Genomic DNA, 72089 nt, shown 5'->3' on the forward strand with positions numbered 1-72089 from the left:
TATTTAGTCTAGATGAAATAAATGATTATTCTAATTACTGGTTTATGTAAATAATGAATGTACTTGCAATATTTTCAACGTTGGACATTTTTGTTTTGCTGTAATTGATAGCGATACTGCTATCGTTTGTGCGATGAGATGAGATGAGGAGGTTTTGCCGAGTCATCTCGGTTTTCCCTGTGGACACCAAAATGAAACTTGTATTGTAAGATATTGACCGTGTATTCCGTTTATCCTGCAACTTTTTCATTATACATACATAAGATGGCATTCAAAACGAAAGCAAATTGCTTGTTATTTACACGATTTCGCTCAAAGCGAAACGCTTCTTTGATAATCAAGAAAAGATGCATTCACTAAACCAAATGAGTAGGTACTCCTTCTTACTACCGTGGGAAATATGTAAGCTACGTCATTCCGGTGATTGTGACGTCACTGTTTGGCGGGACTGACTGCCGTTTCATTCTTTCCTACTTAAAGTGACGTCACTAGAATGTTCGGGATCAAGTCATCAAATTTAGAAATTGAATTAAACGAAAGAAATTAAACATTTATTTACTGACATCGTAATATTTTCCTATTGCAACTATTATAGGAAATTCTTATTGTCCGGAATCGAGTTCTGTGCCCGACTTATGTCGATATCAGTGCTAAAAATACATTGTTTCTTGATATTGTTCCGCTTCCTTTGTTGACTTTTAATTCGTAAAATGAACTTAACCCGCGAAGGGCGTCAGAGCGCTTTTTTTCAACGGGAATAAACACGGTAGTGATAAAGACCTTCCAAGTATGGCAACAGTAAATATTTGCATCAGGGAAATAGGGACACAAAAAGTCGATTTTCTCCAAAAGTAAGTAAGTTACACTACATTGATTTTGCTGGAACACTTAAAACATCGTTCTGATTTCAGAACAATTGGAATTATGAAAATACGTCTTACAGTATTTTTATTATTATTATTACATATAATGTAAGTTAATTAGGAAAAGAAGGAGTTGTGGAATATTTTTTGTGAGATGGCCATGTATTTATGCAGTTTCCTCCATTAACCTGTTGGTTAATAATGACGTCATAATCCATTTTTACGTCGCATACAGTATATCAAATTATTAATCTCGTTTAATTAAGGTATAACAAAGATATCACGGTCATGTTTTCGTAGCGTCCAACTTCCAGATGAGATAGCTACTTATATGAGATAATTTATTTCAATACATGTTATCGTATGTTCAGCCTTCAGGAGTAACCAGGTGTCGCTCCATTGAATATGTAATCCGGAACTCCTCGGGAATCTACAATTATACCATTGAAAACTCCGATGTGTTCAGGATGTAGAATATCAGGTCGACTGTATTACCATATATGGAAATTGCGACTTTGTCTCTTTCATATATGGCATTTCAGTCGACCTGAATATTGACACTTTGTCTTATAATCACATTCTGTGGGACGGACTTGCAGTCTTAACTGTGTCATCTATTACCAACAGTTCAATAAGGTAGTCTTTATTACAAATATCATATTCTGTGGGATGAACTTGCAGTCTTAACTGTGTCATCTGTTATCAACAGTTCATATGAGGTCATCACTAAACTCATCGTTGAAGGATAACATTTTTATAATAGGCAGAGATAACGCAACTACATATATAGCTAGAGTTTTCTTTATCTTGTGCTACACCGTCACATTGTGAAGAAACTAGTTTAATTTTATTCGCTCTGTTGTTATCAAAGTAGTGTTTGGAGAGCCGTGTCCATACATACATGTTCTTAACGTGTCAAATCACCATTCAGTATGGATCCGCTGACAATAGCTCTGTGTATAGTCACTGTCCTGTTTCTTCTGAAACTCTTCCATGTCCCTAACAACGGTCCCCCCGGACCGCCAGGATACCCAGTCGTTGGAAACTTCCCACTGTTCATATCTAGTGACAGATCAAAGTTATTTCACCAACTACGAGGTAAATATGGCGACGTGTTCAGCTTACAGCTAGGCAGCAGACGTATGGTGGTCATCAATGGCTACGAGGCTTTAAAAGAGGCGTTTGTGAAGCAAGCTGACGTCTTCTCGGAGAGACCAACAGCTGACTATGTATCAATGAAAACAAGCAATGACAAAGGTGTGTTATTTGTTTAGACGATATGAAATATTTTAGTGGCGGTCGTCCAACGCTAACTTTCATGAAACCACTCCATTTTCATTTTAATAATGTTAAGGTTTTAAAAATATAAATGTTTTGTCTACATTTGACCATTTTATGATGTTTGTGGGTATTTTTTTTCTTTCGTTTTGTTTTGCATTTAACACATTAAATCATTATCTTATTAGTTATTCCTTGGCAGGTCTAGTCCGCTGTTCGGGTGCGTTTTGGAAGAATACAAGAACATTTTCAATGCGAGCGCTTAGAGAACTCGGATTTGGAAAAAGATCTATGGAGAATAAAATTCTCGAAGAGGTATCCGTCTTTCTGGATGTGATCGGAGAGCATAACGGAGAGGCATTTGCATTAGGAAGAGTTGCACAGATAAGTGTTTCTAACGTTATCTGTAGCATTGTCTTTGGGGAGAGATACGCCCATGACGACGAAAACTTCCAGAAGCTTATGTGGATGATCGATAACCATGTTAAATTACTCTCCAAAGCGATCGTCGTAACATTCTTCCCAGTGGTTAGGTAGGTATTATACATCTAAGAAATAATTATTAGCTTCATCTAGTTCAAGATTATGTCATAGTTTTTGTGGTGAAAAAGAAACGTAAGTTGGAGAAAGGGAAAGAAAATACGAAAATATTTAGTTTATGGTTTAGTTTATGAAGGATATTGTTTGTGGCAGGCAGTTTCTTTTCCAGAACTGCCTTCACTTTTACTAAGAGATAGTCCCGGGATTGATAGAATGACAGTAAAGGCAACCCCTGAAGTATCAAGGATAATATAAATAAATCAGAATATTAAGATAAATGTTTTCTAGCACTCTGAATGAAATAATCTAACAAAGTTCACATCAAACATGTGACTTTCACATAAAAGTATGTTTATTGCCTTACTTACAAAATAAACTTTAATAAAATGCACATCAGTATAAGTTCTGAATCGGAAACGGATAACAAGAGAGAGAATTGCTGATGAACCCAAACTTGCTTTGTTGCCACTAACACAATGGGGACAACCTACGTCACCGGAAGTGATATCGGGCACACAAAAAGCAAGGAAAAAACGCCCACTTCAAGATGAAAATCGGCTGAAACTATGACAGAAAGCAATATCCATATCCAGTTTACAAACACGTGGGTGAAATTTGGAAGTCTGGAAGATATACATGGAGGAAGAAAAACCCAATAAAACAGGATAGATTAGACTTTTTCCTCACTTCAGATAACCTCCTAAATTTAATTGATAAAATAAACATTCATGCAGGATACAGATCAGACCATTCTATTATATCATTAGATCTTAAACTAAATAATTTTGTTAGAGGCAAAGGCCTATGGAAATTCAACAATGATCTCTTACATGATCAGGAATATGTGCAAAAAGTTAAAGATGCAATATACAAAACTAAAATACAATATGCTTCTGATATGTATAATAACGATATTAAAAATATACCAGATTCTGACCTTGAATTATGTATTGATGATCAACTGTTTTTTGAAACTTTACTTTTAGAGATCAGGGGAGTAACAATTTCACATTCATCATTTAAGAAAAAAGAAAGAGATAAAAGAGAAAAAAAGTTAATAACTGAAATAGAATTACTTGAAAAAAATGATTTTGGGTATCTAATCCAGAAACGTATGAAGAAAAAAAATGAATTAGAGAATATTAGAAAGATTAAAATGAAAGGACTTGAAGAAGGCGAAAAACCATCTAAATATTTTTGTAATTTGGAAAATTATAATTATATCAATAAAACAATCTGTAAAATAGAGAAAGACAATGGTGATATTTTAACGGATCAGAAACAGATTCTTGACGAAGTTCAGAATTTTTATAAAGTATTGTATTCAGATCATTCGGGGTCCATTGAAGATGTTGATCTGGATCACCTCTTATCAGGATTTGATTTCATGAAGTTAAGTAATGACCAGAAAGTAAAACTAGAGGGACCATTGACGGAGACAGAAGTACTATCTGCCCTTAAGAACATGAAAAACTGTAAATCGCCTGGCTCTGATGGTTTTACAAGCGAATTTTATAAATTTTTCTGGATAAATTTAAAATGTTTCATTATTAGATCACTAAATTTTGGCTACACCAAGGGTGAACTTTCAATTACACAAAGACAGGGTATTATCACCTGCATACCAAAGGGAGATAAAGCTAGACATTTCTTAAAAAATTGGAGACCTATTACTTTGCTGAATGTAGTGTATAAATTAGCATCAGCTTGCATAGCAAACAGGCTAAAGTCAGTTTTAGATTATTTAATATCGGAAACTCAGACAGGTTTTTTAAACGAACGTTATATTGGAGAAAATACTAGACTCATTTACGACATTATGAATTATTCAGAATTAAATGATATCCCTGGACTTTTAATTTTTATTGATTTTGAAAAAGCTTTTGATTCGGTCTCATGGGATTTTTTACATAAAGTAATAGATTTTTTTAATTTCGGAGAAAGCACCAAAAGATGGATTAAAACATTATGTAATAATATATTTTCAGCAGTTACACAAAATTCTTTTCTATCAGAATTTTTTAATATACAAAGAGGTTGCAGACACGGTGATCCTGTCTCCCCATACCTTTTTTCACTTGTTGCTGAAGTGCTAGCTATTCTCATAAAAAATAACAGAAATATCAAGGGCAAAAAAGTTTATCAAAAAGACCATAAACTCTCACAGTTTGCAGATGACACATCAATTATTTTAGACGGATCGCAGTACTCATTCAATGAAACTCTGAATGTGTTAGATTTTTTTGGTAAGATCTCTGGCTTGAAAGTCAATAATGACAAAACTAAAGTTATTTGGATTGGGAAGAAAAAAATCAGTGCTGACGTATACCATCATAGATGGAAACTTAAATGGGGTGAAACAAGATTTAATTTACTTGGTATTGATTTTTCAGTTAATTAAGATGAAATGACTAGTATAAATTACACAAAAGTGCAAACTAATATAAAAAATATCCTTGGGCATTGGTCAAGGAGACTCCTTACTCCTATTGGAAGAATTGTAGTTTTGAAATCAATTATTATACCTAAATTCAATCTTTGTTTATAACTGTGTGTGTGTGTGTGTGTGTGTGTGTGTGTGTGTGTGTGTGTGTGTGTGTGTGTGTGTGTGTGTGTGTGTGTGTGTGTGTGTGTGTGTGTGTGTTGTGTGTGTGTGTGTGTGTGGTGTGTGTGTGTGTGTGTGTGTGTGTGTGTGTGTGTGGTGTGTGTGTGTGTGTGTGTGTGTGTGTGTGTGTGCACGTGCACGACACATTCACACAAATTCACACATTCATTGAAAACCACCCTAAACATGTTGATCGGACATTGAATTGAAATCAAACCAAATTGTTTTGCATGTAAATGTAAAGCTTTCACTTAGAAGGGAATGCAACCTTTTGCTTGTGGAAGAATAGTTTCTTACTCATGTGATTTATACCGAATGTTTGCTGTTTATTAGATTTCTCCCTGGTGATGTAACCAAACTCGAAGCATTGTCTACGAATTACCAGAATACAAATCGCTTCCTGCAACACCAAATAGACAGACACCGGGCAACATTCCATAAAGACAACATCAGAGATTTTATTGATGCTTTTATCTTAGAGGAAATGACGCAGGGGAAAACAGATTACCTGGACGGTATGTATTTTGTATTTCCATAACGCCATGTGACGTATCTCTTCTTGCGGGTATCACGCCATGTATTTGTAAATGTAACGCCAAATGGGTTTTTTTCAGCGGATGTAGATTTTGCATAAAAAATCATGACGTTATAATGAATGTCTACCTCTAAGTGCAAATAACTTTGTTATATCTTTACTTTATTTCCTATACTATTCTATAATAAAACAAGTCCAATATTTCAGATGATCATTGCGGTACTCATTATTTCTCGTCATATGTCTGTATGTGGTGATTAACAAACAGAACCAGACCAAACATCACTTTGTTCTATCGTTCAGTGTTCTGCAAATTAGTTTAATTATTATTGATTATCACATATTTATGAAAACATTCTTTGTTATATTTTATTTCAAAACTAAAATCATAGCATTTATTTCATTTGCTACTAAACATCATAATTATAGACTTGTAATGGAGCTTATTTCGTATTTATATACATGATAGAAGGTATAACAACACATGTTGATCTCAAGCTCAGTCAGCAAATGGATAATATATATATATATAAAAAGGTAAATGTAACGTCAAATATTTTTAGCGGAGAAGTCACGATTAATGGTTACCTTCAAGAACAAATAACTTCGTTAAATGTAAAAAAAGTAAGGTGCTGAAAGCTAATATTAAAATCCCATAAAAACTGCCTACAGCCCAAATTTTTTTAAAGTTTGTATATCGAAAGTACTACTAGTTAACCTTTAAAATAAGACTTCTTTTTCCTTTTGTCATATCAAAAAGGCCCAAAGGGCCTGAAATATTCGTGTTCATTTGCCATAAACTACCTTGAAGTCATAAATATGTCAAAATGGGTCATCCTTTGTTTCATTAATCATTTATATAGATCGTCTACTTTATATTTGAGTCATTTTTCAGATTTTGAACGGAATCTTTTGTTTAAATATTCATTTTAACAAAGAAAAAAATTCGAAAGGCGTAAAATGCACACCAAATCAATGAATAATGAAACTATACAATATCCATACCCGACTTTATTTTTAAAACATGGCTGTGATGTCATCTATTGTTATAGCTTGAGGTATAGTCGGAGCAAAGTCTACTATTACATTTATGTATCACCAACTACTGTGGAATAGTTACCTTTTGCTGTGGAATAGTTTGTAAACTATTCCACAGTTGAAGGTGAATGTAGTGACTCAGATGATAATAGCTTAGCATGTAATCAGAAATACATCCTCATTCATTAAATCTTCGGAGAGGATGCTCTTTTTCCATATTTTGTGTATCCAAATCACTTCATATTCCATAGAAATTGCACCATTCAAACAAATTTACATCCCAACACCTTTCAAGAAGATAATAATTCCCAAGGAATACTTTCAAATAACACTCTTTTGCAACATGATTTCACTATTTTGTGTATATATCTAAAACATTGGGGATTGTTTGGTTGTTTTTTCATTCTAAACTTCGCTCTAAGGCGTGTGTTGCATGTGAAAAGGTTTTTACTGAAATCACTTCCAATTTATATCTGCATATACAGAGCTACATATTTAATGTCCTCCATGTTGAACAGTGAAAAGTAAACTGAGTAAATGTTTCAGTGTGAGTACATATAGTACCTGTGCATGGAACTCTCTAAAAAAGCATGCAAATCATGATTCTTGTTCTCCGAGCGAGGTAAATAAATGAATCATGAATAGGTCTCAAGGTTTAAATAGGTAGTAAGGGTTTACCTGGAGCTGTTGAAGAGTTGAACAATACCCAGTGTAATAGTGGAGAGCACCAGTGATATCCTGTGCCATGTTGTAAGTATGAGAAACACCTCTAACTGTGGAATAGTCAAGACAATGAATAGTTCTCGACCTTAACGGGCCTCGAACAATTAATTATCTTGACTATTCCACAGTTTTCGGTGTTTCTCCTATACATACATACCTAAACATTTGGTGAAATAAGTTAACATATGGAATTCAATTCAAATCGCTGTTTTAGGTGAGCCAATCCCAAACTCTTCCGAAATTTCATCCAGTGTAAGCTGTAAAACAAGGCGGTCTCACCCGTATATCATTGCAGTATAGCACACACACATATATATATAGGTACATTTGTATATGCATGCACTTTGTATTATATTGTCCAATATTATATATACTCTGTTTTCCTTCTATTCGATGGGGTTCGATATATAGGATATCAACTCGTTGTTTCCATTTTTAGAACATCGTGTTTATATTCCTTCTGTAACGTCATTACCCAACATTGTCCTATGGCCTTCGTTCTTCTTCTAATTAACATAATTCTTTTGACACTGCATATGTAACCATAACAAAGGTCCATAATTTGTAATTTAATGCTTATCAATTTAAGGCACAAGTGACTTGGTGCAAAATGTAATCAAAAACTTTGATTTAGACCTAGGCAAGTTAAATAATATTTGTCGGTAAAATGTAATACTATCGATATCAAATTTAATATTGCTTATACAAAGTAATTTCAATATCGGGGTTCTCCCCTGACTATCATGATAAGCAAACATGTTTTATTACCTACTAGCCTAGATTCTATGTGAATTTTTTTATCTTGACTTATCAATAAACGAGTATATTTTGTTAATGTCCACGCAACAAACCGTCTACACTACAGATTTACTTTGTCATCTTTCATACACGACGGAGATTATCATGTTATTTCTAAAGAACAATTATGATGAAGACCATATCATGTATGTAGTCAAAATGTCTTTTCAAATAATATACAGTACATTGTACCTACTGACTGACTGTGATAATTAACAGTATTTGAGCAATTTCTTGGTACAAGTGCTTACTTTAGAGTCAAAGTCGTCACGAGTTGTCTTTCAAAATAATTTTGTTAACAAGTTGATCCGCGGTTCAAACGCTTTCAAATATTACCCGCCGACACTTTTTTTTCAATTTGTGTACTGCAGGCAACTCCTGACATTATAAGTGCTATTTTTAGCAATTTAAGTTCATTATATGCCTAGCATCTACACGACAATTTTTTGATAAGGTTTATTACTAAATAAGGCGATAAGAACACAAAAATAAAGATATTAATGAATTTTAAAAAATGTATCAATCAGGCTAATAGATTTGCGGAATGATGAACTTGTTATTGGCACATGTGAGAAATCTACGTAACTGCTGTAAACCATACATGTTTACTCCTGTTTTAACACTTCTAATCTTAGTTTTTGATGAAGAACCTGGTAATACTTATCAATTTAATAAAACGATTGTTATCATAAACTACTTTGATGCTTCCATATTGAACAATTAAGTCAATAAGATAAAAAGATTTCAAAATGGCTTCCACACCGGACCAGAATACGAAAAGATGAGAATTAATGTTGTTAATTTTCGTCTTTTCGCAATTTAAGGTTTGTTAATTTTCGTCTTTTCGGGGCGAAAAGACGAAAAGATGAAAATTAAGGTGTGTTAAAAGACGAAAAGACGAGATTTTTGCAGGCGAAAAGACGAGAATAAAAGTCGCTAATAAGCGCGCATGACTTTTATCTTTTCGTGTTTTATTTTTCGTCTTTTCGTCTTTTCGCCTCGAAAACACGCGATACAGAGATGGTTAAATTTCGTCTTTTCGGGGCGAAAAGACGAAAAGGGCACAAATCAGCCACCGTAGTATAGATGTAGTTATAATTTTGGATGCTAAATATAATGGTAACAGTTTCGAAAATATTGGTTGCCATGGTAACAAAATGGAGGCCTCTGATTAACTGAAATTTAGATGATGTCAGATTTAAATGAAAATTAGTACAAAGGGATTTCAAAGTATGCTGAATATCATGGTATCACTTTCAAAAAGATTGGTTGCCATGGTAACAAAATGGAGGCCCCTGATTGGTGGAAATTTAACTATTGTCAGATTTAAGTGAAATTATATATATATATGGGTTATTAAGTATGCTGAATAACATAGGAACACTTTAGAAATGCTTGATTTCCATGGTAACAAAATGAGCGACTCTGATTGGTTGAAATTTACGATTTAAGACTTTGTTGTCATGGTACTGTAACAAAATAAAGAGCCCTGATTGGACAAAATTAAGATTGTAGCCTTTGTGGTGTTGTATTCAAACCTATTTTATTTGAAAATAAAAGTTAATTCTGTTTCGCTCTTTAGTTTACATAAATTTACTTTCAAATAGTTTTTTTTATCTACATAAGGAGAAGGAGAATCTTAATTTTATCTTTTGAGATTGAGGATAATAACGAAAATACGTTTCTTTCTAAATTTTTTTTCTGTATATAAAAAGGATATATAAATGTCCTGTACATGTGACTATGATGTTATAAATGTCTGTGTGGATAGGGTACTATAAATGTACATATGGCTAGGATACATATAAATTTACATTACTAGGATCTAACAATGTACATGTGCTAGATACTATAAATGTACATGTGACTAGGATACTATAAATGTACATGTGGCTAGGATACCACTATAAATGTACATATGGCTAGGATACTATAAATGTACATGTGACTAGGATACTATAAATATACATGTGGCTAGGATACTATAAATGTACATGGACTAGGATACTATAAATGTACATGTGGCTAGGATACTATAAATGTACATGTGACTAGGATACTATAAATGTACATGTGACTAGGTATCCTATATGTACATTATAGTACACTAGTAATGGCATTTATAGTATCCTAGGATACTACCTAAATGTACATTATGTGACATGTACTAGATCCTAGCCACATGTACTATATCACATGTACATGTTATATATATTAGTCACATGTACTATAGTCTAGTCACATGTGATTGACTATTATAGATACTATACAATGTACATGTGTACTAGACATGATACTATAAATGTACATGTGACTAGGATACTACAATGTACATGTGACTATGATACTATAATGTACATGTGACTAGATATACTAGCCACATGTACATGTGACTAGGATACTATAAATGTATATGTGACTAGGATACTATCAATGTACATGTGACTAGGATACTATCAATGTACATGTGGCTAGGATACTATCAATGTACATGTGGTTGGGATACTATAAATGTACATGTGACTAGGATACTATAAATGTACATGTGACTGGGATTCTATAAATGTACATGTGACTAGGATTCTATATGTACATGTACATGTGTATACATGTGAGTGACTAGGATACTATAAATGTACATGTGGCTAGGATACTATAAATGTACATGTGACTAGGATACTATCAATGTACATGTGACTAGGATACTATAAATGTACATGTGGTTGGGATACTATAAATGTACATGTGACTAGGATACTATAAATGTACATGTGACTAGGATACTATAAATGTACATGTGACTGGGATTCTATAAATGTACATGTGGCTAGGATACTATAAATGCACATGTAACTAGGATACTATAAATGTACATGTGACTAGGATTCTCTTTTCGCAGTGTAATCAGTACAATGGTGTTACCAAGTGTTGGCAAGAGAGAATTATTGATAGCAATACTAACTTCCGGTTATGACGTCATCAAGATGGCCGCCATCTTGTATTTCACTAACAACAAAAGAAAAATAGTCATAACATTGATATTTTTCATCGTTCATTTATTTAACGTACGTAGGAAATGAAAATAAAACATTTTAAGCTCAAAAATGGTAATTTTCAGCAAATTTTTCATATTTTGATTGACGCAGCAAAAATGTTTCCCAGCAATTATTATTGATCGTAATCAGTTATTTGATCTCTTGTCAACCAGTAAAAACAACAACAAAATATATAGAAATACAAAAGAGAAGTATTGTTATACCATCATTTGGTTTACAAAACATCACCGTTTGCGCATTCAAGGCATATGATTGTTATTTTCCCAAACCGCCGACACTACAGATTCCTAGTGTCTTCGAATTTCCTGAATATATCATTGGCTATTGAAAATTTAAAATTTAACAAATTTGAATTTAAAGTTCGCTGAACATCTAAGTAGCGTCTCAAAGTGAACTATCACAGCAAAACGCCAACTTATAGATATATGGTATCAAATTAAAACTGAGGTAATTCTGTCATTCCGTAAATACCATGACACTTTCCGAAACGTTTTTATGCCTTTTAGAATGAGCACATCCAGTGATTTCCCTGTGTATAACGTAAGGAAATGTCATATGATTACTTAACAGTGTCACATATTTCTTTCACTAGTTCTTGGTCTTCGATGGCGATGCGCTGATGAGCTGATGTGACATTGCATTACCGGTTTGCCGACTTGTCAACCATCCATGGCCAGAGGTAACATAAGAATCATCGGTTTCAGGGATGTGGGAGCTCTTTCTGTTTCCAACCTAGTGATTCACATATCGAATATGATGTTCCAGACTTCCCCGGCAGATCAGCAGATCACATTCTGCGAAGGGTTGAGCTGGTTCTCCTTAATTCGTATGAAGCACAATTCCTCATTCTTGTGGACCTTCAGTGACCATAGATGGCTTAGTTGGATTCTTTGAGGTCATAAATGAGTCCTGCAGTGAAGTTCCACTATTTGCCAAGTCTGGAAAGCACTGTAGAGAACCTTTTTCTGGAGAGTCTCCAATGGTCTCTTTACACATGCACCAGATGTGACACGACCAGCACCTTCAAGGGAGTGGGAAAAGTCAGACCAATGGAAAACATTTAACATTTATGGCCTCATTAATGACCTCGATGATATCACCTGTGCCATTTATGGTCGCACGATGGTCCACGAGATTGATGAATAGTACTTCATACAAATTATGGAGCTATGAGCTAAGGAAACCAATTCCACCATTCGAATAATGTGGATCTGGTGTAGTTTCCATTATGCCGGAGAAGTCTGAAACAGCATATACGATAGTTAGAATCTGAGGGAGATCCCACATCATTGAACCTGTTGTTCCTGATATGAACTCTGGCCATGGAATGGTCATGAAAGATGACAGGCTAGAACAACACTGGTAATGTAGTGTCACGTCAGCTCATCGACATTAAAGACGGCGCTCTGGTTTTCCACGAATTTGATACTGATATCTCGATTACTCTGATTCGGACTACAAGCTACCAGACAATGCCGAGTCTCTTCATTAGATAGAGCAGTGAGGCGTGAAAGCACACACACAGTGATAATGGTTATCATTAAGAACCAGACAGTGAACAAAATGTTTCTGATGTTAACTCTTACCATGGGCGGTTGACAAGTTAGAACCACGATAGTAACCCGGTAATGTAATATCACATCAGGTCATCGAGATCGAAGACGACACTCTGGCGAGAAAGCACGCATAACGATAATGGTTATCATTAAGAACCAGTGAAAGATATATGTGACACTGTAGTAACCATCTAACATTTTGCTTATGCTATGCATAGGAAATAAAAAATGAATGTTCTCATATTCAAAGACACAAAACGCTCTGGAAACTGTTAATGATATAAACGGAAACACAGGCTTAGGTTACATTTGTTACTCTATCAGTAGGTGTTGTGCTGTAATAATTATTATTGAGACGCTGGTCAACGTCAGCGGTTTGGAGTTCGAAAAATAGCATATGCCCATTATACGCACCTGGTGATGTTTTGTATACCTAATGAGGGTATAACAAATAATTCTCCTTTGCATTTCTACATATTTTTTGTTTTTGTTGGAGTTTTTTACTGATTGATAAGAGATCAAATAACGGATTACAAATAATTTGTTGTTGGGAAACATTTTTGCTGTGTCAATCCAAATAGGAAAAAATTTGCTGAAAAAACACCATTTTTGAGCTTAAAATCATCTTATATTTTTTCATTTCTTGCGTACATTAGACTATTTTCATTTTTTAGTGAAATTCGAGATGGCGGCCATCTTGATGACGTCATAACCGGAAGTTCATCCTAACTTATGCAATGATAACATTTTGATTTGTGATCACTGGATCATAAAGGGTTAAGAAAAATATTGGTTCGGAGCTTTGGGGGGGGGGGGGGGGGGGGGTTGCATGTGGGACCCACCTAGCCCATGGCCTATATAGCATTACAGGATATTTTTGTTACTTTTGTTCAATAATATTTTAATCACTTTTGAATACTTTCAGATGAAAACTTGACAAAGGTCGTGAATGGTTTGTTTGTCGCAGGGACCGAGACAACGTCTACGACAATAAAGTGGGCGATACTGTTTCTAATTCGCCACCCGCACGTGCAGATCAAATTACGTCATGAAATTAACAACGTCATCGGATCGTCACGTGTTCCTTCTATTGCAGATAAAACGCAAATGTCATACACCGAAGCGTTCATTCACGAGACTTTACGCATGGCCAATTTAGTACCATTTTCTTTAATTCATGGAGTCAAACACGACACCGTATTTAGGGGCTACACCATACGAAAGGAAGACCTTGTGGTCCCGAATCTTGAGTCGTCTCTGTTTGAGGAATCATTGTTTGAAGATCCCCATACCTTCAATCCAGAGAGATTCATCGGCGAAGACGGAAAACTAAACGGAAAAGAACATACCGTTCTGGCTTTTTCTTTAGGTGAACATCAGTTACTTTTAGTAATTAAGAGCGTCATAATATTTAATATGATATCTATAATATAAATATATAACATTATGATATTTTCAGTATCTCAATAGATACGGGTATGATTTGTCCAATACTTTTCAGTGTTATCAATTTGATGCTAAGGAAAAATATCTGGGTTTTTTTGGGGGTTTTTTGGGTTTTTTTTTTTGTCGAGCTAGGGACAAAACAGCATACCTTCGTTATACAACTACATGACATTGAATTAACTTGCTGAATTCTTTTGAATTCTTTTTAGATATTATTTGTTATATTTGATAAATACTGTACCTTTATAAAGAATCAGAAAGCTAAACAATGTACAATAATCCAATTGTTAAACTGATTTTGTCAATGGACTCGTCTACAATGACAACAAAAACCAAAACCATAGCAGATCTCAATTACTTGTAACCTAGTTTTATGTGTCCATGTCTGCTTGCCACATCGTACAACGTTTGAGTGGAAGAGGGGGCATTATATCAAATTCAATAACTTTAAAAAAATAAACTGATAATTCACTCAATTATCTTCTTTTGTAAAGGAAGAAGAGTATGTTTTGGAGAAAGTCTAGCGAGGATGGAACTTTTCCTGTTCTTGACGTCATTGGTTCAAACATTCAAACTTCTTCCTGAAGATGACAAACGATTGCCGCCGACAAAACCTATATCGGGGGTAGTTAACTATCCACAAGAATTCAAGTTCAAGGCCGTCAAAATCAACTAATTGGTATAAAATCATCGATACTCCAGTACTGTGCATCAAAGGATTCAAATAACGGTACACTGTGGTTGGCTGTGTTGCTTTGAAGTTGGGTGCCGCTCTCTCTGTACTCTTCCAAGAAAATCCCTGCAGGCCTATGTTTGATCAGTTTCCTTTCCTGACTTGCGTTCATTTTTACTATGAGATAGTCCAGGGGTGGATAGAATAACAGTAAAAGTAACCCCCTGAAGTTACGAGGATGGTACATGTATAAAATACTACTCTGAATGAAAATAACCGAACATATTCACATCAAACATGCAACTTTTATATAAAATTATGTTTATTACCTTACTCACAAAATCTTAAGTTCTGAATGGCAAACGGGAATCACAAGAGACGGGATTGATGTGGAACCCCTAACCTTGCTTGGTTGTCACTAAGCTTGACATTAAACTTCTATTATGTGATTATCTTCTCTGATTGTATTATGATTTTGTATGTCAAACAATATGAGCATTTGTGACAATTAATAAACTACACTTGGAATTGAACTAATTGAGCATTAGAATTGCATTTCACGATTGTATTGAAAAGTGTGCATCCCCTTTCTGCTTCCATTGTGTAAAACGTAAATAATTAACTTGTTCAGATATATTATCATAACGAAGCCTCAACACCCCCTTCTCCGTCATCAAAATATCTTCAGTATATATGGTGGTTATCTCTGCAGCCAAAGGATTTTAACATATAGTCACATTTCTGATTCCACCTGATTTGGATTTCATCGACCTAACATCTTTAATATTTGGAGATATTTCAATCAAGATGTCAATTTTAAGCAAGAATTTGTGTTATGTATGACACTAAATACATGTAGTTATTAGATAAGGGAGATAACTCCTATAGCTTTATTATCAATACATCCTATAAAGGTCATATCATTAATCTAGGTGATAGAACTTTCTAGAATATTATCATGTATAAACAAATATGTTTGTAAACATGTTGATTATAAGTAGAGATCTAGAATGATTTATTTCCAGAAAGTTCTGTGTGATTATTTTTTCACTGTTTTTAGTTAGATATTTCTAGAAGTATAAGGTTCTCCAATATTCTTGAACTAGGGTTTAGCTATATATATACTCGAGCTGTCCGAGGCTAATTCGAACTGTAATGAGACCTGTAATGAGACATATCAAGAATTGTACAGTGCCATATTAGATTCTATTGGGAGAGCTATTGTGACTTTATCTGTGGATTATTACAACACTTTGTGTGGATTTATTCATATTGTCTGGAACTTTACAAATCATCTGTGGACATTCATTTTCCTCGTGGATTTGTGATTATTGTTAATTTGAAACCTGGAAGGATCAAGGATTATACCAGGACATTCGCATACAGATAAGTAACACTTTAAATCATCGTATTACTCTTGTACCACCACCAATTACTTTAGATATTGTAAACCATCTCTGTATAATATTGTATATATAATTAAATTGTGTTTTGAATTTAGCTGCTGGTTTCTCATTTCTGTTGTTCGTTCATGTAACATTTGCAATAAAACAGCATTATAGCGTTTAACCTGAATTTCACAAATGTAGCTTGATATATACGTGGTCAGCAGATCAAACTTCGAGCACCTGTCTAATCTTAGAGAGCGAAATGGATTTTTTTATTCTCGGAACTTTCAATACATAAAATTAACTTCAAAACATTTCTACCAAATCCGATATCATTAGTAATATAGAGTATAATAATATCTTATCCTTCCTTAACAAAACAACAGAAGTCGACATGACCCGTACGCTTTACTAAAGGTACACTACGTACTTTTTCAATGTGTTGGTTTGATTGTTAGCAATCTGAGTTGTTATTCTAACGATGGCCTTTGTCATATTCCTTAGTCTGGTATTTAATGTTACACGTCAATTTTAGGGTTCAAAGGTTTAAAAGTTGGCCGAACAAGCAAATTACCATGAGCCATGAGAAACCGAGGTGATTACTCTTACCTCTATCTTATTTTTGAGAGTCAAATAAAACACTTCCGGCAAATTCTTTTTTTTTTTTTTTTTTTTTTACAATACCTTTTTTTACAATACCGACACAAGTCTGTATGAAAATCAGAGAAAATATGTTTTCATTGGCTAAAACCATATGTTTAGAGGAATATACGGCAGTCAGCTTTCAGAATGTGGTGTTTTGTAATATGTACATGTAGGTCTGAGTTTACATTGTAAAATGTCCAAAATCCATCTTGTCTGGTGTTGCGAAAATCCGCTGAAAACAATTTGCATTGTGTATAACCAAGTACAAGTACTCGACCTTAGAAAACTATACGATAGCTTCCCAAGGACGGACGGAACAACCTAGGATTGTATACTTCGTACTTCGAGCAAGAAAGACATCCGTATTTGGAACTTGTATCGCTTAACCTTACATTTACCTAGCAAACATCCCTGTACACCCCTGGTTTGATGATTAGAACAAACTATGGTCGCTATTGTGTTTACACCTAATTTATTTCCACAATCACGTCGAAGAGAACACTGTAAATATATGTCCTTTAAGCATGGCTGCGATGTCATCTTTTGTTGTAGCTTGAGATATAGTTGAAACAAAGTCTACTATTATCACTTATTACAATGGAATAGTTACGTTTTCTGTGGAATAGTTTATGAACTATTCCATGGGAAAGGTAACCATGACTTGTGAACATAACTAAGGAAAAGTCAGCAGATATGTTTTGGAAATAGACATCGAATAGCATGAATAGGCCTAAAATATCATTATATTCCTATTCCTTAGGGAACAAAACATTAAAGTGACAAACAATACTATAATTCCACGCAACAACAAGCATTTTTTTTATAAAAGATAAATCCAATGTACTTGTCTTGATGTTTTTGTACTTTTATCTTTATTTTTATACAAATTCGATCACTTCAATCTTAAATAAATATCTTCATTTCTTTCATGGCAACTTTATCCATAACTCGCAAACGAATTCACTTTAATAAACCTAGACCCAGAAGGAACATGGTAGTTTTCTAATATTAAGAATATTCAGATGGAATTCCATTAGAAAACAGTTTAATTTTCCGTCAAGAAGAAATCCCGGATGCTTTGTAATATTTCCAAATGTCTGTTTTTCATCTCTCCATCCAAATCAATTTGTATTCCGCACTCACATCACAACACTTTTCACGGAGACAATAATTCCCCAGAAATGCTCTCATGAAACGCAATATTATTGTGCCACGTTATTTCACTTTTCTGTGTACATGTACATGTACACATACTTATAGGGCGTTTTTAATACATCAAGCTTTTGTGTTTCCAAACTAGTCTTAAATATCACGGAATGGATTTCCCAGTACAATTTCGAGGCAGGCTTATACTTATGATGCAAGAGCTTGTGTAACATTTTCTCCAAATTTAAACCGTTCCTTGTGCTGTATGGAAAAAAAGTTCTTGGTCCAAATCACTTAAAAACTTTATATCCAAAAATCATCAGTGCTGGGTTCAAAACTGCATGCAGAGCTAAATATAATTATTATGATCTTCCATGTTGAACAGTGAAAACTAAACTGAATAAATGTTTCAGTGTGAGCACCATTTAATACCCTGTGCATGGACCGATCTTCCAAAAAAGTGTATGCAAGTCATGATACATCCTCTCTTAGCGAGGTACTGAACTGCATCATGAATAATTGTTTGTTTGTACACAGCTTTGGTCATATAAGGACGGCCTCCCATGTATGCGATGTGTTGCGGGTATGTTGTGCGAGGTGTGTTTTGGGAGACTGCAGTATATTCATGTTGTGTCTTCTTGTATAGTGGAACTGTTGCCCTTTTTATAGTGCTATATCACTAAAGCATGCCACCGTAGACACCAAGCAACACACCCCACCCGGTCACATTATACTGATAACGGACGAACCAGTCGTCCCACTCCCTGTATGCCGAGCGCTAAGCAGGAGCAGAAACTACCACTATTATAGACTTTGGTGTGTCTCGGCCAGGGGACAGAACCCAGAGCCTTCCTCACAGGGGCGAACGCTCAACTCAAGGCCAAAAGTGAGGCGGTGTCAAGGGAGACGCTAGGAAGAACAAAGTTAGTTAGGAAGAAGAGAAAAGATAAGATCCTTAATTTAGTCGCCTTTTACGATCATGCAATAGGGGCAGCAGGTACAATTCTAACGCCCTACCTGCAGGGCTAACATCATCATGAATTAATCTCAATGTATTGTATGGGTTTACCTCGAGCTGCGGAATAGCCAGTGTAAAAGTAGAGAATACCAGTGGCATTCGGTGCCTTGTTATAAGTATGAGAAACAACTTAATAGTCAAGATAATGAATAGTTCTCGGCTCTTACGGGCCTCAAACAATTCATTATAATTGACTATGGGTCACTATTCTACAGTTTTCGGTGTTTCTCCTATACATAATATCAGTTTCTCATACATGATAGTGTAATAATAATCTGGACGAAAACCAACGCGAAAGCCGATATGCAGTGCATGTTTTTATTTGTGTGTACTCAAAATAGACCGCGAAGTTTCATCCCTGGCTCCCCCTTTGCACCTGTTGCTTTATATTTTTGCTTTTGAATTCGGGTTTTTTTTTATTACAGATTTTTAATATAGATACTGAAGCTTAATTTAGTGTCTTCTTCTTCGGCGGTTTACATGAACGCTGTCAAAAAAAAATATAAAGATATAAGATATCTTATATAGATATAAGATATCTCATATATATAAGATATCTTATATAATTATTATATATCTTATTTAATTCGATTAAATACGGGATAGGCCTTGCTACTTCAATAAATGTTAAATTGACTTGCCATAATATTGTGTATTATTTTGTAGAAAAGTATTAATCTTGTGTGTAGCCGTCGTGTCTGTAAGGTTGGCCAGTTGAGTTGATGTATCATGTTTGTAACTGAACTGGTGTCGTGATATTTGTTGTGAACGTATCTTGCTGCTCTGCATTGTGTTTTTTTCTATCTGTTGAATTTGGTGTGTGTTCTGGGGATCCCGCATATGGAAGAGCAGTATTCCAGTTTGGGTCGGACTAGTGCTTTGTATGCGTGTGCTTTTATGTGAGGTGAATTAATTTTTAAGTTGCGCTTTAAAAAGCCTAGTGATCTGTTTGTGTTTTCGGTGATATTATTTATGCGCATGTCCCATTTTAGTTTTTAGTATTTTTTTGTAGTGTTAGTCCTAAATATTTACTTGAGTTTTCTTGCTCGAGTGTGTGAGTGTGGAGTGTGTAGTTGTGATGTATTTTGTTGCGTTTTGGTGTAACACTGATGAGGTTGCATTTATCTGGGTGAAAAATTTCATTAGCCAGTCTGTTTCCCATTGTGCTGCTGCGGTCAAATCTTTATGTAGTTTTATTGTGTCATCTTTGTTGTATATTGTTTTGTATATAATACTGTCGTCTGCGAATAATCTTAGTGTGCTGTGCTGCATGTATTGATGGAAATCGTTAATGTATATATGAGAAACAGAATATGATAAACCTTCAACGTGAGTTCAGAAGAGCCTATGTTCCGATAAACAATTGTAGAAATAGCAAGTCATTTCAGATGTCACAGTAGGTACATAATATTAATGTAGAACAGCAGATCTAGAGAACAACATAAGTCGGTGAGACAAAGCATATATATATATATATATATAATATATATCTATAGTGGCCTAGTGCTAGACCAAGCCATGTAGGTTATAACCAGTAAATAAATTATAACATGTTTGTAGAATCACAGTCGTACAGTGAGAATTATCAAAATTTTACTGTCTGGGAAAGGGAGTGTTGTAGTACTACATTTGGTATCGTACATAAATTTAACCGCAATTTCAAAGCGAGCCCCTCATCCTAATCTTTTTGGCTTTTTCTCTGGGTTACAAAGGAATCATATTGATTGAAAACACTCCAATTAATCCTAAATCAAAATTTATATAATAAAATGATATTTTATAGTTTGCATCATTCCTATGAAAAACGACCCCGACTGAATGACATTTTTTTGTCCAAAATTTCTGTTTAAACATAACATTTCTACACATTAAATTCATTACATCATGAAATACAATTGGGGGTTGTGGTACATGGTCATTCAATAGATTATAACTAAACTTGATGAATCGACCTGCAATAGTTTTATCGAAAAACATAATTCAACCGATTTCTAATGGGCTCAGAAACCTCGTACATTTTAGGAATTTCTGTTTGCCGTATACAGACTTCAAGGTCATCAGACAAGAAACAAAAAGTAACACGACGACGCGTTCCCTATTCGCATTTAAAAAAATCTTACGCGTACATATATGGACTTTGACCAATGACAGTATGATGTAAAACTATGACACAAGTCACAATAGGGCCCTTTTCTCCTATTTTCCCCATCTGGCGAGATAAGGAAAACCTTCCCTATGACCGTCATGCGCGTCACAGGTAAGGTAGACCTATGTATTCTTAAAGGGGTCCATTTGTAGGTGTGAATCTTTTTTCATTAGTTCTATTAATGTACAGCTACTTTTTATCAAAATACGCAAAATCTCTCGATTTGAGAATAAATTAATATTGCTATTCTAAAATCCTCAAAATGAAGAATATATTACTGATTTGTTGTTACTGTCTTGTTATTCCGCCATCACCCCAAAGCTACATATTATTTCGCCACTCTTTGACACCTTATTCTTTGAACTGAAGTGCCAAGAATTTTACTAGTGTCTAATTTTTTTTTTTTGCTAGGAAAATTTTCGCAAAAAAAATAAATTCTAACCGATTTATCAATGAAACCTAATTTTAAACCGACCATCATACATACTTAACTAACACTTTGATTTACAGATACACAGTTGATGGCACCTAATGTATAAAATACTGTAAAACCTATAATCGATGCAAAATTAAAGGACAAATTTTCAAAAAGTATGTATCTCTCAGGTTTATTGAACATCGGTGTATCACGTACATTAGGATACAGCCTCTAAAAACTGAATTACGTAGTTTACCAGGGTTCCGAAATTATAATATATCAATCTTATAATAAACATGATACTCTATTTATAGTCTAGTCGAAGTAGTTATACTAGTTTGCGCCCAACTAACATCTCTGTAGAAGCACAGTCTCGAATGGAGATTTCTGAAAAAGTTGATTACTACATTACCGGACTTACCTCCGTGATTGTATCAATTGATGGACACTTAATCCAATTCTATAATAAAATGCTCTTTTTTTATAGCATCATTATACATTTTATAAACAAAGGATTAGATTGTCGAACTCTCCTGTCACTGGAGTTAGAAAATTGGTTGGAGGGAAACACCACACACAGAAATAGATGTTGTGTGTTGAAACGACAAATAATTGAGGACAATGGCGTTCTCATTAAATACCGGTGGATTTGGAACTGGTAACACAGCCACTCCCTCGTTTGGGGCAGCTTCTACAGCCCCTTCATTCGGGTTTGGTACAGCAACACCTTCCACAGCAGCTCCGACTCTGGGATTCGGCGGAACAGCCGCTTCGGGAACACCGTCATTTGGAGGTTTCGGTACAACAACAACAGCTGCCCCAACGTTCGGAGGCACAACAGGTCCAAGTTTTGGATTTGGGGGGACCACCACAACATCCGCGCCATCGTTTGGGTTCGGAGGGGGATTATCAGCTGCAACGACATCGGCCTCTGGTTTTGGTGGATTTGGGACGACAACGACTTCCACAGGAGGTACATGTATACAATTTGTATAGGCCTAAATAACAGTCAATAAGTTCATAAATCTTCTGAATTTAAGTCGAGTAAATGTATTTTGTTCACAAATAACTTGTCCAAAATAATCTTAGTTCAAATGTTTGTTATTTATTTTAATGCTATTTTGACCGGATTCCCGATAGTTCTAAGTAAAAGCAAAACATCATGATCAAGTTCTTAATCTCACCTGTCAGAAGCCAGAAAATGCAAGTGGGGCATTGACACCATCACAGTTCTACGACATAGAATTAAAAAAAATGGTCAGTCATCTGTGTGAGGGGCGCCAGGTTAAGCCAATAGTAGTTTGGGTTTTTATTATTTATTTTATTATTCTGGATCATTATGTTATGTATCAATAAGTCCCAGTGTTGCAGTGTCTGTTAACGTGCTGCACTCAGACCATTAAAGAACTTCTTGATAACTAGTGGCATTATACCTTGTCAGCAGCCTGGGATGAAGGGATATCAAGTTTCTTCAAAGAACAACGTTTAGTTTACATGTACCTTCATTAAGGTCACTCAGCAGAGATGGAGTATGAATGATCAATATAATTTATTTTATTAACTTTTAAAAAGGGCCAAAGAAGTTCAACTAGTATTAACAAATATATTTGAAATAATCACTGTACCGGTAGTTTCCATTTAGTTTAAAGTAATACATGTTGAGTTTTCATTAAAATAAATTGATTAAAATTGCAATTTTACTCAAATAAGGTCATGGCAAGTTGACCTGTGAAATTCAAGGTCACTTGCCCTATAGGGCATGTAAGTTTAAAAGTTAATGTTGAACCCTGGTACACTTTAATTATATAAATCTGCTGAAAAAAATTGTCAACTGATAAAAATGATTAAACCATATTGTATTATACCTGTAGGTCTCACACTAGGTGGCAGTACTGGTTTTGGGACAGGCACAGGCACTACAGGCTTCGGAGGATTTGGAGGTGGTACGTCCGGATTTAGTCTTGGAGGTGGCACAGCTGGGACAGGCCTACTGGGCGGTGGAACGTCTACAAGTACCGGTCTCTTTAGTGGTGGTAATTAGTCAATTACAAGGTTAAAGTATTCACCCTGAAAGATAAACCTGAACTCTTCTGATTCAAAAACTAGAACAGTTTATTATAAATTTTAAACTCAAATTATGGGTAAATATAAAACTATGAATATGCATACAAATCATTAGAGGTCTTATTGTAGAAGGAAAGCAGATGGAAAAGGCCAAACAAATGTAAAGATTTGTTTCTGCTAACACTTATTTCCAATCAAATGACATTATATACCAATAGACTCTTTAACACTTGCAATATAGTTGAATAACAGAAAAACTTAACATTACTGAAAATTTGTTAAAAAAAATGCTAATTCAACATTTTAATACTCCTTTTGATCAAATTAATATACCATTTTTTCTACTTATAGTCAACCAGCAACAGCAGCAACAACAGCAGCAGCAACAGAACCTGCAGAGTCTAGAGAACCTGGGTACAGCCATAACTACACCCCAGCTGTATGGAGACGAACGGGACGCCATCATAGCCAAATGGAATCAACTACAGGCCTACTGGGGTACTGGCAAGGGCTACTTCAGTCAGAATGGTTGTGTGACCTTCACCCCTGAAAATCCTTATTGTAAATTTAAGGTAATGACCTATTGATGATTTACGTTTTGATAAGAACAGAACATTGAGAACTTGATAGAGAAACCTTCTTTTCTCAAAGTTATTTTCTTGATTGGCAGAGCTTCCGATAGCTCATCTTAAAAAGATATCTATGTAACATCCTCAAAGTTAATAAAGTTTCTAACTGTTCTGTTTATGTTGATGTTTGATCAGGCTATAGGCTACAGTTGTCTACCCAAGTCCCGGAATGAAGATGGACTAGTGGCCATCACTATTAAAAAGAAGGAGACTGAAGTATCCGCTGGTCAGCAGCTGATTGTTGACTCGCTGTTTAAGATGCTCGGCAGTAAGCCTCAGTTCTCTGTCTGTGTGGAGGGCATCAGACCACTACCGGATGACAAGTAAGTATTAACTGTCTTTGTTTCATCACAAACTTATTTTACCAGATTGGCAGCAATACCACCATGATATCTTCTTTTTATTTTCTCTCTGTCTGTGTGGATGGTATCTGACCACTACCAGATGACAAGTAAGTTGATACTGACCTATTTTACCAGATGGCTAGCAGGACCACCATAATATTGTCTTGTCTGACTGTCTTTCATATATGTCATTTTTAGTTGTCCTTCTTTCACTTTGATATGTAGTAATGAACATGATCATTTATTTTCTAATACTGGTAGCTATAGTTGTGAAGATCATTCCTTCTTTTTTTTTAAATAGTTTAAGGGTAATTGATATTGAATTGAAACCAAACAGATAATACTTATTTTTCCCAAATGATGAGAAGTATGGGTAATCTATACATAATATTTCATTGATACAGGTCAAGTTGTTTGTACATTTATTCTTGCTTATACATCTTAGACTGATATTTCATTTCCACCTATTTGATCTGATCAATCAATCATAAATCTACAGGACAGAACTGGTGATATATATCCTGGAACGACCAGATCGCGGACCGGCGCGGAGAATCCCAGCGCTGGACACAGCAAACTTCCTCAAACAGAACAACATTCTACCACAGCTACAGTCACAGATCATGGCTGAGGATGTCCGACCAAAGACAGGGTTCACCTCGGAACAACACAAACAGTATCTGGACAACACACCTTCAGGTAGTTGACAAGGACAAGATATCTTACAGTACTTCATATAACTTCCAAATATTTGGGCATAATTCTGTTATTTAGAGCTTTCAAAATGCTTTGTAGTTGACCTAGCTATGACACTGTAGTGATGTATAATCGGTTGAAAACTGTAATCGATCATCGGTTGAAATCGGTTTGTGCTTCCGATGCGACTTTTCCGACTATTCTGAACTATTTCTTTTTTGTGCATACTTTTTTACTGGAAATTACTAATTATGCTGGTGAACTTGGTGTTGCACATGTATATATACATAGATGTCTAATAAATTGATATATCAATATTGCACATGTAGTTATTTACTGCTTTCTATTACCCATTGGTTCTTAATTATGTATAGTCACCCTCTGGCTTTTGTAACATAACATGAAAGCATGGTGAGTGTTGTGATGCATGTTCATTTACCAGGTACTTTTAGCATTAAATAACCTTGGGGTTCCAACTAGTGTAGAGAGTTGTCACAAATCCTCAAGTAAGTGAAGTAACACAAATACAATCAGTTGTAAAGGTCAATTTAATTTATTAACAATCTAATAGCAATAGGCATCACTTGCCATCAAAATAAACTTGGTGAAAACAACAAATAACAGAAACAAACAAACTTAACAAAAGAAAAAAAGAAAAAATAAGGAAAAATGCCAGACTTAGAACTTCATCCGATTAATCGGTTACGGGAAACCAGAACCGATCATCGACATCGGAAGGCTCTAACAAGTCGTCAATCGATTATATCCGATGATCGACCCACCACTATGACACTGATTCTTATATTAAATGTATAAAACCAATTTTATTGTTTTGTGTCTATGGTTCCACAGCACCTATGAAAACAACAAATGTTTTCATCAAATATTTCATGCTATACATTATGTTTTATTCAGACAGTAGTGAAGCTTTCAGGAGTGTTTTGCAAGTCATATATTACATTATTGGTGATTCAGGAACACTCTGGTCTTCATAACCAAATCATAGGTTGCTGTAATACAGAGGTTTTCAGATAGTGAAACTGATGTCATTGGAGTACAATTAGTCCTACCTTCCAATGATTCGTTACATCACATTTTGGCTGGATTTGTATGAAATCAGAAGGTTTAACAAATCATGCCTAAGTAACATCATTTCCTTATCTTGAATCTGCCACTTTCTACGAGATAAAGCGGTTTATAGTGACTCTACAAGTGACTTTTAAAAGAGTTGAATCCTGAAATGGGCTATACATATAATAGGAAACATCACTCTTCTTGTAAAAGTTGATTCGGCAATATTTAAATACTGTATAGGACAAATGTTGTTTTAAATCTGCAAGTGCCTAAATGGCAGCTCCAACTGAACTTGGACTAAAGAGATATTTGCTGGATGTGAAATGCCTAATTTAATACATTGGATATATATATATATATATAACTTATAACACATAAAATGATTTTTCTGATAAATGTTTTGAATGTCTTATTGTAAGAATCAACATTTGCATTTTATTAGTTGAACGTTTTGTTTTTATCAGGAATTCATCCCCTTATATGGCAGCAGGCCAAACTAGACAATCCTGATCCAGAGACACTCATTCCAGTCCCAATGGTCCGGTTTAAGGAGCTGTTCCATCGAATGAAACATCAAGAGCAACAAACCAAGTTACATCATCAAAGGATGGATGTAAGTGATTCATAATGTTAAAGATTGGCACCAGTATTCCCTTTTGGAGGATTAATTCTTAGCTAAAGTGGTAGTTTTCTAATATAATGTGTATGTTTAAACCTAGTTGAAATTGAAGTTGAAATTGTGACAACTACATGTATTTGATCTGATGTTGATGCATTTTCCTAAACAAATATGATAGATGTCACAGGGCATGTAGATTTATGGTCAAATGCTGTGACACTGTTAATATATAAAGATTGTGTTGAATTACAGATGATCGCCACAGACTTAACACAGTTACAGCAGAAACAGGTCAGCATGCTGGCAAAACTGGACGAGTACAAACGTAAACACCTGGAGCTTGGCCACAGACTTCTACAGGTAAGTAAATGAGGTCAACAACTTCTATAGGTAAGAAAATGAGGTCAACAACTTCTACAAATGAGAAATCAGATCACAGGCTTCTAAAGGAGGAAAACGAGGTCAAATTCTTCTATATGAGAGAAATTAGGTCCCAGAGAGAAGGCACATAAAGAAGAAAATTTGGAACACATGTTAACATAACAGATATGGGGTAACATGGTTCTTCATTTGAGAAAATTTGTTCACAGGTTTCTACAAATCAGATTTTGTGTGAAAAAAATAAATATGTTATGTATCAACAAAATTTGAATTCTGAAGGTTGTAGTGAAACAGGAGATTTCCAGGAAGATGGGCTACGCTATCCAGGCTGAGGAAGAGCAGTTACGAGTGCAACTGGAGAAAAGTCAGGCTGAACTAAATCATCCCACACAGTTTAAGGTATAAGTAATGTTACACCAGTATCACATAATGGCGCAACATACAGTATTCGACCCAATAAGCGCCCAGGACACTTAAAAATTGAAGCAAAGTAGGCGGCGCTTAATAGGAACAAATTTGGACTTGCCTCTCATAAAGTTATTCTACAAAGTAAACCATCAATCAACTTGCATAAGAAATCAGTAAGAAAACCAACACAGTTTTTATATTTTTAGTCTGCAATTTATTCAAAGTAAATGAAACAGAAGCCTAAAAAAGGGAGGTGGGGAGAGAGGCGCTTTTACACACCTTTAGTTCCCAAACACAAATTATACTGGTTATGATATTGAATATGTTGTGAAGGTCAACTGGTTATCAGTTCAGTCCCCAAAGTCAACTGTTTAACTGATCATAAGTCGCTAGGGTCAAATGTTCAATGAAAGGTGTGATGGGTTATGCAAACTAACATTAGTGGAATTAAAAGTTTTTAATTTGGAACAATAATACCCATTATTTATTTACATCACAATATCTGTCACTATCATAAAAAGGTTACACGTAACCATTTTACAAAACAATACAGTGTATCTCTTACACATAACATTGATTATACGTTTAGTATTTAGATGTTAATTATTTAATTGGTTGTTAATTGAATATGTTGGGTTTTTTCCAGGGTCGTTTGAATGAGTTAATGTCACAAATACGAATGCAGAACCACCTAGCAGCCACGAGGACAGATGTCAGTTATCAGATAGACCCCTCCTTACAGGACGAAATCAAACAGGTAGGATTAGACCAACATTCAAGAATTCTTACTCTCAATAAAGGAATAGCTAGCAAGAGTCTTTATAATGGATTCAGGTTGTCTGTCTGTCTGTCCGTCTGTCTGTCTGTCTGTCTGTCTGTCCGTCCGTCTGTCTGTCTGTCTGTCTGCATCTATAGACACAACAATTGACTACTGGTGGGATTTCAACAAAAAATTTGTGACAATAATACAGTGTAAATTTGCTTCATCTATATCAGAACAAGATACCGCCACCTTTTCCAGAGTTTTACCCCACGATTAAATGGCGTCTTAAAAACGGAGAGATTTTAATGAAACTTGGTGGCTAAAATCCTTCTGCTGGGGGTTAAAATTGGCTCCTGAACAAGTTTAGTTAGATCTTCATACAAATGAGCAGTTTATCAAATCATTCAGAAGTTGGTCATCATTGATTCCATTTTTAACCCTGATAATTCAATAATTTTCATCAATTTGTTCTAACAAGTTGACTCTATTTTTTTTGATATAGAATTGATATTTTAATCATTAATAGTGTATATTTGATTGATGTTTCTTGTTTTTGTTTTAGTTGTTGAAACAGCAACAAGAAGGCCTACGTCATCTTATACAGATTATCAAAGAAGATGGACAGGACTTACAACTTATAGAGCAAAATCTTGATGTTCCTAGCAGACGGTGACCCCTAGCCACGGACGGGGGAAATAACTCATAAAACTGAAGTGTAACCTAGCTAAAAGGGGAATAACTGATATAACAGGCAGTTATTAGGAGGACAAGGGATATAACTAAACAGGTGGCGACACCTTGCAAAGCAGCATTTCAGTTAGGGGAGATAACTCACAAACAGATGCCACCTAGTAAAGCATAAGAATGAAATCATAAAACACATGATGGTGCCCTCAAACCCTTTGATGTTGTGTTTAAGAATGGTGACATTTCATCTAGGATAGGGGAGATAACCCATGTCAATCAGCCAAATACAAGGGAGACAATATCCCTTGTCAGAACAGTGTTATCAACTAAAATCATATAAACTTGATGCCATTACAGTACACTTTTGGCACTGTAATCTCTGATCTCCAAACTAATGGGATCTTCTAGCCAAGGATGGGGAGTAATTTGTGTCATCGAGACTTAAGGACAGCAAAAATGACACTTAAAAAGCATGGTGCTATCAGCTGGTGATATTTGTATTGGGTATATGGAATTACCTGTAGTTGACAACACCTTCTGAAAAGATGCAAAGCTGTTGTTCTACTTGTGTACTGATTCATCTCCATACATGAATTGTAAGGACGGCAATGTAATGGAATTAGTGTGTATTGATTTGATATGCTATTCTTTGTTGATACAAAATATGACAATAAAATAAATGTCAAAAACTTTTATTTTCTTCAATCATACAAAAGTGAATAATTTCAATTACAATAAAGTGTATACCAGGCATACATACTGTTATACTGTACTAGTACAAAATTTACATGTACAACCAGAATCACTTTTGAGACAGCTGATGTATACAACCTGGTTCTTAACATATCAATATACAGCATACAACCTTATCATTTCATTTGTAATATTAATTATATATATTGCAAACAACCTAATAAAGATACTTATATTTTCAGTGAAAAAAATCTATTAAACTTGATAACATAACCATCTGTCTTGTAACAAGATCAGTTTGAGGACAACCAGCATATATAGAATTGATAATGAAAATTAATTCCATAATAAATATCATTAAAAAAAAGACTTAAAGACAATCATTAGGCCATGTACATTCAAAGCCGTTTTATAAGGTATAACTTCAGAAATATTATAAGTGTATATTAAATACTTATTTCTAACCTCATTGATAAATTATCATGGTCCCATCACTTGGTAAAAGGTATTTGTTACTTTGATTGAACCTAGAAAATACTGCAACAAATGGAAGAATATAAATAATTCACCAGTTCCAGTTCTTTCACAGTAAGCTATGTAATGCATGTTCAAATGGCACTTTGTTCTGTAAAGCTTATTCACACGTCCTTTAAGCGGAGGCAGCTGCTAAGATCTTCTCTACATAGTTTTGAACATTGACATGAAGCTGACTCTTGGTCTCAGCGTACACATCCAAGGCGAATTTCTTAGCTGTGTCTGAACTCTTCATTAAGGCCCGATATACAGGAAGTGTGTACTTTTGTTTACCTGTTATAATTTTAAAAATAAAATAATATATAAGGTTTCAATTTCATTGTCAAATTTATAATGTGTACTTTTGTTTACCTGTTAAAAATTAAAAAACAAAATAATATAAAAGGTGTCAATTTCATTGTCAAATTTATAAGGTGTAATTTAATGTTGTACATGTTGATCATTGATTAGATAAAAAAATGAATAGTCTTTAATATAATATTAGATGGGCAAAAAAATTTACCAGTATTTGATATTTAAAAGAAAAGTAAATACTTCATTACAATACAGAAAACACTTGACAGCAGAAGACCAAGGAATTGTTTTCATTAGTGTTGATAAAACATGTTGATGTACAAATAACGCATAATGAAATTCAACACAGATACATTTTGTATCTCCAGGGGTTAAAGAAGAAGATAGTGTATGTGATTGTAACTCCTGGAGATGGAAGATAAACAGTTTAATGAAAGTAGATAAACAGTTTAATGAAAGTAGAAACAGTTTAATGAAAGAATAAACAGTAACAGTTTAAATGAAAGTAGATAAACAGTTTAATGAAAGTAGATAAACAGTTTAATGAAAGTAGATAAACAGTTTAATGAAAGTAGATAAACAGTTTAATGAAAGTAGATAAACAGTTTAATGAAAGTAAATTGAAATTAAGTCAAGGGTGAAAACAGCAAAGCACTTCATTACATTAGAAAAAACAGCTAGAACAACAATGATGTCCACAATGGCATGGTTTTAAACATGAACAATAAAATGTCCTAAAAAGTGATATTTCAAAATAACTAAGCTTACCTTGACTATGAAGGAAGAGTCGGGTATTCTCAAAGTCATCTGTATATCCATGTTTGATTGTAACCAGACTCCAACGCATCCGTACCTGTTCACAAAGAGGCACATAATCATCATACCAATAATTATGGATTTTTCATTTCGACTTTCTAGTTCGATTTACATGGAAAGTTTTTTTAAAAATACTTATTACATAATACAATAATCTTCAACCTCTTGGATTTAGAGAAGATGATGTCTTAAAATACATGTATTAACATATTTTACCCAAATGTCAAAAAGTAAGTCAAGGTCATTCATTTGTTAAAACTTGGTAGTGTTTTAAGTCCATTGCAAGTATGTATGTTAAAACCTCAAGCCATTACTTTAGACGTCAAAATGCATGTAATTGAGATGATATTTAAACAAATTGACCCCTGTGACCTTGAATTAAATCAAGGTCTTCTATTTCAGCATGTCATTGGCTGAAACTAACAAAATGATCATTGGAAATGTCATTGGCTGAATATCGTGACCCTCATTCTGTTCTATCAGAAACAAAGGGGAGTAACTCTTATAGATCAGAATGCATGATTCTATTTATCTTGCATATCATTCCGTAAATGTAATTAAAATCATTCAAACAGACAAAAGAAGACCCAACTTTTGAATATTGTTCATGTATGAATAATATAAATTGCCGTCATAGCAACAACCCATGATAAATGTATTTTGAAAATCTCAAAATAATACACATTTACGAAAAAGGCCATTTTCTTCTACAAAATTCAAAGAATTACTTTATATGAAATGAGTATTAAATTCAGAACTGCTTACCTCAGCATTATGTGTGCCAGAGATTGTTGTATATTGTGATGCCATCTTCGAAAGAGTCTCGTGTGACAGTGACTCCTTTTCCAACAGTTTATCCAGGAAATGGAGTATCTGGTAGGTTCGCCATTTTGTTATGTCCTCTGAGCCTCCCTAAATCATACAAAAATATATAATGTAAATTACATTTTACCATATTCATCAATATCAATATACTAAAAGTACTCCGAGAGAAACATATTATCCTTCGCTCTTTGAGTAGATAGTGTCATTTAGAGACAGGAGCAACTAGTTGTAGCTGATGGCTACCTCACATGCCATTAGGAGCGATTATCGGGAAAAGCTGAAGCACACAAAGTGAAAGTCAAAACCAGTCTGTTTTCTTGTTTCTTAGAAACTCAAAATGACATGGAATCAAAATTAAGACATTTACAAAATCAATTATATAATAACCTCTAATTGTACTCTAGAACAACTTGATGATGGACTGTTTGATTTGAGAGTATTTTGTTAGTTTCAGCCATTTTTCGTTAGTTTATAATACTCAGTTTGTAAAGGTCCTGTCCACTTAAATTGAGTTAACAAAGTTTGTCTATACATGTACCTTACAATGTACCCGATACTGATATGTAGAGTAAGCAATATGAATCTATAAACTCATCAGAATTAATCTCTGTAACTGACCTCCCCTTTCCCTGCCCATTGGTCAGCCAAGGCCTCAGCCGGAATGGTCAGCTCATTGCCTGCTGACAGATCTGGAGTATATGGCGGCCAGCCGGGTTTGGTCAACCAGGTATCGAAAAATTCAAATCCAGGCCTACATGAATAACAGAACGTACATCTGATTTATGTTTTGTTTTGCATCTTGAATTTTGGCTGTGAAGGAAAGCTAGAGCACCCAGCAAAAAATACGTCCTTAAGCCAACATCTGACGAACATTGGACATAGACAGAAAATTGTATCATAAACTTTAATGAACTTGTGTTCTTAAAGTTATGGCCCTTTGTTATAAAACAATAAAGTGGCTACTTATACACTACTTGAGGGATACCAATGAAACTGGGAGACAATAATCCTTATAAAGCATAGATGTGCATATGCATAACTTATATCAGAAAAAGATAACTTGCTTTTTCAGAGTTATACTCCTTTATTACAAAACAGGGAGAAGGGTTGGAAGTGGGGAGGTATAATTATAAGTAGGCCTTCTGGACAACAGTTCTAATTAAGAGTTAATTCTGATTAAGAATAATAAAAATACAATAATAAATTAATTAATCCCCTCACCGTTTATCCACTTCTTGTTTTTTCATTTCAGGGAAATACTCTAGGTAGTAGTCAAGCATGTCCTCAGCTACCAAACTCTAAATAAAAGCAAATATGACATACAACTATTAAAATACCTGTATAATCCATTTTATACAGACCATAAAAACATAACTGGCTTTTCATGCACCATTATGAAGATTAGAGCGTTTTTCAAATTACACAATTTAAAATTAATTTTCCTTCAGTAAATACAATGTATATATATATACATCAAGCACAGAAGTCTGATTTTCGTTTCACATTTACCTTAAACTGGAATTTAGCGACATACGACTTGAGAAAATCATCAAAAGTCTTGACATCTCCTGCAAGGTGTTGGAGGTATGATACGAATGCAAATCCTTTCTCATACGGAGTCTCGTTGTAAGTGTCATCAGGATCCACACCTGGTTCTATAATCACGCGCAGACGGTTTAACGGGTGGTCCTGAAAGGGGAGGTAACTCTCTTAATGCAAACAATTCAACAGATCAAACCGGGAAGGGAGATAACTCATTAATTTTATTCACAGAACACATACTGATATTCTACCCTCTACTATTCATTGTATGAGTATGCGCTGTGTGACAAAATTACATCAGTTTATTAATGATGTCACTCTTACTTACAAATGATGTACGTCATAACCTAAACAATGTACATTTGTATTTCTCTACTCACAAGAGCAGATAGTATATAACTATATAGTTCTGACTACCTCCAGTGAGTCACACCAGACAAAAACAGTACAATATGGTATATACATCACCATGTATATGCATCACCAAAGGAATAGAATCAACAAAATCAATAGGCAGACTCAGGTAGGCTGTAAACTAGTCAAAGATCATCATTTTTTCTATCATGGATCCAGTATCACAGTGAGATTTGGTGTTGAATCAGATGAAAATGCTCCAAAGGTATGTGGTGTGAAATTCAACAGACTGTATATATGCAGTTCGACATGATTGAATATGCAAAAGAATCAAGTTTAATGTTTGATACTTTTACTGTAAAATCCCATTAATTTTTGTCACTAAGATTTGGTGTTGAATCAGATGAAAATGCTCCAAAGGTATGTGGAACTTTTCTTAAAGGTTAAACATGTATATATTTGCAAATGATGAAAATGTAACATAAATGGAAGACCTGAATCAAACACACCTGTCCAGAATTGTCCATGTGTTGCCGTAGTAATGCTTGACCTGTAGACGTCTCCAAACTTGTGTAAGCTGCACCAAATATTTCAGACATTATCCTCCTTTGGGCATACATGGTAAAACCCTAAAATACAAAATGTTTTTATTTGGTTATTACTGTATATCGGGAATATAACAGGTGAAGTGATTACCATAACCAGGGTATTGTACTTTTATTAAACTTGATTTTATTAGTTTAACATCTAATCATGTAAGGATGTGCCAGGCTTATTGGTGGAGGAAAGCCGGAGTACCCGGAAAAAAACCTGCCGACCAACAGTCAGTACCTGGTAACTGCCTCACATGAGATTTAATCATGAAACCAAATGGTGGAGGGCTTGTGGTAATCTTTCGGGACATCTTTACCACTCAGCCACCAAAGCCCCACCTTTTTTTTTTTTTTGTTACACAGAATATCAATTTTTAATTAAAATGAAAAATTACTGTACTATGAACAATTTATGATATTACAGAGCTACACTTATTAAGCTGATTAGTGATTAATGCTATATCATTTTTCAAATTGAATATTGCAATAACTCTACTTTGTAATCTATTTGTATGTAGAACAGAGTTATGTGCTCTTACATGAAGATACCGAATGTTACATCCATTTTTATAGGAGTGTCACATGATAAAATACTATTTGCTCACAAATCACTGACGTTACAATTGATACCTACGCACAAGGGAGATACATGTAAGTCTAATATTCTAAGACAGAAATTATGTCCAACTGAATAAATAACATGTATTACTCTTGATTATTATAAATGTGGCTCACCTCATTCAACCAGAACTCACTCCAGTTGGCATTTGTTACAAGATTTCCAAACCAGCTGTGAGACTGAAAATGTTACAAAATATTTAACATATTCACCAGTTTATTGACATATCCATTTGCAGGTACATGTACACTGTACATCATTTTACATGTAAGATATCTTTTACAAGGATAACACATGAGATCAAGGAGCTCAAAAATTTACTCTAAATTATGTACTTTCCAGGAACCAAAAGTATCACTTATATATAATTACTCATAAAATCCTATATAGACAATGAGATATAGACAACTTTTTTCTAGATACTCACGATTTCATGGATGACAACATCGGTGAGAGACTTGTCCCCGACAAGTAGACAAGGGGTCACAAAGGTCAAACAGGGGTTCTCCATCCCACCGAAGGGAAAAGATGGTGGCATCACTAGTAGATCGTATGTATCCCATACATACTTCCCAAACAGTCTCTCTCCTGTCGTCAGAAATTCCTCTACCACACCATCAAACTCAGCCCGTGCTTTTTCCTACAGTACATCAATCAAGTTCTAATTATTTATTTATTTGTTTGATATTAATGTTACATAGATAATGGGCCCAGTTTCATCAACAATACCTTAATTTTAAAGGCCCACTACCTTTCCAGAGCAAAACATAAATGTTTCTTAAAAACATTAACAACACCAGAAAATATATCCCATGGCTTAATATGAGGTTACAACACCAAACAGATACAGGATTTCCTGCGTAATATATGATAACAGTGGAAAGACATTTTACTGTTTTGCTGTCTAGGGCAGTGATAGTCCACTACCGCACGGTATTTAGCACGACGGCGTGAAACACAAGACGACCTGCGTTATGAAAATTAACAGTTTATTTATTTCAATAAAACTGTTCAGAAGGTGATGATACATTACATGTAGTATTAACGATAAGTTAATAATTCTTAAGACTCTACAAAATTATTGCTCTTGTTTTACATTACCAGATTTAAAAAATTAAAAGCCGTTCCAGAAAGAAAGTGAAATCCTTAACATACTATTTTTTCATATGAAGCCATAGAAGTTATGATCGTTGCCGAACGGAGGTCAGAAAGTTCATGACCCACTCTCTGAAGAGTTCAGAAAGACATTACATAGTTAAGGCTTGTTTGAAAAAAGGGAACCCACTTAGTTAAGTTCAATATTGATTAATTTTTTATCAAAAGTTTCCAAATCATTATTGCCCATAGCATCTTGACTTTGATTTTGTCTTGTCTCTGCATGACTTACAACAAGATATTTTTTTCAAAAATTCTTCTAAATCATGAAAAAAATCAGACAGATACAGATATTGGGACTTAAGTTCCTTGACTAAGATAATATTTTTCGCAAAATTTATGTAATGCTTTTCTACATGGAGAATTTGAGGAATTCCATTAAAGATGCTCCACCGCTGACAAATGGTATTTTTTCACTATCAAAAACAGGAGCAGACGATTAAGTATATTTCTTCATTTACAAAAGTTATGTAAACCATTACCACCATTGAAAAGTTTGAGCTTTTAATTTTACCTCAATTTAGAAATATGAAAAATAATTAATTGCATCCCGAAAACATTTCGTGACATTCTATTCTATATGGACTGAAGTACTGATTGCGCATGCACCACAGGCTAAACAAATTATTTTATATTATTTTTTGTGTTAATTAGACATATATATACACAATTATACACCTGCAATTATTGTTCAAGTGATGAATATCATTTATACTCTGTCGGTGGTGGAGCATCTTTAAGCTATTAGGAATGTTTAGGAAACTTAGGCCTGGCATTATAAATGTAAATATAAGCACACATTTTGTTTGGTACACCATTCTAGAAAATTTTGTTATCAGTCTTTACCAAATTGCATGGTTCTGTCCACACATGACTACGTGGTCCAATTCTGGCCGATGTGAGATCACCGACAGCCAAAGCCACTAGATAAGCTGGTATACGGTGGGGCAGATTAAAGTAGTATGTATCTTTATCACCGGACATGTTAGGTACAGTACCCTTCTCTGACCTCTCACTGGCGCTCATAACAGGTGTGAAACCTTCAGGGACCTGTCGTACATAAAAATCAAACAGTCATAACCAATGATGAAAGAAATCAAAATTTAGTTTTTTAATATGAACAATAGAAACAGTTCTGATGTGTAGATAATAATAGACAGGTACCTACATTCTTGCATCCACAATCATCATTATTGTTTCAGCAAATTTACATACAAATCAATACAAACATGCATCAGATGTCACAAACATGTATGATAAAGAACCCTATTGTTTCAAAAGTGTTCGAAATATAACATTATAATGATGATTTCATTTTTATTTTTGAACTGAATGCAACAAATGATACAGTACTCTTAAAAGATAAATATTTAAATATTCCAAAAATCTTTGAACAAAAAGTTATTTGGTGAAACACTTTCCCTTTGACATCAAGTGATTTGGATTTATACAGGAGAAAAAATCAGTGACCTTGACATTCAAAAGGCAAAATAAACAATAGAAAAGTTTGACTGACCTTGACATTTGCAGAATAAGAACTTTTCACAGCAGGTGTGTCTTGGCAAGGAAAGAAACACCTGTTCATCACGGCCTGTCCCTGAGTGTACATGTAAGGCTTCTTCTTTCCTGGAGAATACAGAAATATGATATCTTAAGTGCTCCACGGCCAACCGATCATAAAAGATACTCATCATTTGAACAATAACTGATGTTGAATTGCGTGTCAAATTAGCACAAAAACACATGTAAAATAATGTAAGTAATTATTTTTAAAATTTCTATCTTGAAGTAAAATAAGAAGCTCAAACTTTTCAATGATGGTAATGGTGAAAAGTAAGTAACTTTTGTAACTAAAGAAAAATAATTATTCGTCTGCTCATATTTTCAATAGAGAAAAAACACCATTCGTAAGCAATGATGCATTTTTAACAAAATACACTTTACAAGTTTGAATGGCCTTGCAGTCAATTTAATCTAAACACTGCAGTCAACAAAAATTAACTTTTTTGATCTACAATAAAAATTTGACACTGATATGCTACCACAGACACACCTGACATTAAGATCTTCTTTAAAACATTTACTAAATGAGTAAAATATGATGTTTACCTGCTGTCTGCTCAGGTGAGAGCCAGCACACACCTGGTCCACCAGTAGCTGTGTATGTGATGTAGAGGTCAAAGGTTGCAGGGGGAGACAACTCCTCTTGTAACTTAAATACATAGTTAAAGAAATCAGAATATTTTCGTATTGATAAAGGCCAATTATTATACACTTCAAACAAGTTTCTTGGGAAAGATCTGGTAAGGAACCTTAGGAACAAGTTTCAATAATTCAGATGATGATCTACTTCACATCAAAATCAAATCTAGAGTGAAATGAATCAGTCTTAACATTTATTGATTAATTACTTAAAAACCATTTTTTTGTGGTGAATTAACAGATATGATTTAAATATTATGGACCCATTATTCTCTACAAAAATACAAATTACAACAAGATGCTTTCATGCATGAATATTTGCATCCTCGGTACTCCAGGGGTTACTTTCACTGTCTTTATATCCACCCCTGGACTATCTCATAGTAAAACCAAATGCAGTTGAGGAGAAAACCAATCATAGACCAGCAGAAACTTCCTTAAAAAACTTGCAGGGAGAACCGCCCAACATCAAAGCCTCAAAGTATCGTTATTCAATTTGTTTGTTTTATATTAATCGACCTAATCAACTGATCATCCGTATTCACAAACAGAGCCTTCAGATTTGATATATGACATAGTCAATGGCTGAATATCAGGACAGTGATAGGCACCCCTGGAATACAATTAATGTATGTATCGAGGATGGAATATTGGGTTACCTCAAAATCAAATTCAGAATAACATCAATACATGGGAGTTAAAATCTATAAAAGATATAAACAAGGTTTTTTTTGTCCTTACAATGATTTCAAGCTCTGCTCCATAACCTGTGAAAGGCCTCGAGACAAATTCCAAGCTGGTCTTACTGTTTGATCCCAAGGGAGACAATTCAACCTTTTCTACTGTTAGAGACTCATGAATATCCAACTTCACTGGAAATAAAATTATAATCACATTCAATTTTATACATATCACATTTAGTTTGCATGCATACCACAATAACAAAACCCCAAGCATCTGTCAGAGCTAGAGTAAACATGGCTTGGCATGGTATTGGATGGTAAACATCAGCTGAAAAGGAATTACTAAATCTGAAATAAACAGAGGATCTATGGCAATTCATAATGATTTATCCTACAACTAGCATTGGTGTAGTTGGAATGCAGCTATTTGCAACAATGTTGGCATCTTTCGGTATAATTTGTGTGATTAACTTTTGAATGTATGTTGCAGGATAAAAAGTATGGGTGGTCAGTGTCTTAAACTATAAGCTGTATTTTTAATCCGCACCAAAAGACAGCTTATATTCTAAGACATTGAATTTATTCTTAACATTGTTTATTTCATTATAGGGTAGAATTATAAGACTTTGATGATGATTAAGACCGAATAATGACAACTGTGACATTAAGATTGCATATTAGTTCTGTACAAGGGATGGAAGATTTCTGACAAATGGTAGCAACCTGACCAGAATGTGGTACCAATGAGATCATGAGATACCAAGCCCAATCCCAACTACAATGATAATGAAGAGACCATGATAGAATTATAATGTAATGTGTTAAATGGTGGCTGCCATGTTACAGTCTGGATCTAGGGTTTATCATCAGAATCTTACTGTAATATTGTAGTTCAACAGACTTTAAGAAAGATAATGGTGTCGTCTTTAGAGCTACAATTGGTACTTATTACTGCTCATGGAGCAAAGAAATGATTGTGCAAACAATTATTAAAACGTCTGTATGTATTTTATCTTAGGCCTAAATTAAAATTAAGATTGTTTGCACTCCCCCGACCGACCCATATAAAACGGCCCTACTCAAAAATTTTTATTGGGAAATTCTGACAATGTTTTTTTTTATTTTGTACAACAATATCTGAGCTTCTAGAAAAACAAAAACTTTCATAATTATCTTTGAACAATTGCTTGTCCAGGCTTTAAAACTATCACAATGAAACTGTATGTGTAAATTCGGGTACATACGTCTAGAATGTGAAACATCACTGGTGTACACAATAAATTCAGGATAAAATAAAATATTTTTCCTACCTACCCACCCACTGTTAAAATTCTGGGTCGGAAAAGTGCAAACCAACAATATTTTAAGCCTGGCCTTACTTGTTTGATATCACTTATCTACTTGGCAATAAAACTGAACCGTATAAAATATCAAATTCACAGCGAGACATTATTTTTTTCACATATAAATATGATGGTGTTTTCAAATGAATATTAGATGGCAAGTCTACAAATTATGAATTTGACGTAATATGAGTGGTAAAGTAAATATTAAGAACGGTCGCTACATTTCTTTTGGACAAAAATAATTTATAAATGCATGTGTACACTTAAAATAATTGGAAACCTACAACAAAGAATGGAAAACAGTGCCCGAGTGATTTTCTGAGACAGTGCTCCACTACAACATATAGGGACCATTTCGAACCTGGCCGAAAGGTGAAGTAGGCTGGGTACTTATATAAGTTCTAATTCAGTGTCCTGCAGGCAGTTCAATCAGTAGAGCATATGGCTAGTGTTCAAAAGTCCCAGGTTTGAAAACTTGACTGACCATCCATTTTCGCTCCTTTCACATTTGGTGCCTTTGACAAAACTATGTTTCAAGCATTTGGAGTATGCTATCCCAAGATATTCTGGTCTGTATCAGAGCCCGAGTACATTCATTCACCAGTCCAACATCAATAGAAAGCCTAATGGCTTGTTAAGATGTATAGTAATAATTACATAAATCGTTATGCTTAGCAGGGATACCCAAGAACCTTGGTTCTGTGCGGACTGGAGTCTTAGAGATAAAGACATAAAATGTAGGGATGAGTATGTATCATGTTCTAATTGTATATAGTGATACGGTCACTTCGCACTGGGAGGAATTTGAGTAGTGTTACTGTCACCCTCTAGCTTCGCACTAGGGGGAATTTCCCTTAAGCTTATACATTAGAGCAGCAGACAACAGTTCTGGATCGGGTCGATTGTCAGCAACATGAGGAAAGTTGGTAACTCAATTGGTCGACTAGTATCTGGCAAGTGTTCAGCTTACATTAGAGCAGCGGACAACAGTTCTGGATCGGGTCGATTGTCAGCAACATGAGGAAAGTTGGTAACTCAATTGGTCGACTAGTATCTGGCAAGTGTTCAGCTTACATTAGAGCAGCGGACAACAGTTCTGGATCGGGTCGATCGTCAGCAACATGAGGAAAGTTGGTAACTCAATTGGTCGACTAGTATCTGGCAAGTGTTCAGCTTACATTAGAGCAGCGGACAACAGTTCTGGATCGGGTCGATCGTCAGCAACATGAGGAAAGTTGGTAACTCAATTGGTCGACTAGTATCTGGCAAGTGTTCAGCTTACATTAGAGCGGCGGACAACGGTTCTGGATCGGGTCGATTGTCAGCAACATGAGGAAAGTTGGTAACTCAATTGGTCGACTAGTATCTGGCAAGTGTTCAGCTTACATTAGAGCGACGAACAACGGTTCTGGGTCGGCTCGATCGTCAGCAACATGAGGAAAGTTGGTAACTCAATTGGTTGACTAGTATCTGGCAAGTGTTCAGCTTACATTAGAGCGGCGGACAACGGTTCTGGATCGGGTCGATCGTCAGCAACATGAGGAAAGTTGGTAACTCAATTGGTCGACTAGTATCTGGCTAGTGTTCAGAGGTCCCAAGTTTGAACTCCAATAATGCCTTACTTTTTTTGCTCCTCTTAACATGTTATACAGATAATTCACTTTACCTTATACCTTGTGTTGTACATAATGTATCTACCCTACAGGACCACTTCGTCCTCTATAGGCAGCTCGCTACAACACTTCAGTCAATTAAACTGATTGGAAATGGGGGGAATGTACTACCTTTCTTTGTTGTCTGTTTGGCAGCGAATGATAGTCTTGCCGTGCCGGTTACTTTCTGTCCCACCATATCAACATCAATGTCCAAGTGGTAATGAGTGACCACGCACTCTCGAAAGTTTGATACCGTCGCCACATCCTCGCATTTGTCAGAATGCAACGCCATTTTCCAGTTGTTGTGTGTGACCGACTCAATCACATGTCAAAGTGCGCGTATCTGACTGTGCAATCATGTGATGGCATTACGTGTAGCTATAACGAAAATGAAAGTAGAACCGGAAATGGATATGGTCGCACTTATAAAAGAAATAACTTATAATTATTATCCGGATTTATGACGTAGACTTATTTTCCATATTTTAACCATAATATTTTTAATTTGTCCTCATATTTACCATTAAAATATATTAAGTTATAAAAACATATTAAGTTATATCATAATTGAATAAAATTCGCGAATGTTAAATTTCTATTATTTATCATGTACTGATCAACCAGATTTATAAAAAAAATGTCACAGTTCAGTTACTGAAGTATATTTATAAATACATATCCGAGATAAATCCAATTCCTTTTTATCCATTATAATATACATTTTTATGGGTTTTTTTTTCTTTTAATTATATTTCAAGAAAATCGAGATTCACAATACCGATCGAGATATCAAATAGATATATACGAGTTGTCTCCCTTAAACCAATGATAAATTTTTTTGCGTTATTTTTTTCTGCTTGTAAAAGACAAGGCCCCACCTGTACAAACTCAAACGCTCAAACAATTAATATTTTTATATAGGGGAATTGCTGTGTTTTAAAAGCATCTTTAGTGCGTGTTCTTGTCTTACTGGCTAATAGTTTTAGGAGAATAAAAAGGACGCAAAAAAAAAAAAACATAAAAATTAAAAAAAAAAAAAAAAAGTTCTATGGCTACGAGCTATTATCTTATTTCTGGTGCTATATATAACACGTAGGATTTTTCAATCCTCTCGGGTTTTAGACATTTCACACCTGATATACATTGTATTATACAGGTGCGAGGTGTGGGAGTAATAAACATAACATGTAATTGTGTGCTTTCCTCCTTAATCCTGTACATGTAGTATTGACGGATTTCTTGAAAAAATTTAAATACGTACACTTGTAGGGTCCTACGTAGGAGTACTCGTGCTTCATATCCACATCCAGAAATTCATTGTTCCATTTCCACGCTAAACGGAAATATGTCCACAAGTCTTGTGAAATCAGACACCTTCGTCGAAATGCTAAGGTCTGGTGCCCACGGGCTAGATGAGTCTATGAATAATTAATAAAATACCGTTTTAATAATGATTTCGTGTTCGAACAATTAAATTAAACACATAACAATTCAAACACATACAATGAACCAATTCGTTTCAAATATGCACGTATATACAATAGATTTTTTGGACAAAAACAATTTCCATTTTTTTTCTTTCTTTGTTTTTAATTGTAAAAAGAGTCGCTTTCAATCCGCTAGCACAAATGGATTGTAATCATAGATTGATGTGATGTATAGAACCGAATAGAAAAGAAATCCTACTTTTAAGAACAGTATCCACGGCCGACAGAGATGATTTTATCATATACATATATATTTACAAATATCGGTAGTTTAATACGTAGAAAATAAATTAAAAAGTAGTCCACTTAAAACTGAATACTATTTATTGATTATTCAATATTCTTAACATATGAGCTCTTCTCCACGAGCTGCATTAGATATATCTAACGCTTCCGTTTACATTCACATTCAGGGTTTGCGTTAATGCCCTCCCCATATAGATGTATATGGCGTTTAAACACATTAAAATCGCTCATTAGCCCGGATATTTTATGAAGTCGGACACCCCAAATGTCTGAAATCGTTTCCGCAGACCCAAGTGTCTCACTGTGGAAGTCTGGATACTGGACACTAAGTTTCCCCTTAAATTATTAGCATATAATAGTGGTCATCTCACTATTCAAAGTTTCCACTCCCACCCTCTTCAGGAAAAAAGTCCCGAGCACCCCAACCTAGATGTGATAAACAGGAATCTGAAAATAAAGTTACACTTAATATGAAAATAGACCACACCGGAATGTCCAGAAACCGTTTTAGATGCCTTATGTGTCTAGATAAAAAATGGTGAAACTCATCATATTCAACATGGTAAATTCTCAGACTACAGTGATTTGATAAAATAATATTTAGCTTCATTTACGAATCATTAATGGACTTTATTTCTAGGGGTTGTGGTGCAATATTCAATTTGAGAAATGATATAGCATAAACACTAATCAGCTTAATTAGTATAGCTCTGTAATATCATGAATTGTTCATAGAACAGTATTTTTTTCATTTTAATAAAAAATTGGTATTCTGTGTAAATAGATGGGACTGCAGTTGCGGAGTGGTTAAGATGTCCCGACATGTTACCACAACCCCTTCACCTCTGGGTCACGTGTTCGAACCTCATGTGTGGCAGGTGTTAGGTACTGACCCCTGGTCGTCGGTTTTTCTCTGGGTACTCCGGTTTTCCTCTACCATCAAAACCTAGCACGTCCTTATATGACCCTGGCTGATTCATGTGATAGGACGTAAAACTAAACACACCATTATTTCTAAAATAATTTTCAATATAGTGTCAACTACTATCTGGCATTGTGCACTCTATACATACATTTACAGTGCTATTGATGTAACATGAACGTAACGTTTTTGTGAGCAAAAATATGTTATATTTTTCAGAGATATGACTAACGTCATTTTATCTCTCAAACTTATGACGTACTTATTTGTATACACCTTTAACACTACATAAGTATATGTAGATACTATCGGCAAAATCGAAAAACTTCAGAACAAATAAGGAAAGTTACAGTAATCAGGAATGCATTATGTAAAAAGCGGGGTGTTCTATTTGAAATTTCACGTGTGAATTTTGGTACCATTTGAACTTCATGTGGTGGTACATGTATGTTTAAAACGACATGCTCTCATTTATCACTTTCTTTATAATCCCGATAGACTTACATTAGAGAATTATATTATAAATATTTGATGCGTGGAATTTCTCACCCAGTAAAGCTTTGAATGTAGACTTGAAATATAACGTCTCTATGGATGTATACAGATTCATTCTCACCTCTATATAAAGGACACCTGTCTATAAAGGACAGGCACATCAACCCATTTTGGTGCAATACTGACATCTGTATAAAGGGCACCTGTCTATAAAGGACAGGCACATCAACCCATTTTAGTGCAATACTGATATCTGTATAAAGGGCACCTGTCTATAAAGGACAGGCACATCAACCCCATTTGGTGCAATACTGACCTCTGTATAAAGGGCACCTGTCTATAAAGGACAGGCACATCAACCCCATTTGGTGCAATGCTGACCTCTGTATAAAGGGCACCTGTCTATAAAGGACAGGCACATCAACACCATTTGGTGCAATACTGACCTCTGTATAAAGGGCACCTGTCTATAAAGGACAGGCACATCAACCCCATTTGGTGGCATTGCTGACCTCTGTATAAAGGGCACCTGTCTATAAAGGACAGGCACATCCACCCCATTTGGTGCAATGCTGACCTCTGTATAAAGGGCACCTGTCTATAAAGGACAGGCACATCAACCCCATTTGATGCAATACTGACCTCTGTATAAAGGGCACCTGTCTAAAAAGGACAGGCACATCAACCCCATTTGGTGCAATGCTGACCTCTGTATAAAGGGCACCTGTCTATAAAGGACAGGCACATCAACACCATTTGGTGCAATGCTGACCTCTGTATAAAGGGCACCTGTCTATAAAGGACAGGCACATCAACCCATTTTAGTGCAATACTGATATCTGTATAAAGGGCACCTGTCTATAAAGGACAGGCACATCAACCCCATTTGGTGCAATGCTGACCTCTGTATAAAGGGCACCTGTCTATAAAGGACAGGCACATCAACACCATTTGGTGCAATACTGATCTCTGTATAAAGGGCACCTGTCTATAAAGGACAGGCACATCAACCCCATTTGGTGCAATGCTGACCTCTGTATAAAGGGCACCTGTCTATAAAGGACAGGCACATCAACCCCATTTGGTGCAATGCTGACCTCTGTATAAAGGGCACCTGTCTATAAAGGACAGGCACATCAACCCATTTTAGTGCAATACTGATATCTGTATAAAGGGCACCTGTCTATAAAGGACAGGCACATCAACCCATTTTGATGCAATACTGACCTCTGTATAAAGGGTACCTGTCTATAAAGGACAGGCACATCAACCCCATTTGGTGCAATTGACCTCTGTAGAACATATCGACCGCATTTGATGCAAGTAATATCTGTATAAAGGACACCTGTCTATGAAGGACAATTTTGTTACATTTGTACTCGTAAGTCCCTTCGGTGTCCCTTATAGACAGGTTTGACTATATAAGAAATTTGAACGTCATCATGTATGTGTGCTGATAAAAGTCTAGATGCTTACGCTGATCAGCATATGTGCATGCAATTCTACAAGATTTAAACGCAGTTTTACGCAAGTCTCAACACACTTAAAAATCTGTAGGATTAGTGAAAGCCGAGCTTCACCGATGTTTGTTCCACGTGTTTATTTTCACAACTGCGACGTGTAAATTATCCCTGTATAGGTTTCGTGTCACGTTGCCTAATCATGACTTCCGAAAGTCAATATTGACCGTCCGTATTAAACCCTGAAACTGTCTATTTACGGGTTTGACATCGATGATGAACTGGCTGTGACACGCGCCAGATCACAAGCGTCCCGACAATGGTATCGACATCTGATCTGTTTAATTTCGAAAACGAAGACGGACCGTTATAATTACGTTTACTTATTAAAATTAATTTCTATCGGGGGCAGAATTAAAACAAACAAATTAACATCAGAGAGCGTCCATGAATAACTTAACGCTATGGATTTTTCAATTCTTTTGATGTTGCCGATTTGATAAACTATATCGGCTGGTTTACGTGTGTTTGGTGAGCAACTTACAATACGGATGTTTTGATGCCGGGGATGTTAAATCTTTTTGACCAACATTACTTGAAAGAATGGCGCCCGCGTGGAACTTCAGCCATTATCTACATAATAGATATGCATTTGGGTACATAAAACATTGACTCTGGTATGTTAATGGACTATTGCTAAATACAGACGTATAAACATTTCCACGGCATACATAATATACTTTGAATCTTTTGAAGCTAATTTCGTCGGTGTACGTATTAGAAATCAAAAATAAAGCGAATCGGATCACGGATCCAATCTCAATGGAACCTGGACCGGATCAGTACCGCACTAAAGCGAACCGGACCACGGATCTCAACCACACAGACGAAATGGTCACTGTACATTTGTAACATTAATTCCTCCCATATGAGTTTACTGTATCAGACGCTCTGATGAGTTCTGTCGTCGTGTTTAATTTATCATTTGATTTTCTGTGAAAAATGACGGAGCAAAGGTCAAGGTCGTTGAACGTTTCACAAATAGAAAGACGAAACCCGCCCAAAGATTGGAAATAACAGGACGTAGAGGTACATGCATCATGTAAAGGGCAAATAAACAGAAATGAACCTCATGACAACTTGTAGAGCAGTCTCGACTAGTGAGACAACACAATTGCTTCACAAATAGAATCGTGTTGCTTCGTTCATATTAGCGAGTAAAGGCAATAGCACATACTATTCTTTATAACTCAGGCGTTCACGCGCGCTCGCGATGATGTATAAGTATTGCGCAATATCCAATACATTCAATCTCTCTTTGTCTGGCACATGCGGATTGGATTCTGACAATAAAAACATTCTAACTAACAACATATATTTCCTAGATTCTGTCTAATTGTCATTTACAACATTTACAATTATGTAATAAATTAAATGCCTTCTGAATTGATGAGTCCGTAGGTATAGTGTTACATTCCATTAACCAGCACTTAATTAGAAAGCAACATCTCTCTTCACCTTTACTATCGATTTCTGCTGATTTCAAATTTCTTAGAAGACTTTTGAATCGTATTCTAAGGTTGGTGGTTCTTAAAGTACATTGGGAACGGCGCATTTGGACGACTGAAAACTGAGCAAAATCCGGAAGACCGGTAGTGCCTCCTAGTGGCGGGTCGGCAGGACGCACAGATTAAGGTGGTAATTACCAATTACACACGAAATGGATCCTACAAAAGGACTGCTCACTTCTCTCAGACAATTCTATTTAACGTTTCTCAAGCCATGAAAAAAAGGAAATGAGTTAATTTGGAATTGTCGGTGACACAATTCTGAACACGGAGATTTAAACAATGACTCCGAGAATAATACCAACTCTCAGCTCCCAAATCTCTCTAGTCATTGATTTCGTCTTATCTAACCTAATTCACTAAATCTTTCCGTTTAAGTAGCTCATCAAGAGTAGCCTAGCTTTGTTTTTGTGTTTTGTAGTATAAATGTTCGTGTATGGAGTAACGTGTTGGTAACGATCTTCTTGTTGTGATACGAAAGTCACAATAGCTGACGTATTTAACGCCGCTTAACAGTAGAACAAACGATCACTTTCATTGGTGGGGATGTACCTTAGTACCATTTGTAGTAATCAGTAAATGTTGTTTGTTATAAACGCTCTGTTTTACAAAAATAACCGACAACTTCTGAAATTGCTGTTTTTCGCTGTGTTAATGTCGGTATTACATGTACTGATCAGTTTGAAGAATTTGCTGGGTTTGTGTTCCGGATTTGTACAAAAGTCATAATTAGAGCTTTCCATCACTGGTGAAAAGACCTATTGTTTTCGTAAAAACATTTTATTCTTTTTCTGTTTTTTTTTTTTTTCTTTGTGAAGTCTACAACCATGGAATAGAGGCAGCGGATGAAATTATAACGCCCCACTTCCACCAAGTAGGTGAACAGACCATACGCTCCGGGAGAGCGTTATCGATCATGCGACCAATGGAGAAGACCGACCTGTGACCCCTTAATTTCTAATTTTATTTGTCATCATATTCAATGCATATGTACATGAATTTTGATATTATTGCGATATATTCCTACGAATATATCACATCTCATATAAAAATGAAACACGTATACATTAATTCAGAATGGGGATAGGTTGTTCAACGATTAGACAAGTCAAATATTTTGACGAAAGGAAAGTTTTACATATGAATTTTTTTTAAATAAACTCTCCTTTTTTAATTTTTAAATAAAAACAAAATCGGAAATTAATGTCGCATTACATATACTTTTAATAGCTATCACGTAGGAGTATTGACACATTAAAATATTCACAGATTTATATCGAAGGGTAAAGAAAGTGCGTAGGAAACAGGAAGTTTAAAATCTTATTAAAACCCCATGGAATTATGAAGTACATGTACAATGATCAAATTATTACGCCTTATTTTAGTGTGGTTTTGACATCGGAATACAAATAACAGGGTTATACAGTTTTCAGTCTGGATTCTATAAACTGGCAATTCTGTTCCAAGAATAATAAACATAATGGTTTTGCCACTCCCGTTATGACTTCATGTTTCAGACATTTTTTAAACAGAAACCCCATAATTATAAATTTTACCTAATAGTCAAAGTAATATTGTGTTATTCAGCAAAGTCCGGATTTATCTTCAACGGCTGGTATTGGAGGTTAACTTTGACTCCAACAAACCATTATATTGCTATAATCATGATAACAGAGAGTTCTTTTTCTACTTGTCTGACTCTAAAAACAACAATCTTGTGTTAAGTTCTGTTAACATTGATTTCCTTTTATGGGTATATTTATCATGTGATGCGATAAGATCCTAATACCATAGAAGATTAAGAAGTAATCAACTGATCACATAACGAGACACTGGACAGATATAACACGCGCTACATTCAAATTGTGCTACTGATATAAGGATAAAATTGTACTTTGCTATGTCAGTATAAGAAATGTCATTATCACCAAGACACTTGACGACAGACAAATAACGGTGTTTTTTTTTATTTGTATTCCAAGGAATGCTTACTTGTTTGTTTTGTCAAACGCCCATTTCGCAGCGAAGGGTTATGTAAGTGTCTTCTCCAGCCTTACAGTCAAATGAATAATGTTAACAAGAACGTAATATTTTTAGTTTTGCATTTAAAAAACGAATATTCGTAAACATTCATTAATGGATTCCATAATGTTAGTTCAACTACGAAGGTATAATACTAGCGGCAGTACCAAAATGTAAAATGTCTCGTATTTTGAAAGACCATTTCGCACTGTCAAGTAACATTGAATTACATATAAGTGTTTGTGTACTTCTAACGGATTGTAGGTCAGAGGTCCTTCAAGTAAATTTCTGGTGATGGATTTCGATTTATGCCATAAGTCAATACCTAGGTGCTATATCATTGAAGCATGGCGTCGATGACACCAAGCAACACCCCATCCGGTCACGTTATACTGACAACGGGCGAACCAGTCGTCCCACTCCCTGTATGCTGAGCAGAAAGCAGGAGCAGAAACTACCACTATTATAGACTTTGGTGTGTCTCGGCCAGGGGACAGAACCCAGAGCCTTCCTCACAGGGGCGAACGCTCAACTCAAGGCCAAAAGTGAGGCGGTGCCAAGGGAGGCAATTAGGAAAGATAAAGTCAGTTAGGAAAAAGAGGAAAGATATGATTCTAAATTTAGTCGCCTTTTACGATCATGCAATAGGGGCAGCAGGTAACGCCCTACCTGCAGGGCCAAATATAAAGAGAAGTTTCTGCTACTGCTTGGCGCTCAGCAATCAGAAAGTGGGATGGCTGCCTAGCCTTTGGTTTGTTTATTTTTACGTCCTATTAACAGCCAGGGTCATGTAAGGACGTGCCAGGTTTGTTGGTGGAGGAAAGCCGGAGTACCCGGAGAGAAAAACCACCGACCAGCGGTCAGTACCTGGCAACTGCCCCAGATGGGATTCAAACCCGCTTCCCAGAGGTGGATGGCTTGTGGTAATATGTCGGGACATCTTAACCACTCGGCCACCGCGGCCCCATATGCATGTTCTCTGTCTTTGCTTCATTTAGATAGCATTTTAAAATGAGACAATCGTTTCCACTATATTAAAATGAGTCAAAACACAAACTTTACTGCAGTCTCCTAAAGAACACCAGTACTTTATACACAAAATACATTGCATATGTTGTCAACATGACGTTTATATAATCAATTAAATAACAAACCTTGCGGTCGAAAAGCACAAGGAAAACAATTGAAAGGTCTTAAAGAGAAGATCTACGGTTTCTATAAATAGTTTTTGAGGTTGCTGTCAAACCAACAACGCCAGGGTAGTCTGTGCTTGTCGTGTCTACATCGGAAACTTGTTTCCAGTTCAAAAGTAAAATAATAATTTAAGAGACATTTATGATTTTGCATGTGTTACCTGATATTGTATGGATAGGGCTTAATATAAGTTGGAAAACTTGTGCCCAATCCTATTGTACATATTTGATACAATAAAATATGTTTAATCTAAACATATAGGTGAGGATTGTGTTATAGTAGGAACTTTTATCACAAAGATAACACCAAAACACTAGCTGGTAGTATCCTACAGTAACGTTCTCATACTGTCATATCATTTAAGAGATGCGACAGTTTAAGCAAAATTGTAATGCATCATTGTAACTATTTCAACGCTAAGACGAATTGTGATAATTGCGATCTTTCAGAATGTTTATGGGTTCCAAATTACTGCAAATCTACACATTTTAGCCAAATGTACATAATTTTACTTATTTAAGCGCTTCACACATTTGCGCTCATGTAGCAATCCATGTGAATGCATTGAGAAAACATATTTACTATGCTATATACAATCATTAGTGTTCGATAAAGTTATACAGCATATGATACATTATGTGAATAGTTTGCGTTAAGATTTAGACAAATAACGTTGTTCATTAGCCTAATAAATGTACACAATGTCTTCATTACTTTTATTTAAGTATAGTTCATTAGTTGATCATTAAATTTTACAACATTCGGTCGTAACCAGAAGTAGTTATCAATATACGATGTTTTTTGAGCAGTTTAGGTTTTACAATCCAATAACTAATAATGAAATTCATCACCAATTTGTTTACTGTTGCAATATTGACATTTTATTCCAGACTACAATTTACATGGCAGCATTTAGTAAAAGGTAACTAAAGGTAACTAAATTTGGAAACCTGTCTCTTATCTTCACTGTAACCCTAACTCGCGTTCGTTTGATTAACTTCCTATTAATAGTCAAGGTAATGTCAGGACAGCCTCTCGTTAATGCGTGTGTATTGCGTGGTGTGTGTTTTTGGAGGCTGCGGTATATTCGTATTGTGTCTTCTTGTATAGTGGAACTCTTGCCCTTGTTATAGTGCTTTAATAATGTTGTATGACGCCGAAGACACCAAGTAACAAACCTCACCCGGTCATATTATACTGACAACGGGCGATCCAGTTGTCAAATTCCCTTTATACAACACTTTTTCAGACTTTGGTGTGTCTCGGCCAGATGACAGAACCCAAAGCCTTCCTCGCAGGAGCGAGCGATCGACAGAATGCCAATAGAAAGGTAGACGTTAGGAAGAAGTAAGGTAGGAAGATAGAAAAGATAATATCCTAAATTTAGTCGCCTTTTAAGATCATGCAATAGGGGCTGCAGGCACAATTCTTTCGACCTACCTGCAATGTCATGCACGTAGGGCATTTGTCCCGTCTGTTGCATGATCGTAAAAGGCGACTAAATGTAGGATAGGCCTATTATGATATCTCTTCTTCTGACAAAGTGATTTTTTTCTATCTCAGTTTAGTTAGTGATTTTAAGATAAACGTCCTATTGACATCTAAGCTAATTTAAGGACATGTTGCGGTGTGTGAATATTTGTTGTGCTTTGAGAGGCTGTGGTATATCCGTGTTGTGTCTCTGATTTACCTGATTTACCTGATCTTCGGTCTCCTTGTGATAGTGGAACTCTTGTCCTTTTTATAGTGCTATCACACTGAAATATGCCATCGATAGCACTGAACAAACACACCCGACCCGGTCACATTATACTGACAACGGCAAACCAGTCGTTCCACACCAATTACGCTGAGCGCTAAGCAGGAGGTGGCACTACGACTGGCAAAATTTGTGTGGAAAGCTCAAGGCCGATAAAGAACTCAAAGTATAAAATTGTTGATGCTTTTATTTTTTGTTCTAATGATGGATTACAGTTCAAGAGAATTGTTCTAATATCATACCAGTTGTTGTAAGTGATCTGGCGGCCGAATTACGGCTGACAATATGGCATTGACAAAAAGACAAGTTCCCATCACGAATCATGCACATAGGTCTTAATATCTCATTACCTTGTATGCATTTTTGTTTACATACGGTATGCAGTATCTCTCATCTGACAAGCTGGTATATATAATTGGCGTCCTATACCAATGGATGTTCTATGTGTGTGTATAAAATCGCCATTATCGTTAATATCCAAATACAAAGACGTCAATGGCATCGTTCTAAAATAATCCCTGAGGATCCCGTCCTAAATTGATTTTCAGATGAGTTTTTATTGGTTAAATACATTGCAGTTACGTTATTTCGACAGCGTTTCAACAGGATCACTCGCCTGATCCCTCACGACGGAAGAAAGGTATTTTGAAGATCGTTTTAATGGAGGGAGAAAAGCAAAGCTCAGCGTGATTGATCAGCTGATGCCTGTAGACATAAGAATGCTATTAAATGTCGATGGAATATTCAAAGATAAAGGTTTGTACATGATACATCTGTGTGTACAGTTATTACAACAGAAACTGACATCAAAGTATTATACCACCGAGTCGACAATATATCTTGATCTGAGACCAATCAAGACGGACAGAGATCAAAGTCAGACCGTATTCTGATCTGGGAAAGGCAATAACTGTTACGCGGAAATAGCTTTGGTGACATTTTTTAATCATACACTTGTGTATTTCTCCATTCGAAACCTTCATTCGCACGGTTTATAACGCATAACGTAGTAAACAACGTCTCTGTTAGTCTCCGTAAACATTCCTCTTCATGTTAAAGCTACATAAGGACTGATGTGCAAAATACAGTTATTCAAATTACCTGTTACTTTGTAACATGAGGAAGGGCGTTTATTCTGGTTGACAATTCAAACCACTGAATGTGCAAGATTTTAGGGAAGGGTGTTTGTTCTGGTTGACAGTTCAAACCACTGAATGTGCCAGATTTTAGGGAAGGGTGTTTGTTCTGGTTGACAGTTCAAACCACTGAATGTGCCAGATTTTAGGGAAGGGTGTTTGTTCTGGTTGACAGTTCAAACCACTGAATGTGCCAGATTTTAGGGAAGGGTGTTTGTTCTGGTTGACAGTTCAAACCACTGAATGTGCCAGATTTTTAGGGAAGGGTATTTGTTCTGGTTGACAGTTCAAACCACTGAATGTGCCAGATTTTAGAAGTTGAATAAAGTATCCAGAAAAAAACAACAAATCTAAGATGATGTAAGAATTGATTTAATCTTACAGTATCGCCAAAACCAATTTTGGATATGAAGATACGGTTGACAATGCGGTAGACGGTAGATTAAAAAGCGGTAGACTTCCGCGTAAATCGGTCGGATCAACATGCATACATTTAGGAAGTACTTGGAAACTGTCACTTCTATTTGACATTTTGTTGCACGCTTCCGTTTGTTGCTGCGGCCTCGTTTTGGAAAAAAGACGTCATGTTCAATGTAAAGCTTGACTTCGCTCTATTTTTAGAAGAGTATTTTCCTGGTCAAGCTAGGCAACTGATCACCCATATCGTTCGCTGTATGCATTGAAAATGATCTGAAGATTATATCTATGTATAGGATAAATTTCAATTTCGTAGTCTTTATATTTCATTGGGCGAAACCTACCTTTAAGGATATAACACCAACCTTAAACTGGTGTCACTCGGAGAAAGGATGTCATTGGTACACCAAACGCAAAGATCATATAGATAAGTCGCACCTCGGAACACAGTCCGTCTGGGTACTACTAACAACCAGATGTGTATGGGGACGGTTTGGAATTACATTGTACAATAAAACTGAAGCGTGGATCATATGAGACGTAAGACTACTTATACCTTACTCATAAGAGGATATGTGCAGGTTAAAAAGAGCGCGTATCCAGAAGGATTCACAACTCAGAGACCAAATGGGGACAGGGTCAAAAAGGCTAAGTTGTGTAAGCCTTGGTCAAGTTTCAGGACCGTGCAGAATTTGTAGGGCTCTTGAAATTGTATGTGAAAAATGAACATGAACAGCAATTACGAAACAACACAACCAACACTTCATAAACCAACTTACAAAAAAACCCACAACCAATAATTACAAAGCAGCATTTTCCCGGCAGGTAGAGCACTAGAATTGTACCTGCTGCGAATGTTGCCTGATCGTAAAAGGCGACTAAATTTAGGATAAGATTATTATCTTTTCTCTTTTTCCAAACTTGACATTAGTCTTCCTAATATCTTCCTTGCCACCGCCTCATTTCTGGCCTTCTGTTGAGCGCTCGCCCCTCTGAGGTTTGCTCTGGGTTTTGTCCCCTGGTCGAGACACACCATAGTCTATAGAAGTGGTAGTTTCTGTTCCTGCTTTGCGCTCAGCATACTGGAAGTGGGACGACAGGTTCGCCCGTTGTCAGTATAATGTGACAGCGGAAAAGGTTGCTTGGTATATTCGGCGGCATACTTCAGTTATGTAGCACTATAAAAAGGACTAGAGTTCAAGAAGACTAACCACGAGTATAGCGCACTCTCCCAAAACACGCACTACACAACTCATACACGCTATGAGGCCGTCCTTTTATAAGTCTGGCTGTTAATAGGACGTTCATTAATCAAACAAACAAGCAAAGCAACACAACCAACAAACTTACAAAGCAACACAACCAACAAACTTACAAAGCAACACAACCAACAAACTTACAAAGCAACACAACAACAAACTTACAAAGCTACACAACCAACAAACTTGCAAAGCTACACAACCAACAAACTTACAAAGCTACACAACATACAGTATGGTAGGGGTCTATTCTTTTTAACTTTCTACCTGGGTCATTTAAGGGCTTTCCCACCTTGTGTGCGATGAAATTTGTGGTACTCTTTTATATACATACAAATGTATGTGTTGGGTCGCATTGTGATAACGCCACTCTTGTTACCGATATAGTGCTGTCTCACTAGAGAATACTCGGTCAACGACACCGAGTACCATGAAACATCAAGTTATATTGTAGAACAACGGACTAGCGAGCACTAACTAACCAACTGGACCCAAGATAAATAGAGCCCAGATATATGATGAATGTTTTGGGCGTTTCGTCTTTTCGATTTTTTGTGTACGAATAGATGCCAAGCGAAAACAAAAGAAAAGACACACCAACGCTTACAATAGAAAAGGCATAAACTTGCCAAAAAATAAATGGTGTTAGTGTTTTCCTATTTTGGTATTTAAGCGGATTTTTGCTTTTCGTATGCTAGCTTTAGTGTTTTGTTTGCTTTTTCGTCTTTCAACTTTAGCAGGTTTTTGGGTTTTTTTCTTTTTCGAGTAATGTTTTTCGCACCGAACAAAGCGAAATCACGAACTGTCCGAAACAAGCCATCATGCAATTCCGTCATTTAACACTTAAACAAACAACATACCTTTAGAGGAAATGCTGAGAATAAAAGGTTAACACTGATGGAACTTCCACAAAATCAACAATTCGGGTTTCGGGTTATCAATATCAGACGACACTGAAATAAACCAGTCATTAGATTTCAATACAGAGGAAAAGGAAGACAATTGCCATTTACGTTGTAGCGGGAGACATAGGAAATCCATTTTAAAATCTTGTACACAAAGTACCACAAATAGCGCGTCTTTTGATAGGGAATGTGTAGGAATGAATGCGTCTTTGAGAAGTAATGTGCTAATGCTGCAGACGACACCGGATAAGACATTCCCGACCAGGTCAAATTCGTCAAACACCTTAGAAAGCCGGTAGGCGAGCTCGGTTTAGGATTGTTGTCATTATCGTGTCGTGTTTCATAGCATGTAGCATTTTATAGAAAGTAACCAAATGGTACACTGAAGAGAACAGAGAGGTTTGGGTACACTGAAGATAACAGAGAGGTCTGGGTACACTGAAGAGAATAGAGAGGTATGGGTACACTGAAGAGAATAGATAGGTCTGGGTACACTGAAGAGAATAGAGAGGTCTGGGTACACTGTATCGGGCTTGAGTTTTCGTCAATCATCAAAGCCTGACTCATCCTAGTAATATCAGCTCCTTTACAGGTCACAACAAAGGAAATCGAAATACAGGTAACAGGTAGGTAAAGGTATTGCCAAATGGAAGATAACAAATTCACCAAAAACAACAACAAATAATCTCCTAAGTTGACTCTTCGTTTCCAATATTCAATTGCGATGTTACAGCATGCTTCCACTTTAATTTCATCGCAAGATGCATTGGATGTACATGCTGTGGTCTTTTCATATAAACTACATTGTACATGTAGTATTCACATTTACAAACTGTCATTACGGTGACTTTGTATACAAAATAAGGTTCATATAAACATATGTCATTTACTAAAATACATTGTATCGATATACGTTTGATATTCATATGTTAATTACAAAACCTAGGTCCAGAGAATTTATCAATACATGTTGGTATGCTTTATTTTAGAATTCTTGTAAAATGAATAAAGTGTATTATCAAACACCATATGCTCTGACTCGTTTTCACATACCTTAAAATGTTCATATGGTGATAATTACAAAATCAGAAAAGAAAATAATGATATTAACATGCACATTCGTGTTGCATAATAGGCCGATTGATCTAAATCATTCGACCATTATAATTCCTTAGCCCCTGTTTGTAGTACCATTCAAATTTCAACCATCCTAAAAATGTTGCTCCATACAAAAACAATCTGTCTACAGGTGCATATAAAAGTAAATGTTAAAACTCCAGAATGAAAATGTTTCTGTAAGCCAAACGTCATGTCAGATACCAGTGGTAGATAACACGTGTTACATTTATCACGTGATGAATGCAACACGTCTTCGTATCAGTACTCGCATTCTTCTGTTACCAAATCTAAATTTAAAAACGTCTTCCGATTAATTTGAAGAGTTTATTATATGCCGGGTTTTTTTTTAAAGCCTTCGTCATTGATGCTGTTTGTACGAGCTAAAGAATGCCAATGATAATGTAGAAACAACGTGTTCTGGCCGTGTTATTGAAGCTAGATACTTTAAATCACCCATGTCCGTCAACGGCAGCAGATGCTGAAATAGTTTTCCCGCCTTTTCATTGATGCTGTTCAAGTCGTCTGTCAGCGCTTGCAGTTATTCTCTGCTGTTATTGATCTTTGATTCCGACGGAAATCGCGCGTTTCCTCATTGCCAGACTAACATTTCCTCTCGTCGGTCCCAGCATGCTCTTTATAGTTCGGTAACTGTCAAATAATTTCACAAAGAAAAATATGCAAATGATCCGTATAGTCGGTAAGTAAGATGTCGGAAGTACATAGAAACACGCATGCGCCTAAAGCTTACCTGCCAGGGTGTACTTTAACGACAAAGGAAATTAGAATGAAATATCTAGACGAGTTCCGGAGCTGTCTTTGGATGTTCGGGAACTTCATCACGCACTGGTCTCATTACATGTAGCGACCACGAATCGACCGTCCGCATGAACATCCGACCTACATAAAAACAACTTCTGTATACTTAAATAAATGGACGGGGTGATTATTCGAGAACATGTCTTTTTATAACCTTCCAAACACCGTATAGTTACATTTGAATCTCCATTTTGCGCGTCCCTTCATGTAACTGATCATTTGCGAAATGCGAGAAAAAGATGGAGACATCCACTTGCTCAGCTATGATGGCTTCTCAAGTGTAGTCTAGTGACGTCAGATACAATTATACACATTGATCGGCACATTGCTGCGGATTATCGTTATTCGAGTGAATTCAGACAAACCTTGACAAATGTAAGATGTCCGCTTTTTCACTATTTCGATATACCACGCCTTTTGATCATGCTAGTCATTTGTGATAGATATGTATTGACATATAGTCAGCCTAGTAGGGTTTATGACTTATATTGTTTTAAAGACATTATATGTAAGGTCATTAAGGCCGAGACAGATATATGATGTAAATGGAAACCAAAGTACCAGAAGAAAAATCATTGACTTACGGTCAATTAATTGGCAATTGCAGCAAGTGGGTTTCAAGTGTTGAAGGGCCACTGCTTAAATGTTTGACCCCTCATTCTGCGATTGGGAAAATTTTAGTTCCATGGTTTCATAAGCACGATTTCCGATGTAAAGTTAAAACAATATTAAAAAAAAAACTTGCAATCAATTTGCAAACTACTTAAATTGAATGATTCCTATAATATGGATTCTGTTTGTTGACATCGTTAAAATGTATTTATGCCTTTTTATTTAAGGAAGATCTCTTCTGTATCCGGTACAAATGTTTTGTTGTTTTTGATCTTCTAATTGAATATGAGAAGAATTGAAACAAAAGTAGAAATAGTCCTATATCGATTTATAAGTTCAATCGACCATTTGGTGTTATTCTTTCATTATTCCAAAAGCGCGCATGCGCTTGCGTGGCTGTGAAGCGCATTAACGATAAAAGTATTCGACACATACTTGCTCGATTAACATGAGCCGTAAACCCTCTTTATCGACATATATTCAGGAACTAAATTTCTGATCGGCAAGCTTATTCATAAGATGACACCTTTCACCAAAATTTTAATTATATCTCGTAATAATTTAAGAAATGGCGTCTCAGCGCTGAGACGCGCTGTCTAAAAGGCAGTTGCGTATCGCATTTAGCTAGCATTTTAATCAAGTTTGCAGACAATTAACTCGGTTGAATTATGCTTATACACTAAACGAAATGTAAACACATTGTTTTATTAAGAGGGTTTATGCAATCATACACAAAATAAACACTGTCTACATTTAAGAACCTGTGAACTTATTACTGGTTCTATTACCAGCTAGATACACATGTGTATCTATATTTTACATACTACCTTTTTGACTTTTGTTTTGTGTTGGTGATTACTACTGTAACCATAGTGACAGTGCTAGTTGGATTTGGTAGATATCATTCGTATATTCGTAAATGATCTACACTATATGATGATATAGATGACACCTTCAATACTGAGTTCTCGGCACAAAGACACCGGCTTATTTATGGTTCTCCTGTTTCCCAGCTCAACATGACCATACATGTAGCTGCTGACATGTCATAGAATAAAATGAAGCAGACGAATTAAACATTCATCCCCATCCAACTGCTTACTTGCTTGTATTATTTGATTGATATATTTGATTAATTTCTAATTGATTGAATGATTTTTATTGGTCTTGAACCAACATTAACACTTCGTGTCCAGTCTATAATGGCAAAGGATTTTCCTTTGGTCAATGGTAGGTTTATTTATGGATAGTCCACCCGGAGCTCCTCAAATGTAAACTATTAAACAGAGTACATGTAATATATTCTGAGGGGTACCAAATGGTATGATAGTCTGGCGAAATTACTCTGGGAAGACTAACAACCTGTTTTTCTAGGTCATGAGTAGCCGCCTGGTGTTACGGGGCCAGACTAGAGTGCCGACATGTGGCGGACAATTCCCACCTCATTAACCAAACTGCCGGGAAAAATCATCAATCAGCAAGTAGTTAATCCGACCAGTCCGATGTATTCCGAAAGGTTGGTTCTAGTGTTACTTATGGCTGGTCAAATACCCCCATCGCTGTACTATACAAACACTGAGGGGAAATAAAAAGTCCTGGAAATCTTAAATTACTTCACGGCGGTTGTAACGACCCCGGCAAGACTTTGAAATGATTTTATTGAGCTTACTACCGATATGTCTTCATGTAGTTACTAGATCAGAGGAAAAGCAATTATATAGGGTGGAACTCTTGTATCATATTGTGGGAAGCCATCTTGTTTTCTGTCATCCATTTTCGATACTGCTCTGAATTCGTGCCAGACTTGCCGTAAGGACGAGGACAGCATCGGATGTTGCCAATGTATAATTTCTCCCAGCTAGAGTTCATTGCGGTCCTCTGATGTCAATTGGGAAGCGCAATGAATTTGGGACAGATTGACCAATATACCAATATGGTGGCCCTACAGGTAAAGCGTTAGAATTGTACCTCCTGCCACTTTTGCATGATCGTAAAAGGCGCCAAAATTTGTGATTTTAATGTTTCTCTTCTTCCGAACTAATTTTCTTCATCATAACGTCTTCCTTGACACCGCCTCACGCTTTGTCTTAAATGTTGAACACTTACTCCTGTGAGGTAGGCTCTGGGTTCTGTCCTTTGTCTCTTCCTCTGTGGTAATAGGACGACTAGTTCGCCCGTTGTCAGTATTATGTGACCGGGTGGGTTGTGTGTTCGGAAGCATGTTTCAGTGATTATAACACTAAAAAGGGGAAACGGTTGCACTATACAAGAACACACAACAGCAACGCAATCTCCCAGGACACGCACCACACGCTACACATCGTACACACGTGAGACCGTCCTTACCTTACCCTGGCTGTTAATAGGACGTGAATTAATCAAACAAACGACCAATACTGTTTACCATTGCATTCCTGTGGTCTTTGCGACGGGTCGATTGCGTTGGCGGATTTTCATCTGTGGACTGATTTTGTTGTCAATGATAGTCACGAGTTCGGAAAACATTATGTCGTTTATTTTAAAAGTGTAATCAATTTGACATGTTTTTTTAAGTTTGAAAACGAGTATTTTTCACTGATATAGCTTTTTATAAGGCTAGGAGGAAATGTTAAATGCTATCATTTTTGCTGACCTTACGGTAGTTAAAAAGGAACATCATTCGCTGATAACATACGACTGATAATGCTGACTCTTTCTAAGTTTTTCATTTTTTTCCCATCTTAAATCAGACATTTTAAAATTTGCATTATTCAAAATAGTGCATTGGCACAGTGATATATTCAACAATCTTATCGCGGCCATATTGATACGACAATCAAGATCAGAGCAGCCGTACGTACTTAAAAGATAACTAACGTCTCCAAACGTCTTTCACTGTTACTCGGATTATTTCGGGAATGATCATAGCTGTCCTTGTTATCTGTAATAGTATCTTTGAGAGCCAATAAATGTGCACCAATAAGTCAGATACAGAAGTTCACCTCAGTCATGCCGTAGTCTACCCTATCGTATCCATACTGACGAAAGGCTTTTAAACGAAAAAAACAAACAGAATGGGATTAGCACATTTTAAAGAATGCTTCTTTAGCGAAAATGTATGCTAGTACGGATATTTTAGACATGTGAAGTGGTGGTGAGATATAATTACGAGGCTTTTCTCCTTCAACACACGTACGTCTGTCCGTCTGAGATCATATAGCATGCATCGTTACCAAAATACCTCGCTCGTGACAAGACTCCATGAACGCATGCGCAGCCAATAGGAAATGTGATGATTGAGTAGCTGCACCGATGTTCGCGATAATATTTGGATTGCTAACCTCGGCTGGCACAGCGGTTTTTATGAGGCGAAAAATTGAACGGACAACATGCGTGGCTATTAAAAATGTATACTTCAAACTAGTCGGTCTACACGAGTAAATCTCAGATTTTATTGACCGTAGTATACTAGCATTCTGTACAAAACTTGCATTGAACTAATACGTCATTCCTCAAACTAAACTCTCCATGGTACCTCTGTACAGCATGATGAATATTTTATCGTAGTTTTGTCGGGCCAGCTAATCGACATTCCTTATGGGACGAACTGACCACTCCCGCGCGGATCTGTCCGGATTGCCTTTTCCCCACGTGACACATGCAATATCCTAGTTACAGATTGGGCAGCACTAATGTCCGGCTATCGTGACGGGGCTGTGATTGGTGCTTAATGCTATATCTTTATTAGATATCATGAAAAACAAAACAACACATAAGACCACTGGAAATGTTAGGATGTACTCCTCTGACAGGTCAATATTATCTTGTATTAAACCTTTTTTTCTTAGATAGATTTTTGGAAATATGTACGTGTTAATACCCTAAAAGAAAATGGGGAAAATATATGTCCGTGTGTTTGTTTTTGAGCTATTGTCACTCAAAGATATCTAATTTGACAAAATATAAAAAAATAATGTGAGTTTTGAAGTTTTTACCATAAAGACGAGAGATAAAAGCCATAAAGGAGGTGATATGTATGGATGTTTCTTTCGAAATATACCAGTTGTGATCAATAAGACTCATATTTTGTCTCAGAATAACAACATATGCTACCCCCTACCCCTTAATTTTGAGCTAAAATGCACAATTTTCAGTCATTTTTGCCTTTAACCTTTTCTAGTTCTGGTATTAAACTTTTGTCATTATTTTGCATATCAATAGGGAAAGGTTTGTTCTTTCCAAATTAGGCAGAAAAATGGAGGTCCGTGTGCTTACTTTTTTTGCCTCATTTAAATATTTGTTATTTTTCAATATTTTAGAGTAAGAAATGAAAGTGCTCAAATTACCATTAGATGTAAAAACAAAGTGACAAAAGTGTATATTTCACACATTAATACTCAATATTTTAATTACCACGAACCTAGTAAAAAAATACAGCAAAATTAGCTCTATACAGCTAAAAATGCTGGCGCAGTGATAATTTGAATAAAAATAAACTGAAGAAAAAAAATGGTAAAACTGGCTATACTCAACAAGAAAAAAGACACGATTACAAAATGTCCGCCAAATGGCCCATATCTTCAATAACTGTATAAAAAAAAGTCTACTAAGAATAGAAATGTATTTCTTGACAAATTTTGCAAGTGGCAACTTGCTACAGATATTGATAAATTGTATTCGAAAATATCATAACTTCTTTGATCTTTTGTCGAGACAAGACTTCAACGAGAATGAAACCTCAGAAGAATACATCCTCAAGTCTTCATGATTTTTAACAAGTAGGAATATTTTTCAGAAATTCTTTTGAGCTTAACAAATTTCATGTTAAGAAAATAAAAACGCAATGTACACTGGTGTATTCCTTTCTTCTCATGTGTCGGTTAGAGTAGTCAGGTCTTGTGACATATACATGTACTACACCACTTCAGAACCGAACATTTTGACCAGTTTAATGTTCCCGGAACTACATATAGCAACAGTTAGCTTTTTTCATCCATGGAACTGCGACTTTTCTTAAACCAGGAATCTTTTGAATGACTATAGACATTAAGGTAGGTCCATACTTTTGAAAATCGCGCCAATTCATATGACGCTATACCGGAAGTTGCGGAGGTTGTTTTGAATTCCAGAATGGTTTCCGATACACCACGACATCACACTTGGATATTTTTTCAATAGGTGAAAATTGTCTACATATAATATTGAATGTTTAAAATCATTAAATAAATCAAATAAATGCAGTGAAGTGAAAATTATATGCTATCTCTGAGGTTTTTGCGGTCCCTGTCGTAAATGGGAATGGATTTTTAAACACCGGAAGTGCCGTTCGTCGCTATAAATCATAAGACGGGACCCGGCCGGACCGAAATTCCGGAATTCTAAAAAAATCGCATACGGATTTCCTTTAAACACACAATTTGGAGAAAATCATAAAAACAAACAGACATAAACCAGATATAATATCACAAAAACGTATGAACTGATGTGGAATTTTTTTTGCGGCATGATTTTCAAAAAATAGTCAAATATAACCCATCTTAGCACTGGATGAAATGGGGGTAGGGTTGCGAGTTACAAACTTCAAGCTTACAAAATTGTGAAATTTTGATCGAGAACCCCGTGTTTTTATATGATATTTGAAAAACATATTACCTTGGGCATATCATATACAAATATTGTGAAATTGACATGGGTTTTCATTTCCTTTTTGGCTTATTCATTGATTTTTTACGGGCGAAAATATGGCAAAACATGGTAATTACGTATAGAAACGGTGCTGGGAAATAACAAAAATTAGTTGGCATTTGTAAAAATAAACTAGTTTTGTATATTGTTCTATCGTAAGAAATTTAGGACAAAAAATCAACAGGATCGAGACTACATTCACCATAATATTACAGAAAACATAATTTTATGAATTTTTCTATTTTCGGTCAGCAAATTTGCATGGATGGTATATTTCAAGCTCAAATATCTCAAAAAGTAGTTCGAGAACACCCATTTATCTTTACAGATTTGAAATCTACATGAAAAATGCAAGAAAATAAGACCTGTTAGAAAAAAATGACATGGTTTTTTCCAAAAGAATGACTATAGACATTAATATAAAAAATCAAGGACAACACAACTACAACAAACTATTAATAACTCTTAAATTCTAAGTGAGCAGTTGGAGTTTCACCTATGAACATATAGTCACAATACAAGAAGACACAACACGGACTTACCGCAGTCTCCCAAAACAAGCACCTCGCACTTCATACACGCTATACATTGCATAGGTGGGAGGCCGTCCTTACATGACCCTGGCTGTTAATAGGACGTTATACATGGGAGGCCGTCCTTACATGACCCTGACTGTTAATAGGACGTTATACATGGGAGGCCGTCCTTACATGACCCTGTCTGTTAATAGGACGTTATACATGGGAGGCCGTCCTGACATGACCCTGACTGTTAATAGGACGTTATACATGGGAGGCCGTCCTGACATGACCCTGACTGTTAATAGGACGTTTATACATGGGAGGCCGTCCTTACATGACCCTGACTGTTAATAGGACGTTATACATGGGAGGCCGTCCTGACATGACCCTGACTGTTAATAGGACGTTATACATGGGAGGCCGTCCTGACATGACCCTGACTGTTAATAGGACGTTATACATGGGAGGCCGTCCTGACATGCCCCTGACTGTTAATAGGACGTTATACATGGGAGGCCGTCCTGACATGACCCTGACTGTTAATAGGACGTTATACATGGGAGGCCGTCCTTACATGACCCTGGCTGTTAATAGGACGTTATACATGGGAGGCCGTCCTTACATGACCCTGACTGTTAATAGGACGTTATACATGGGAGGCCGTCCTTACATGACCCTGACTGTTAATAGGACGTTATACATGGGAGGCCGTCCTTACATGACCCTGACTGTTAATAGGACGTTATACATGGGAGGCCGTCCTTACATGACCCTGGCTGTTAATAGGACGTTAATATAATCAAACAAACAAACAAACGTTGCTTCATTGGAGCCGATAGAGATCCAGACTTCAGACAATAAAAAAACAAAGAATTATTTCTAGCCGAGTGCCTACATATGTATAATACTGTTTCCAAGGAACACACTAAAGAGAACCACAAAACAGTCCATGCATTGATCATATTTCACACTGCAGAAAAGGTTAGGACTGGATATTTTACTGCATTGCTATACCCAAATAATGATAAAATCTATTACTGTAAATTCACAAAGTATGAGACAGTCTGGAGTTTAAAATACTTCATATGTAATTGTTTTGATAATTTTTTTTCAATATAAAAGACATCATGGCGGTAGAATGTGATAAGCTATATACTTACCAAATTGCTATAATACAGTGCTTGGTTTTAGTTTTAACACTAAAACTAAATATAACATACGATTTTACGTTGTTTCTGCCTTATACTTTCCTTATTAAGACTCGGTTTATTGCTTTATCTGTTTCGTTGGTGTCAAAACCTTTTAGGGCAAGCGTTCTTAGTTTGGCCAAAGAAACTAAAGTCTAAAACATCGATATACAAAACATAATTACAAGTACACAAACTTTTCTTTAACTCTATGATTGATTACATGTAAAAGCTCGTATAACATACACCAAAACAGGCGCTTAGTTTGGTTTAGCTCAAACTAGCAATAACTCATTTGAGGGCAGAACGTGTTTATGTTAATTGCTTTTTTGCCCAGAAAAAATGTCTCTAAATTAAACCTTTTAAAGGCAACACCAAAAAGATGATATTAAGCTCCGGTTTTGTAACAATGACGCATACAATTTGAAGCAATAGATAGCGAAATATTAACTACAAATGGACCATATCTACTATGGACATTTATAACTCGCAATAAGGGAATATTGAACTGCAATGCGACAATTCAGGTATAGGGGTTGTTTGACCACAAGATGAATTATTGACCACAAGAATATTAAACTGCAAAACTGTTTTCAAACAATGTGCTGTTTGACTGAAAGACGAATTATTGAATAAAGGAATTTTATACCCCAACACTCCTTTAAAATAAGGTGCTGTTTGATTGAAAGACGAATTATTGAATAAAGCAACATTTAACTGCAAAGCTGTTTTCAAACATTGTTGCTGTTTGACTGAAAGACGAATTATTGAATAAAGGATTATTAAACTGCAACGCTCCTTTCAAACGATGGGATGTTTACTGGAAGGCGTGTTATTGAAAACAAAGGAATCTTGAACTGCAACGCTCCTCTCAAACAATGTGACGTTTACTGGAAGGCGTGTTATTGAACAACGGAATCTTGAACTGCAATGGGGCCTTTGACTTAAATGATACGGATTTTTTGGACAAGGAACAAAGAAGACTTCTACCGACAATAAAATTTTACTGCAAAAGCAAATTCGGGCAATAACAAAGTGAAGAGACATTCGACAATACAAAATATGTTTCAGAAGCATATTATGCTCTTTTAACAACTACTGTGTATATCCTTCTTATACAATATGGGAGGCCCTTGTTAACATTTCGTCAACGACACATGTTATTGCATGGGGAAATCTAATCAGATGTCGAGAACACTTTTCAACATATTCTTTTCTCGAAACTTCTCAGTTTATATATACAATAGATATGGAATCCGATAGCGCATAAATCATACGTAATATGTTTACATTGTTTAATAGTTTGTTATTTCACAACATAAACAAACCTACCAAAGAGTCAATCCCTGGATCGTTCTCGAATGTCTCCTGATTAAGATTTTATTCCTTTTGTTGATATGCCTTGTTTTTGCTTTGCCCCACTCATGACAATATTTATTTACACATTGCATTTTTGTGCTGATGTTATGAAATTCAGACATTAAAAACTCATTAGTTCACCTTCCCGAACGCTATGATTTCTTATCTAAATCTGATTACATATTCCCTATGTTGCTCCCGAGTTTACGAACTGTACCGAGTTTAAGTTCGTCGTTTAATCAAATATAAATGGAAAGTTTATTTTCATTAGACAAATGTATCATAAGTCAGTGTTCCATTTATGCGTTTGATTCGTATAGGATTTTGAGTATCGCTTTGCAGCGCCAATCTGATACCGATTACCATCGACACTACTTCCGTTCCGGTGCCATCGTTTATCTTGATAGAACAACAGAAAAAGAATATACATAATTTGTGTTTTTGTTAACGGAGACAAATCTGATCGAAAATTGTAATTCATTTTATCTGAGGTTTATCGAAGGAAAGAGTGACTGGAATCAACTGAAATTAATCAGGGAGGGGGTATTACATTCATCTATCAGCATTGTCGAAATTTAAAAACCAACAAGGTCATCACTTATAAACTGCTGTGCAGATTCAGCTTACACGGTAGCATGTTCGGAAAATTTATCTCTGTATTCTGGAGTCAAGGTCACCCTTGAAGCGATATACGTAAAAACTCACACGTCGCCAGGGGGTTCAATCGTCAATTGATGACGGTGGGAAGAAACTGATAGAAAACATTATGCATTTGGTAATGGTTTTTTTCGTGGCGTCACTCGATTTTATCAATTAAATCAGGTTTAATTAGAGATTTCGAGAGGAGACGTGTTCGTCGGGATATCTGAATGGCCAACACCACCTAATCTAATGTGAAGACAATGATATCTCCCCAAGTGATCATGTAACAGGGACCACACTCTCTAACGCACACTTAAGGGACAGCAGTTTCTAAAGTAATATATACTCGTAACCTTTAGGAAAACCGTTTTACAGTGACGTCATCGACACTTAGCATCAAAAGAAAGTACATCGATGGTCGTATATCATGTTGTCGCATAACTTTTGATATAAAACAAACTGATTCTAGTCAATTTTTCTAGTGTTAATTTCATATTTCTACAAGAATAAGATCCATATCGGTTCCATCACTCTGTCATTTGTAATAAAGAAATATCTATAAAGTTAAGTTAATGACAATAATTTGTGAGTGGATCAGCCAAAAAGATCAGAAACATCTTTTTCAGATGTTCCGCAGAAATTAAAATATTGAATGCATTAAGTCCCAAAATACGTCACTAGTACCTGCAAAAGGTTAATTTAAGATAGGTCCAGATATTGATATTATTTGTATAGTATGTGAAGATAAAATTAAGCTACATCAAGAATATTTAATTACTTCGAAAACTTTGTAAACATGACTTCGCTATTTTTAACTGACCGTCATTGAAGTTACAAATTGTTGCCGAACGGAAGTCGGATAGTTCGTGACCTCTTTTAGTAAGAGTTTGGAAAGACGAAACTAGTCACGTGGTGTTCCCGGAAACTACGTCAGAATGTCGGCTAGCTTCGGACCATTAAAAAGTGGGACCTACCTAAGATATTTGCAATTTATTTGATTTTTATCAAACCGAAGTGCCAGCAAAAAAAATCAACATGACAGGAAATCGAACCCCGGTCATTACAGTGAAAGGTAAATTATTTCCTACTCTGCTCATCAACCATCCAATATTTACCATTATTTACAAATGACCAAACAATTCGAAATAAAGTATTTATCACTCGGAACTGTTATTACCCTAATCATTAGTCGTGGTTCAGTGATCACAGACCGGAGGTTGAAGACCTGGAACTTGCCTGTGCTCACTGACATACTGCCCAAGACACGAGTAACGCCCTGCAGGTACTTGTTGCGTTTCGGACCTGATAAAATCGCACCAAGCGAAGAACACGTGATTAATTAAAGATGGCGGATATGGTCTCAATGTGGACGAGATGAAAAATAGTACTCTTTTAGAAGCAGAGATATAAATGCATCTGCACCAATTCACATAGCATCAAAAATTATGGCAGGTTTTAACAGTTATATTTGATTTTGCCTCAAGTAAATGCAATATATTAATTTCTGGATCGATTTTGAAATATGCATGAATGGGTATTTACTATACATTATAAAATCACATCAAAGTGTAACTAAGTAATTAACACCATATCATGACTTTGAAAGCAGATAAGACCGCCCGATCTCGGATTTCATTTTCCTGTAGTACAATCAACTGCAGCTCCCAAAGAAATAAACCCCATCAATAATACACGACATAGCTGATTAATTAACAGCCAACGAGCGGGAGGCGGCTGCATCATAGCGCGCTCATTAAGCTGCGTCATTACGCTGGCCTTGTCAATCGGCAAATCTTCAATAATCTTTTTTATTTGTTTGAACCATACAATTCGGAAGTGCAACGAAATGATCAGTTACTTAAAATGGAAGAAAAAATACGTGATGGTAGAGAGAAAAAAATCGCGTGTTCATTCTTAATCAAGTCAATGTTTTAAACAAGCAACGAAGTCGAATTTATGACATCGATAATTTGATAAGCACTTTCGTTGTAATTTGATACTTATATTGAGGGGGAATACACGGCCAGACCGGGGATCAAACACGAATCTTCCGAACACTAACCGGAAGCTCTATCAATTCCTCACTCTTCCTTCCCTTTTTAGTCTGCGTCCCGAAGACTCATCCCACAACCCAAGTTCAGGTATCCCCCTGTAAAGTTTACCATCAAAAATTTGAAGCAGGGTTAAGTCACGGCACCAAAGGTAGCACCAGCGAAAAATGCACAGCGATACCTGGATTCGAACACGGGACCTTTCGCACTCTGACATGCATTACACTGTGCCTGGACGCCGGCGATCGACCTGATCCAGAACCGTTACACTTACCCACTCAATACATATAATCTGCTTCATCCACCCACATTTTTTTCTTGTTCGATGTGGTAATTTCTGGATAAATGTTGACCTGAAACTCTTTTAGTCTACTGTAGTACTTCTTTGTACTGAAGGACT

General features: G+C 35.8%; 3 protein-coding genes across 3 annotated transcripts; 2 read left to right on the forward strand and 1 right to left on the reverse strand.

Annotated features, from left to right (window-relative positions):
- Nucleotides 1–1345: 1345 nt before the first annotated feature.
- Nucleotides 1346–16873, forward strand: LOC138327600 (cytochrome P450 2B5-like). Its single transcript, XM_069273810.1, has 5 exons — nt 1346–2120; nt 2344–2674; nt 5620–5801; nt 13918–14361; nt 14933–16873. The coding sequence occupies exons 1-5, from the start codon at nt 1796–1798 to the stop codon at nt 15112–15114; spliced, it is 1464 nt and encodes a 487-aa protein (XP_069129911.1). The 5' UTR covers nt 1346–1795; the 3' UTR covers nt 15115–16873.
- A 5526-nt stretch (nt 16874–22399) lies between these two features.
- LOC138327602 (nuclear pore complex protein Nup54-like) lies at nt 22400–30230 on the forward strand. The gene is made up of 10 exons (XM_069273812.1): nt 22400–22845; nt 23744–23905; nt 24288–24508; nt 24701–24888; nt 25409–25608; nt 27144–27292; nt 27551–27658; nt 27959–28078; nt 28734–28844; nt 29413–30230. Exons 1-10 carry the CDS (start codon nt 22494–22496, stop codon nt 29521–29523), a joined length of 1722 nt encoding a protein of 573 aa, XP_069129913.1. The 5' UTR covers nt 22400–22493; the 3' UTR covers nt 29524–30230.
- Nucleotides 30214–43230, reverse strand: LOC138327601 (aminopeptidase B-like). The gene is made up of 14 exons (XM_069273811.1): nt 42978–43230; nt 39906–40036; nt 39072–39174; nt 38479–38588; nt 37809–38012; nt 36235–36447; nt 35924–35986; nt 35105–35224; nt 34209–34388; nt 33921–33997; nt 33318–33450; nt 32640–32786; nt 31827–31911; nt 30214–31037 (listed from the first exon to the last, which is right to left on the reverse strand). The coding sequence occupies exons 1-14, from the start codon at nt 43138–43140 to the stop codon at nt 30880–30882; spliced, it is 1887 nt and encodes a 628-aa protein (XP_069129912.1). The 5' UTR covers nt 43141–43230; the 3' UTR covers nt 30214–30879.
- Between the last annotated feature and the right edge of the window lie 28859 nt (nt 43231–72089).

Source organism: Argopecten irradians, chromosome 7 (assembly GCF_041381155.1).
Source record: "Argopecten irradians isolate NY chromosome 7, Ai_NY, whole genome shotgun sequence".
NCBI lineage: Eukaryota > Metazoa > Mollusca > Bivalvia > Pectinida > Pectinidae > Argopecten > Argopecten irradians.

Excerpts from the sequence above, each read along its gene's own strand:
- LOC138327601 (XM_069273811.1), bottom strand. The coding sequence starts at position 43,140 with ATGGCGTTGCATTCTGACAAATGCGAGGATGTGGCGACGGTATCAAAC. Across the intron at positions 35,987-36,234 it reads ATGTTGTCATCCATGAAATC|TCTCACAGCTGGTTTGGAAA; the intron begins GTGAGTATCTAG and ends TAACATTTTCAG. Across the intron at positions 32,787-33,317 it reads AATGGGCAGGGAAAGGGGAG|GGAGGCTCAGAGGACATAAC; the intron begins GTCAGTTACAGA and ends TGTATGATTTAG.
- LOC138327600 (XM_069273810.1), top strand. The coding sequence starts at position 1,796 with ATGGATCCGCTGACAATAGCTCTGTGTATAGTCACTGTCCTGTTTCTT. Across the intron at positions 2,675-5,619 it reads ACATTCTTCCCAGTGGTTAG|ATTTCTCCCTGGTGATGTAA; the intron begins GTAGGTATTATA and ends GCTGTTTATTAG. Across the intron at positions 14,362-14,932 it reads CGTTCTGGCTTTTTCTTTAG|GAAGAAGAGTATGTTTTGGA; the intron begins GTGAACATCAGT and ends TCTTTTGTAAAG.
- LOC138327602 (XM_069273812.1), top strand. The coding sequence starts at position 22,494 with ATGGCGTTCTCATTAAATACCGGTGGATTTGGAACTGGTAACACAGCC. Across the intron at positions 24,889-25,408 it reads AGACCACTACCGGATGACAA|GACAGAACTGGTGATATATA; the intron begins GTAAGTATTAAC and ends ATAAATCTACAG. Across the intron at positions 28,079-28,733 it reads ATCATCCCACACAGTTTAAG|GGTCGTTTGAATGAGTTAAT; the intron begins GTATAAGTAATG and ends GGTTTTTTCCAG.